At 39.6% G+C, this 72089-nt stretch overlaps 14 non-coding genes across 14 annotated transcripts; 8 read left to right on the top strand and 6 right to left on the bottom strand.

The window, feature by feature from the left end:
• Positions 1-198: 198 nt before the first annotated feature.
• Positions 199-291, bottom strand: TRNAI-UAU (transfer RNA isoleucine (anticodon UAU)). Its single transcript is given in 2 exon segments — positions 199-234; positions 254-291. It is a non-coding gene; the product is annotated as a tRNA-Ile (tRNA).
• A 379-nt stretch (positions 292-670) lies between these two features.
• Positions 671-752, top strand: TRNAS-UGA (transfer RNA serine (anticodon UGA)). The gene has a single exon. It is a non-coding gene; the product is annotated as a tRNA-Ser (tRNA).
• A 2912-nt stretch (positions 753-3664) lies between these two features.
• On the top strand, positions 3665-3746 carry TRNAS-UGA (transfer RNA serine (anticodon UGA)). Its single transcript has one exon. It is a non-coding gene; the product is annotated as a tRNA-Ser (tRNA).
• A 4603-nt stretch (positions 3747-8349) lies between these two features.
• On the bottom strand, positions 8350-8442 carry TRNAI-UAU (transfer RNA isoleucine (anticodon UAU)). Its single transcript is given in 2 exon segments — positions 8350-8385; positions 8405-8442. It is a non-coding gene; the product is annotated as a tRNA-Ile (tRNA).
• Positions 8443-8821: 379 nt separating this feature from the next.
• Positions 8822-8903, top strand: TRNAS-UGA (transfer RNA serine (anticodon UGA)). Its single transcript has one exon. It is a non-coding gene; the product is annotated as a tRNA-Ser (tRNA).
• A 2441-nt stretch (positions 8904-11344) lies between these two features.
• Positions 11345-11437, bottom strand: TRNAI-UAU (transfer RNA isoleucine (anticodon UAU)). The gene is given in 2 exon segments: positions 11345-11380; positions 11400-11437. It is a non-coding gene; the product is annotated as a tRNA-Ile (tRNA).
• Positions 11438-11817: 380 nt separating this feature from the next.
• TRNAS-UGA (transfer RNA serine (anticodon UGA)) lies at positions 11818-11899 on the top strand. The gene has a single exon. It is a non-coding gene; the product is annotated as a tRNA-Ser (tRNA).
• Positions 11900-19987: 8088 nt separating this feature from the next.
• Positions 19988-20080, bottom strand: TRNAI-UAU (transfer RNA isoleucine (anticodon UAU)). Its single transcript is given in 2 exon segments — positions 19988-20023; positions 20043-20080. It is a non-coding gene; the product is annotated as a tRNA-Ile (tRNA).
• Positions 20081-40453: 20373 nt separating this feature from the next.
• Positions 40454-40535, top strand: TRNAS-AGA (transfer RNA serine (anticodon AGA)). Its single transcript has one exon. It is a non-coding gene; the product is annotated as a tRNA-Ser (tRNA).
• A 2388-nt stretch (positions 40536-42923) lies between these two features.
• TRNAS-AGA (transfer RNA serine (anticodon AGA)) lies at positions 42924-43005 on the top strand. The gene has a single exon. It is a non-coding gene; the product is annotated as a tRNA-Ser (tRNA).
• Positions 43006-45992: 2987 nt separating this feature from the next.
• On the top strand, positions 45993-46074 carry TRNAS-UGA (transfer RNA serine (anticodon UGA)). The gene has a single exon. It is a non-coding gene; the product is annotated as a tRNA-Ser (tRNA).
• Positions 46075-53939: 7865 nt separating this feature from the next.
• TRNAI-UAU (transfer RNA isoleucine (anticodon UAU)) lies at positions 53940-54032 on the bottom strand. The gene is given in 2 exon segments: positions 53940-53975; positions 53995-54032. It is a non-coding gene; the product is annotated as a tRNA-Ile (tRNA).
• A 2962-nt stretch (positions 54033-56994) lies between these two features.
• On the bottom strand, positions 56995-57087 carry TRNAI-UAU (transfer RNA isoleucine (anticodon UAU)). The gene is given in 2 exon segments: positions 56995-57030; positions 57050-57087. It is a non-coding gene; the product is annotated as a tRNA-Ile (tRNA).
• Positions 57088-57466: 379 nt separating this feature from the next.
• On the top strand, positions 57467-57548 carry TRNAS-UGA (transfer RNA serine (anticodon UGA)). Its single transcript has one exon. It is a non-coding gene; the product is annotated as a tRNA-Ser (tRNA).
• Positions 57549-72089: the final 14541 nt, after the last annotated feature.

The following is a 72089-nucleotide window of genomic DNA, read 5'->3' as shown; positions in this document are numbered from 1 at the left end:
CAATATCTTCTTGCCCACATTGAGACACCTATTGAATTTGACTGCTTTACATGCGCTCCAATGTAAGCCAAATAGCAAAATGCGGAAATGTTGTTTTTAATGTAAAAGATTACATTTTACAATTTACATCCATAGGCCTTTTATTTAACATTGTATACATTCAAACAATGCTATTGGTTGATGAAACAAAAAAGGGTTTGCTTCAGGTGAGGCTTGAACTCACAACCTCGGCATAGCTTAGCATATACTGACATATAAGTACCGTGCGCTAACCGATTACGCCACTGGAGCAGGTTCCTGTAATGATCCATGTTCTTCTTGCCCCAATTGTCCTCCAACTCTGCTCTTTTAATCTCTGACATCCAAGTTAGATCATTTTCCCATTACTCCTTTTAACACCTTTTCTTTTTTTCTGCCTCAGATCTGTTTCATACTGTACATTGAATGTGGTTAACAAAAAGTATTTCTCGTCATTGTTCAAAAACCCAATAGAAGCAACATTTTACAAAGATAATGTTGTTTAAACATTGTGTACAAACAAGTCATGTATTTCTCTTTATGAAAATGTTCTCATGGTTATTTAGTTCATATTGGTCATCATTCATTAGTGAGTGTTACCCATATCCGCTCAAGAGCTATCTGTGTGACTGTATTCAGTACTACCAGCTATGTAGTCATGGCCGAGTGGTTAAGGCGATGGACTTGAAATCCATTGGGGTTTCCCCGCGCAGGTTCGAATCCTGCTGACTATGTTGACTTTTTCAGTGGTAACGTGTTATTAAAAACTTCACTGCACTTTGCATTTTGTTTGTATCTGCTTGGCAAAGCAATCTTTACTTACTGGAATATGTGGCACACTAAAGAAGAAAACACTCTGAATTCTTCAAACATTTTCCAAGTTATACATTATAGGGTGCTGCTGGCTGTAAAACATTTAATAAAGAACTCCATTTCAATAAATGCATTGTCTTCTATTGATAAGTATCTCTATGCTGCAACATAGTGATAAGAGGTCATTTGTGTGCAATACTTTGCACAACATAAAATAGACGAGAAACGGCTTACCCCTACAGAAATAACTTAAGGTGACAAAGGATAATGAGCACTTTAGTGTGAGAGTGAGGGAATTCTTCCACTTTATAATTACAGATAATATTTGAATTCTTCTTAAGGACTGTGCTAAGTACTGCATGTATTGAGATGTGTACATTCTTTACATTCTGCCAAAACTATATTGTTTAAATATAATGGGAATAATCAATGTTATAGTTCAACTGCTTATCACACTTCAGCACAAATAGCTTTTTGTTATGAAAAAGCATTTGTAATGTTTTATTGTTATCATTCACAAATGATAAGCAGGGCTTTCTAAACCTGTTGAAGAAATAAACAACTTAGCTTGAATTTTACTGAAAAATGGTCATTAATGTACTGTAATAATTGTACTGTAACTTCCTGAAGTTTACAGAAAATTAAGAAATTAATCAAATGTAAACTTTATGGAATCTTTTGTGAAACAGAATGATTCTCATTAAGAACAAATGTACTTTGTACTTTGATATTAAATTCAGAGACAGAACATGTTATATTAAAATCAGATTTATTTTTTGGGGGGGTTCAATATGATCTTATAGGGGTTCTGTATGATTTTGTCTTGCAGATTAACAATATTGAATACCTAATTCGTGGACATGTTTATTTTGTTGATACTTTTGCCATAGTTTGCATATTGATAGTTCCCTCTAGATACCCAAGAGATCAATGTTGGTATCCCTCCACCCTTTGTATGTCAAAATTGATCAAAAGCCAAAAAAAACAAGATAAATGCTTCACACCAAAAACTGAAAACTCTAACTGATACTTGCTGTTACTGGTGCTCCTGATCCAGGGGAGTCCCTGTGAATGACAGACTCCAAAGTCAGCAAAAGAAACGGAGGATTCAGGGCTCTACGGATTTAAAGAATTTATTATATCAAATGCACAACGTTTCAACCATCAAAAAGTGGTCTTTCTCAAGTGAGAACCCTCTGTTTAAAATTGATCAAAAGACATGATTTTTTGAGTGAGTTGCAAAGTTCAAATGTGTTGGAATATTTTATTCTATGCTTAAGGCATTCAAAATATCTTTAATATTAACATCAAGCCTTGTTCCTTCATATTTACTTTAACTGTGTTACTCAAATCTTCAGTGTTGTTTTAGCATGTTTTCCTTTAGCTTGCCATGTAATTGGCAAAAAAAGAAGATTCTTTATTCCTCTTCAATGTTGTCATTTATGATTGCCCACTCTGATAAAGCATAAAGCATAAAGCAAGTAAAACTGAAAGAAAAGGTGGTCGTACATGCAAAACTTCTTTCAGCACTCTTGGTTTCTACCACATACAAGATCCACTCGCCTATAGCAATAAGAGAATTTATTCAATTGAAGACTCTGGTGAAATAGCATGGGGTTGTGCTACAGTGAGGATTAACACTTAAGAGGGATTTATACTTGTTTGGATTTAAAAGCAAAACATAGAAAGCTTTTGTTCCACCACCGCCATTCAGGTGCAAATTGTGTTTTAAAAAATATTTAAAGCTTGATTGAAAGGTAGAATGTGGCTTTGCTAGGGTGAATTTTAACTCTTAATGGGGTTTTGTATTGAGTTTAGATTTGTTTATTAATCATTCTCAGGAGGTAGGTGGAGGTAATGTAATAACAACCGATTATGAGAGAGTTGACATGTGGTTTACATATGATGAGCAAGATACGAATGTGAGAGGTGAATAGTTGGGTTAAGAAGGGGGGATATGCTGACCCTTACATAGTACAGATTGACAGGATGCTCATTAAAGTTTGCCTTTTTAGGATATATAAATCTGGAAATATATGTATCCTCTAGACCCAAGTAATGAGTAGCATTGGCTCCACTGGTGTATTTTGGTTTGAAAAAAGGAAAAATGTGCTTGGACAGCTCTCATTTTTTTATTTTTTTAAATCATACATCATCAATTACCAATATCTTCTTGCCCACATTGAGACACCTATTGAATTTGACTGCTTTACATGCGCTCCAATGTAAGCCAAATAGCAAAATGCGGAAATGTTGTTTTTAATGTAAAAGATTACATTTTACAATTTACATCCATAGGCCTTTTATTTAACATTGTATACATTCAAACAATGCTATTGGTTGATGAAACAAAAAAGGGTTTGCTTCAGGTGAGGCTTGCACTCACAACCTCGGCATAGCTTAGCATATACTGACATATAAGTACCGTGCGCTAACCGATTACGCCACTGGAGCAGGTTCCTGTAATGACCCATGTTCTTCTTGCCCCAATTGTCCTCCAACTCTGCTCTTTTAATCTCTGACATCCAAGTTAGATCATTTTCCCATTACTCCTTTTAACACCTTTTCTTTTTTTCTGCCTCAGATCTGTTTCATACTGTACATTGAATGTGGTTAACAAAAAGTATTTCTCGTCATTGTTCAAAAACCCAATAGAAGCAACATTTTACAAAGATAATGTTGTTTAAACAATGTGTACAAACAAGTCATGTATTTCTCTTTATGAAAATGTTCTCATGGTTATTTAGTTCATATTGGTCATCATTCATTAGTGAGTGTTACCCATATCCGCTCAAGAGCTATCTGTGTGACTGTATTCAGTACTACCAGCTATGTAGTCATGGCCGAGTGGTTAAGGCGATGGACTTGAAATCCATTGGGGTTTCCCCGCGCAGGTTCGAATCCTGCTGACTACGTTGACTTTTTCAGTGGTAACGTGTTATTAAAAACTTCACTGCACTTTGCATTTTGTTTGTATCTGCTTGGCAAAGCAATCTTTACTTACTGGAATATGTGGCACACTAAAGAAGAAAACACTCTGAATTCTTCAAACATTTTCCAAGTTATACATTATAGGGTGCTGCTGGCTGTAAAACATTTAATAAAGAACTCCATTTCAATAAATGCATTGTCTTCTATTGATAAGTATCTCTATGCTGCAACATAGTGATAAGAGGTCATTTGTGTGCAATACTTTGCACAACATAAAATAGACGAGAAACGGCTTACCCCTACAGAAATAACTTAAGGTGACAAAGGATAATGAGCACTTTAGTGTGAGAGTGAGGGAATTCTTCCACTTTATAATTACAGATAATATTTGAATTCTTCTTAAGGACTGTGCTAAGTACTGCATGTATTGAGATGTGTACATTCTTTACATTCTGCCAAAACTATATTGTTTAAATATAATGGGAATAATCAATGTTATAGTTCAACTGCTTATCACACTTCAGCACAAATAGCTTTTTGTTATGAAAAAGCATTTGTAATGTTTTATTGTTATCATTCACAAAAGATAAGCAGGGCTTTCTAAACCTGTTGAAGAAATAACCAACTTAGCATGAATTTTACTGAAAAATGGTCATTAATGTACTGTAATAATTGTACTGTAACTTCCTGTAGTTTACAGAAAATTAAGAAATTAATCAAATGTAAACTTTATGGAATCTTTTGTGAAACAGAATGATTCTCATTAAGAACAAATGTACTTTGTACTTTGATATTAAATTCAGAGACAGAACATTTTATATTAAAATCAGATTTATTTTTTTGGGGGGTTCAATATGATCTTATAGGGGTTCTGTATGTTTTTGTCTTGCAGATTAACAATATTGAATACCTAATTCTTGGACATGTTTATTTTGTTGATACTTTTGCCATAGTCTGCATATTGATAGTCCCTCTAGATACCCAAGAGATCAATGTTGGTATCACTCCAACCTTTGTATGTCAAAATTGATCAAAAGCAGAAAAAAACAAGATAAATGCTGCACACCAAAAACTGAAAACTCTAACTGATACTTGCTGTTACTGGTGCTCCTGATCCAGGGGAGTCCCTGTGAATGACAGACTCCAAAGTCAGCAAAAGAAACGGAGGATTCAGAGCTCTACGGATTTAAAGATTTTATTATATCAAATGCACAACGTTTCAACCATCAAAAAGTGGTCTTTCTCAAGTGAGAACCCTCTGTTTAAAATTGATCAAAAGACATGATTTTTTGAGTGAGTTGCAAAGTTCAAATGTGTTGGAATATTTTATTCTATGCTTAAGGCATTTAAAATCTCTTTAATATTAACATCAAACTTTGTTCCTTCATATTTACTTTAACTGTGTTACTCAAATCTTCAATGTGGTTTTAGCATGTTTTCCTTTAGCTTGCTATGTAATTGGCAAAAAAAGAAGATTCTTTATTCCTCTTCTATGTTGTCATTTATGATTGCCCACTCTGATAAAGCATAAAGCATAAAGCAAGTAAAACTGAAAGAAAAGGTGGTCGTACATGCAAAACTTCTTTCAGCACTCTTGGTTTCTACCACATACAAGATCCACTCGCCTATAGCAATAAGAGAATTTATTCAATTGAAGACTCTGGTGAAATAGCATGGGGTTGTGCTACAGTGAGGATTAACTCTTAAGAGGGATTTATACTAGTTTGGATTTAAAAACAAAACGTAGAAAGCTTTTGTTCCACCACCGCCATTCAGGTGCAAATTGTGTTTGAAAAAATATTTCAGGCTTGATTGAAAGGTAGAATGTTACTTTGCTAGGGTGAATTTTAACTCTTAATGGGGTTTTGTATTGAGTTTAGATTTGTTTATTAATCATTCTCAGGGGGTAGGAGGAGGAAATGTAATAACAACAGATTATGAGAGAGGTGAGAAGTGGTTTACATATGATGAACAAGATACGAATGTGAGAGGTGAATAATTGGGTTAAGAAGGGGGGATAGGCTGACCCTTACTTAGTACAGATAGACAGGATGCTCATTAAAGATTGCCTTTTTAGGATATATAAATCTGGAAATATATGTATCCTCTAGACCCAAATAATGAGTAGCATTGGCTCCACTGGTGTATTTTGATTTGAAAAAAGGAAGAATGTGCTTGGACAGCTCTCATTTTTTTATTTTTTTTGTATCTGCTTGGCAAAGCAATCTTTACTTACTGGAATATGTGGCACACTAAAGAAGAAAACACTCTGAATTCTTCAAACATTTTCCAAGTTATACATTTTAGGGTGCTGCTGGCTATAAAACATTTAATAAAGAACTCCATTTCAATAAATGCATTGTCTTCTATTGATAAGTATCTCTATGCTGCAACATAGTGCTAAGAGGTCGTTTGTGTGCAATACTTTGCACAACATAAAATAGAGGAGAAACGGCTTACCCCTACAGAAATAACTTAAGGTGACAAAGGATAATGAGCACTTTAGTGTGAGAGTGAGGGAATTCTTCCACTTTATAATTACAGATAATATTTGAATTCTTCTTAAGGACTGTGCTAAGTACTGCATGTATTGAGATGTGTACATTCTTTACATTCTGCCAAAACTATATTGTTTAAATATAATGGGAATAATCAATGTTATAGTTCAACTGCTTATCACACTTCAGCACAAATAGCTTTTTGTTATGAAAAAGCATTTGTAATGTTTTATTGTTATCATTCACAAATGATAAGCAGGGCTTTCTAAACCTGTTGAAGAAATAAACAACTTAGCTTGAATTTTACTGAAAAATGGTCATTAATGTACTGTAATAATTGTACTGTAACTTCCTGAAGTTTACAGAAAATTAAGAAATTAATCAAATGTAAACTTTATGGAATCTTTTGTGAAACAGAATGATTCTCATTAAGAACAAATGTACTTTGTACTTTGATATTAAATTCAGAGACAGAACATGTTATATTAAAATCAGATTTATTTTTTGGGGGGGTTCAATATGATCTTATAGGGGTTCTGTATGTTTTTGTCTTGCAGATTAACAATATTGAATACCTAATTCGTGGACATGTTTATTTTGTTGATACTTTTGCCATAGTTTGCATATTGATAGTTCCCTCTAGATACCCAAGAGATCAATGTTGGTATCCCTCCACCCTTTGTATGTCAAAATTGATCAAAAGCAGAAAAAAACAAGATAAATGCTGCACACCAAAAACTGAAAACTCTAACTGATACTTGCTGTTACTGGTGCTCCTGATCCAGGGGAGTCCCTGTGAATGACAGACTCCAAAGTCAGCAAAAGAAACGGAGGATTCAGGGCTCTACGGATTTAAAGAATTTATTATATCAAATGCACAACGTTTCAACCATCAAAAAGTGGTCTTTCTCAAGTGAGAACCCTCTGTTTAAAATTGATCAAAAGACATGATTTTTTGAGTGAGTTGCAAAGTTCAAATGTGTTGGAATATTTTATTCTATGCTTAAGGCATTCAAAATATCTTTAATATTAACATCAAGCCTTGTTCCTTCATATTTACTTTAACTGTGTTACTCAAATCTTCAGTGTTGTTTTAGCATGTTTTCCTTTAGCTTGCCATGTAATTGGCAAAAAAAGAAGATTCTTTATTCCTCTTCAATGTTGTCATTTATGATTGCCCACTCTGATAAAGCATAAAGCATAAAGCAAGTAAAACTGAAAGAAAAGGTGGTCGTACATGCAAAACTTCTTTCAGCACTCTTGGTTTCTACCACATACAAGATCCACTCGCCTATAGCAATAAGAGAATTTATTCAATTGAAGACTCTGGTGAAATAGCATGGGGTTGTGCTACAGTGAGGATTAACACTTAAGAGGGATTTATACTTGTTTGGATTTAAAAGCAAAACATAGAAAGCTTTTGTTCCACCACCGCCATTCAGGTGCAAATTGTGTTTTAAAAAATATTTAAAGCTTGATTGAAAGGTAGAATGTGGCTTTGCTAGGGTGAATTTTAACTCTTAATGGGGTTTTGTATTGAGTTTAGATTTGTTTATTAATCATTCTCAGGAGGTAGGTGGAGGTAATGTAATAACAACCGATTATGAGAGAGTTGACATGTGGTTTACATATGATGAGCAAGATACGAATGTGAGAGGTGAATAGTTGGGTTAAGAAGGGGGGATATGCTGACCCTTACATAGTACAGATTGACAGGATGCTCATTAAAGTTTGCCTTTTTAGGATATATAAATCTGGAAATATATGTATCCTCTAGACCCAAGTAATGAGTAGCATTGGCTCCACTGGTGTATTTTGGTTTGAAAAAAGGAAAAATGTGCTTGGACAGCTCTCATTTTTTTATTTTTTTAAATCATACATCATCAATTACCAATATCTTCTTGCCCACATTGAGACACCTATTGAATTTGACTGCTTTACATGCGCTCCAATGTAAGCCAAATAGCAAAATGCGGAAATGTTGTTTTTAATGTAAAAGATTACATTTTACAATTTACATCCATAGGCCTTTTATTTAACATTGTATACATTCAAACAATGCTATTGGTTGATGAAACAAAAAAGGGTTTGCTTCAGGTGAGGCTTGAACTCACAACCTCGGCATAGCTTAGCATATACTGACATATAAGTACCGTGCGCTAACCGATTACGCCACTGGAGCAGGTTCCTGTAATGACCCATGTTCTTCTTGCCCCAATTGTCCTCCAACTCTGCTCTTTTAATCTCTGACATCCAAGTTAGATCATTTTCCCATTACTCCTTTTAACACCTTTTCTTTTTTTCTGCCTCAGATCTGTTTCATACTGTACATTGAATGTGGTTAACAAAAAGTATTTCTCGTCATTGTTCAAAAACCCAATAGAAGCAACATTTTACAAAGATAATGTTGTTTAAACAATGTGTACAAACAAGTCATGTATTTCTCTTTATGAAAATGTTCTCATGGTTATTTAGTTCATATTGGTCATCATTCATTAGTGAGTGTTACCCATATCCGCTCAAGAGCTATCTGTGTGACTGTATTCAGTACTACCAGCTATGTAGTCATGGCCGAGAGTTTAAGGCGATGGACTTGAAATCCATTGGGGTTTCCCCGCGCAGGTTCGAATCCTGCTGACTACGTTGACTTTTTCAGTGGTAACGTGTTATTAAAAACTTCACTGCACTTTGCATTTTGTTTGTATCTGCTTGGCAAAGCAATCTTTACTTACTGGAATATGTGGCACACTAAAGAAGAAAACACTCTGAATTCTTCAAACATTTTCCAAGTTATACATTATAGGGTGCTGCTGGCTGTAAAACATTTAATAAAGAACTCCATTTCAATAAATGCATTGTCTTCTATTGATAAGTATCTCTATGCTGCAACATAGTGATAAGAGGTCATTTGTGTGCAATACTTTGCACAACATAAAATAGACGAGAAACGGCTTACCCCTACAGAAATAACTTAAGGTGACAAAGGATAATGAGCACTTTAGTGTGAGAGTGAGGGAATTCTTCCACTTTATAATTACAGATAATATTTGAATTCTTCTTAAGGACTGTGCTAAGTACTGCATGTATTGAGATGTGTACATTCTTTACATTCTGCCAAAACTATATTGTTTAAATATAATGGGAATAATCAATGTTATAGTTCAACTGCTTATCACACTTCAGCACAAATAGCTTTTTGTTATGAAAAAGCATTTGTAATGTTTTATTGTTATCATTCACAAAAGATAAGCAGGGCTTTCTAAACCTGTTGAAGAAATAACCAACTTAGCATGAATTTTACTGAAAAATGGTCATTAATGTACTGTAATAATTGTACTGTAACTTCCTGTAGTTTACAGAAAATTAAGAAATTAAGCAAATGTAAACTTTATGGAATCTTTTGTGAAACAGAATGATTCTCATTAAGAACAAATGTACTTTGTACTTTGATATTAAATTCAGAGACAGAACATTTTATATTAAAATCAGATTTATTTTTTTGGGGGGTTCAATATGATCTTATAGGGGTTCTGTATGTTTTTGTCTTGCAGATTAACAATATTGAATACCTAATTCTTGGACATGTTTATTTTGTTGATACTTTTGCCATAGTCTGCATATTGATAGTCCCTCTAGATACCCAAGAGATCAATGTTGGTATCCCTCCAACCTTTGTATGTCAAAATTGATCAAAAGCAGAAAAAAACAAGATAAATGCTGCACACCAAAAACTGAAAACTCTAACTGATACTTGCTGTTACTGGTGCTCCTGATCCAGGGGAGTCCCTGTGAATGACAGACTCCAAAGTCAGCAAAAGAAACGGAGGATTCAGGGCTCTACGGATTTAAAGATTTTATTATATCAAATGCACAACGTTTCAACCATCAAAAAGTGGTCTTTCTCAAGTGAGAACCCTCTGTTTAAAATTGATCAAAAGACATGATTTTTTGAGTGAGTTGCAAAGTTCAAATGTGTTGGAATATTTTATTCTATGCTTAAGGCATTTAAAATCTCTTTAATATTAACATCAAACTTTGTTCCTTCATATTTACTTTAACTGTGTTACTCAAATCTTCAATGTGGTTTTAGCATGTTTTCCTTTAGCTTGCTATGTAATTGGCAAAAAAAGAAGATTCTTTATTCCTCTTCTATGTTGTCATTTATGATTGCCCACTCTGATAAAGCATAAAGCATAAAGCAAGTAAAACTGAAAGAAAAGGTGGTCGTACATGCAAAACTTCTTTCAGCACTCTTGGTTTCTACCACATACAAGATCCACTCGCCTATAGCAATAAGAGAATTTATTCAATTGAAGACTCTGGTGAAATAGCATGGGGTTGTGCTACAGTGAGGATTAACTCTTAAGAGGGATTTATACTAGTTTGGATTTAAAAACAAAACGTAGAAAGCTTTTGTTCCACCACCGCCATTCAGGTGCAAATTGTGTTTGAAAAAATATTTCAGGCTTGATTGAAAGGTAGAATGTTACTTTGCTAGGGTGAATTTTAACTCTTAATGGGGTTTTGTATTGAGTTTAGATTTGTTTATTAATCATTCTCAGGGGGTAGGAGGAGGAAATGTAATAACAACAGATTATGAGAGAGGTGAGAAGTGGTTTACATATGATGAACAAGATACGAATGTGAGAGGTGAATAATTGGGTTAAGAAGGGGGGATAGGCTGACCCTTACTTAGTACAGATAGACAGGATGCTCATTAAAGATTGCCTTTTTAGGATATATAAATCTGGAAATATATGTATCCTCTAGACCCAAATAATGAGTAGCATTGGCTCCACTGGTGTATTTTGATTTGAAAAAAGGAAGAATGTGCTTGGACAGCTCTCATTTTTTAATTTTTTTAAATCATACATCATCAATTACCAATATCTTCTTGCCCACATTGAGACACCTATTGAATTTGACTGCTTTACATGCGCTCCAATGTAAGCCAAATAGCAAAATGCGGAAATGTTGTTTTTAATGTAAAAGATTACATTTTACAATTTACATCCATAGGCCTTTTATTTAACATTGTATACATTCAAACAATGCTATTGGTTGATGAAACAAAAAAAAGGGTTTGCTTCAGGTGAGGCTTGAACTCACAACCTCGGCATAGCTTAGCATATACTGACATATAAGTACCGTGCGCTAACCGATTACGCCACTGGAGCAGGTTCCTGTAATGATCCATGTTCTTCTTGCCCCAATGGCCCTCCAACTCTGCTCTTTTAATCTCTGACATCCAAGTTAGATCATTTTCCCATTACTCGTTTTAACACCTTTTCTTTTTTTTCTGCCTCAGATCTGTTTCATACTGTACATTGAATGTGGTTAACAAAAAGTATTTCTCGTCATTGTTCAAAAACCCAATAGAAGCAACATTTTACAAAGATAATGTTGTTTAAACAATGTGTACAAACAAGTCATGTATTTCTCTTTATGAAAATGTTCTCATGGTTATTTAGTTCATATTGGTCATCATTCATTAGTGAGTGTTACCCATATCCGCTCAAGAGCTATCTGTGTGACTGTATTCAGTACTACCAGCTATGTAGTCATGGCCGAGTGGTTAAGGCGATGGACTTGAAATCCATTGGGGTTTCCCCGCGCAGGTTCAAATCCTCCTGACTACGTTGACTTTTTCAGTGGTAACGTGTTATTTAAAACTTCACTGCACTTTGCATTTTGTTTGTATCTGCTTGGCAAAGCAATCTTTACTTACTGGAATATGTGGCACACTAAAGAAGAAAACACTCTGAATTCTTCAAACATTTTCCAAGTTATACATTTTAGGGTGCTGCTGGCTGTAAAACATTTAATAAAGAACTCCATTTCAATAAATGCATTGTCTTCTATTGATAAGTATCTCTATGCTGCAACATAGTGCTAAGAGGTCATTTGTGTGCAATACTTTGCACAATATAAAATAGAGGAGAAACGGCTTACCCCTACAGAAATAACTTAAGGTGACAAAGGATAATGAGCACTTTAGTGTGAGAGTGAGGGAATTCTTCCACTTTATAATTACAGATAATATTTGAATTCTTCTTAAGGACTGTGCTAAGTACTGCATGTATTGAGATGTGTACATTCTTTACAGGTGCCAAAACTATATTGTTTAAATATAATGGGAATAATCAATGTTATAGTTCAACTGCTTATCACACTTCAGCACAAATAGCTTTTTGTTATGAAAAAGCATTTGTAATGTTTTATTGTTATCATTCACAAAAGCTAAGCATGGCTTTCTAAACCTGTTGAAGAAATAAACAACTTAGCTTGAATTTTACTGAAAAATGGTCATTAATGTACTGTAATAATTGTACTGTAACTTCCTGAAGTTTACAGAAAATTAAGAAATTAATCAAATGTAAACTTTAAGGACTCTTTTGTGAAACAGAATGATTCTCTTTAAGAACAAATGTGCTTTGTACTTTGATATTAAATTCAGAGACAGAACTGTCAGGAATCGGCGTTCTCCACGCTCTACCCACAAATCACCCCCTTCCCGCAGGGAGTCCCTGGACATACAAAACAAACCTGCCTTACCGGCCTCCACGGCTCCTCGCCCCTGCCGCCGTCGCGGGATCACTCCCCTCGGCGATTCCTCGACTCAGTGCCGGGCGCGCCCACGCCCCTCTGCACGCACACCTGCACCATCCACTGGCTCGGTTCACTCGCGCACACGAGTTACGAAGAACGCTCAGTCTGCACACTCTTCTTCCCATCCCCCGGACCTCAGGCTCCGCCCCTGCACACTGCACGGGCATACTCAGGTTACCAACAAGACTCACCTGGCCTGTTATGCCTGCACAAATCTGCAGTGTCTCCCGTTAGCTCTTCCTGTCCCGCCTCCGTTCCTAATTGGACCTTCCTGCTTTATCTAGCTCCTCTCTGCACTCAGTCTTTGCTCGACATAGTCTCTGTATGGAAGTACTTCTGGATTCTCTCAGTTTTTTCACAGGTTCTGATGCGGCTTGTACGACTACCCCCTCTGGCTCTCGATCTCGGTACTCCTTGGACAACCCTCACTCTGGTAACCTCTTGAACACAGCTTGGACAATGACCTATCTCCGCTCTCCACTCCCTGACTTCGGCGAGGCATCCTTCACTCTATCTCTACAACCGGTACCGGCAAGTTTTGTCTACCTTACTACACCTGGCCTGGCAACGCTTCATACCACACTCCGGACACGCTCCCTTTGCTGCGGGTGCATGTATTACCACTTCCCCCTTCAGCTCAGGGGACGGGTCTGGTCTGCGGGCATCACCGGCGTAACATTATGTCGAGCCCACAAGATGCAGACCAGACCGAACTTCAACAGTTTCTCTCCAATCTGCTTCAGCAAATCCAGGCCATGGCGGATCAAATTGTGGCACTTACACCAGGTTGCTGTACTCTCAGACAGGGTACCGACCGCGACCCCGCCAGATGTAAGCCCACACTCCACAAGCGCAGTTAGCAGCTCAGATTTAAGGACTCCTCCCCCCAAGCCTTATGCAGGTGAACTGCAAGATTGTAGGGGTTTCGTAAACCAGTGTGAGGTGCAGTTTGAAATTGCCCCCCATCTCTACAATACTGATCGCAAGAAGGTAGCCTACATTTATAACCTCCTCACTGCCAGCGCACTGGCTTGGGCTTCCCCGGTTTGGGAGCGATGTTCTGACCTTACCCAAGATTACCCGGCATTTAAAGCCGAGTTTCAACGAGTATTCGATTCTCCCGCTCGTCGTGAGATGGCATCTGTTTCTCTCCTCCAGATCACTCAGGGACGGCAAATGGTGACACATTTTGCTGTGGAATTCCGGACTCTAGCAGCCGAGACTAACTGGGGACAAGAGGCTCTCGTCTCCGTATTCTGGCAAGGCCTGGCAGATCCCATCAAGGACGAACTCTCTCACCAATCCAGGCCGGATCAATTGGAGGTCCTCATTGATTTGGCTGTCCGAGTGGATCAACGTATACAGGTACGCCGCTCTGAGCGTCAGCGCACTCGCTTCCATAACTTTCAAGTTCCGTTCTCCAGTACTCCCAGCAACATTCCTGCTCCCCCAAGTGCTACCATGCCTCTTAGTCCTGCACTGGAGTTGCCAGAGCCAATGCAATTGGGGGTACAATGCATCCGCACACAGATACGGCAGTTCCGCCACGCTGGGGGATTGTGTTTCTACTGCGGATCCATGGAACATCTGATTCGGGAGTGTCCACTGCGTCCGGGAAACGGGAACACCCAGTGAGTACAGAGGGGCTCTCTCTGGGTGTAATGTCTCCACGTCCCCTTTCTAAAGGTGAACTCCCTAAGAAACTTACATTTCCAGTCTCCCTTTCAGGCGATAAGTTCAAGACTTCTACCGCCGCTTTCATTGACTCAGGAGCTGGTGGAAACTTCGTGTATCTTGAATTCGCCAGGTTAAACCGCATACCACTTGTGAGAAAGAAGGTTCTCATCACACTCGTCGGTATCAATGGACGTCCTCTTACCCCGGCCCACATCTCCTTAGAGACAGCTCCCTTGCTTCTGTCCTCACATCTGCACAAGGAGATCATTGTTCTCTATGCAATTCACGCTCCTGGGATACCCATCACCCTTGGTCTTCCTTGGCTACAGCTTAACAATCCTCTCATTGAGTGGACTTCCTCTTCTCCCATTTCCTGGAGGCCGAGGTCAGGCGAGACTCATCAACTGCTGGCCAATACCTCTGTTCCCGAAGTTATTCTATCTTCCATTTACCATCAATTCCAGGACGTTTTCAATAAGGTACAGTCAGACATCTTGCCGCCACACAGGACATACGATTGTCCGATCGATCTAGTTCCAGGTTACTCCCTACCCAAGTCCAAGACCTACCCCTTGTCGTTACTAGAATCTCACACTATGGATGAATATTTCCAGGAGAATCTCAAGAAAGGCTTTATTCATCACTCCAATTCCCCAGCAGGGGCTGGGTTTTTCTTCGTCAAGAAAAAGGACGGGTCGTTGAGGCCTTGCATCGACTACAGGGGTTTAAAACACATAACTATTAAAAATCGTTACCCCCTTCCCCTTATTACCAAACTGTACGATAAATTACAGGGGGCCAAGATATTTTCCAAGTTGGATCTACGTGGTGCCTATAACTTGGTGCGCATCAGGAAGGGGGATGAATGGAAGACGGCCTTCAACACGCGTAGTGGACACTACGAATATCTGGTAATGCCTTTCGGCTTATGTAATGCTCCCGCTGTCTTCCAGGATTTCATCAACGACGTCTTTCGGAAGGTACTCAATATTTTTGTTATTGTATACTTGGATAATATCCTGATTTTTTCCAAAGATCTCCAGGACCATATACGCCACACCCCCTACGTCCTTTCCCGTCTCCGTGAACACCATTTGTACGCCAAACTGGAGAAGTGCACCTTTCATCAGACCTCTTCTCCGTTCCTGGGGTACATCATTTCCGATGAGGGCTTAATGATGGATTCCGGTAAACTTCAAGCAGTCACTGAATGGCCAAGACCCAACTCTCTCAAGGCCATACAACGTTTTTTAGGGTTCGCTAATTATTATCGTAGGTTTATAAGGAGTTTTTCCACCATTGTGGCACCCCTTACTGCGCTCACCAAAAAAGGAGCTGATCCTTCTGCTTGGTCATCCGAGGCCATCTCCGCCTTCGAGACACTCAAGGAAGCCTTTATATCCACACCTATTCTCCGTCATCCCAACATTGAACTTCCCTTCGTCCTGGAGGTCGACGCTTCTGATTGCGGCACTGGTGCCGTTCTTTCTCAGAGACCCACGCCCCAAGATAAGTTACATCCCTGTGCATATTTTTCCAATAAATTCTCGTCTGCCGAGAGGAACTATGACGTGGGTAACAGGGAACTTCTGGCCGTGAAGATGGCTCTTCAAGAGTGGAGACACCTGCTGGAGGGGTCGAAAGAGCCGTTTACTATTCTCACGGACCACAAGAACCTTCTTTACATAGAGAACGCTCGACGCCTTGGTCCACAACAGGCTCGTTGGGCTCTTTTTTTTTCTCGATTCGATTTTCACCTTTCCTATATCCCCGGGACCAAGAATGTAATGGCAGACGCACTCTCCCGTATACATTTTTCTGAAGAGAGGCCAGAGGAATATTTGGAGACTATCCTTCCGCATGAGAGGATTCTCGCCACGTCTTCTTTCAAGAATCTTGACAAGATTTTGCACTCCCAGAGACGCATTCCCAAAGAACTTGGTCGTTCCCGACAACAAACACTTTGTACCTTCCAAATTTGTTCCAGAGGTCTTGTCTTGGGGTCACTCCTCTAAATCTGCAGGTCATCCAGGTTTTAAGAAGACTACTGATCTCATTTGTCGGAATTTCTGGTGGCCAAGGATGTCTCAAGATATTCTGGAGTTTACCTGCGCCTGCCTCACGTGTGCTCAAAGCAAGACTCTCCGTCAGAAGCCTCAGGGTTTTCTGTTACCCCTTCCAGTTCCCGACCACCCCTGGTCCCACATTTCAATGGACTTCATCGTGGAGTTGCCCAGGTCAGAGGAATGAACACTATCTTGGTGGTCATGGACAGGTTCTCGAAGATGTCCCATTTCATTCCACTTAAAGGATTACCCACCTCCCCCGCCCTTGCTGATATCTTTACGGAGCAGATTTTCCAGATTCATGGGATCCCTTCGTCCATTGTTTCTGACAGAGGTTCTCAGTTTGTATCCAAATTTTGTTGAGCTTTCACGAAGAGATTGGGCATCTCTTCTTCTTTCTCTTCCGCCTATCATCCTCAGTCCAATGGACAAACGGAGAGAATCAATCAATCCCTGGAGAAGTACCTGAGATGTTTCATATCCGATTTCCAGGATGATTGGGCTCAACTCCTCTCTTGGGCAGAGAATGCCGCAAATTCTGACAAAAACGAGTCCACCCGGGAGTCGCCCTTCTTTATAAATTATGGGTTCCATCCTCCCTGTCTTCCCATCCCCAACATCCCTTCTGGAGTACCAGCCGTAGATGAACGCATTTCTTCCCTCCAAACCGCATGGTCCAGGATTCAGTCTACCCTTCTCAACTCCTCCCGCAGATCGAAACTACAGGCCGATCGTCGTTGTCGTTCGGCACCCAGTTACAAATCAGGGGATTTGGTATGGCTCTCCTCTAAGAATATCCACCTCAAGGTACCATCTCCTAAACTGGCACCTAAGTTCCTGGGTCCCTTCCCTATTTGCGACAAATCAATCCCGTGGCATACCGGCTCCAACTACCACCCAGTATGAAGATTCCCAATATCTTTCATGTGTCCCTCTTAAAACCATTTATCTCCAGTCACTTCTTTCCGGATCAGACTCGTAAACCGGATCCCATTACTGTACAAAATAACGAGGAATATGAAGTTCACTCTCTTTTGGATTCTCGCCTATCCACGGGTCAGCTCCAGTTCTTGGAGCAATGGAAGGGCTTTGGCCCTGAAGAGAGATCCTGGGTACCTTCAAAGGACATTCATGCCCCGGCCCTTCTTAAGTCCTTCAGGAAAAAGTTTCCAGAGAAACCGTTCTTGGATCATCCTGAGGCCGTTCCTGAAGAGGGGGGTACTGTCAGGAATCGGCGTTCTCCACGCTCCACACACAAAGCACCCCATTCCTGCATGGAGTCCCTGGACACACAAAACAAACCTGCCTTACCGGCCTCCACGGCCCCTCGCCCCTGCCGCCATCGCGGGATCACTCCCCTCTGCGATTCCTCTGCTCAGTGCCGGGCGCGCCCACACCCCCCTGCACGCACACCTGCACGCACACCTGCACCATCCACTGGCTCGGTTCACGCGCGTACACGAGTTACGGAGCACACTCAGTCTGCACACTCTTCTTCCCGTACCCCGGACCTCAGGCTCCGCCCCCGCACACTGCACGGGCATACTCAGGTTACCGACAAGACTCACCTGGCCTGTTATGCCTGCACCAATCTGCAGTGTCTCCCGTTAGCTCTTCCTGTCTCGCCTCCGTTCCTATTTGGACCTTCCTGCTTTATCTAGCTCCTCTCTGCTCTCAGTCTTTGCTCGACATAGTCTCTGTATGGAAGTACTTCTGGATTCTCTCAGTGTTTTCACAGGTTCTGATGCGGCTTGTACGACTTCCCCCTCTGGCTCTCGATCTCGGCACTCCTTGGACAACGCTCACTCTGGTAACCTCTTGAACATGGCTTGGACAACGACCTATCTCCACTCTCCACTCCCTGACTTCGGCGAGGCATCCTTCACTCTATCTCTATAACCGGTACCGGCAAGTATTGTCTACCTTACTACACCTGGCCTGGCAACGCTTCATACCACACTCCGGACATGCTCCCTTTGCTGCGGGTGCGTGTATTACCACTTCCCCCTTCAGCTCAGGGGACGGGTCTGGTCTTTGGGAAGCACCGGCGTAACAAGAACATTTTATATTAAAATCAGATTTATTTTTTTGGGGGGTTCAATTTGATCTTATAGGGTTTCTGTATGTTTTTGTCTTGCAGATTAACAATATTATATCAAATGCACAACGTTTCAACCATCAAAAAGTTGTCTTTCTCAAGTGAGAACCCTCTGTTTAAAATTGATCAAAAGACATGAATTTTTGAGTGAGTTGCAAAGTTCAAATGTGTTGGAATATTTTATTCTATGCTTAAGGCATTTAAAATATCTTTAATATTAACATCAAGCCTTGTTCCTTCATATTTACTTTAACTGTGTTACTCAAATCTTCAATGTTGTTTTAGCATGTTTTCCTTTAGCTTGCTATGCAATTGGCAAAAAAAGAAGATTCTTTATTCCTCTTCTATGTTGTCATGTATGATTGCCCACTCTGATAAAGCATAAAGCATAAAGCAAGTAAAACTGAAAGAAAAGGTGGTCGTACATGCAAAACTTCTTTCAGCACTCTTGGTTTCTACCACATACAAGATCCACTCGCCTATAGCAATAAGATAATTTATTTAATTGAAGACTCTGGTGAAATAGCATGGGGTTGTGCTACAGTGAGGATTAACTCTTAAGAGGCATTTATACTTGTTTGGATTTAAAAACAAAACATAGAATGCTTTTGTTCCACCGCCGCCATTCAGGTGCAAATTGTGTTTGAAAAAATATTTCAGGCTTGCTTGAAAGGTAGAATGTGGCTTTGCTAGGGTGAATTTTAACTCTTAATGGGGTTTTGTATTGAGTTTAGATTTGTTTATTAATCATTCTCAGGAGGTAGGTGGAGGAAATGTAATAACAACAGATTATGAGAGAGGTGAGAAGTGGTTTACATATGGTGAGCAAGATACGAATGTGAGAGGTGAATAGTTGGGTTAAGAAGGGGGGATAGGCTGACCCTTACTTAATACAGATAGACAGGATGCTCATTAAAGATTGCCTTTTTAGGATACAGGAATCTGGAAATATATGTATCCTCTTGACCCAAATAATGAGTAGCATTGGCTCCACTGGTGTATTTTGATTTGAAAAAAGGAAGAATGTGCTTGGACAGCTCTCATTTTTTTATTTTTTTAAATCATACATCATCAATTACCAATATCTTCTTGCCCACATTGAGACACCGATTGAATTTGTCTGCTTTACATGCGCTCCAATGTAAGCCAAATAGGAAAATGAGGAAATGTTGTTTTTTATGTAAAAGATTACATTTTACAATTTACATCCATAGGCCTTTTATTTAACATTGTATACATTCAATCAATGCTATTGGTTGATGAAACAAAAAAGGGTTTGTTTCAGGTGAGGATTGAACTCACAACCTCGGCATAGTTTAGCATATACTGACATATAAGTACCGTGCGCTAACCGATTACGCCACTGGAGCATGTTCCTGTAATGATCCATGTTCTTCTTGCCCCAATTGCCCTCCAACTCTGCTCTTTTAATCTCTGACATCCAAGTTAGATCATTTTCCCATTACTCGTTTTAACACCTTTTCTTTTTTTTCTGCCTCAGATCTGTTTCATACTGTACATTGAATGTGGTTAACAAAAAGTATTTCTCGTCATTGTTCAAAAACCTAATAGAAGCAACATTTTACAAAGATAATGTTGTTTAAACAATGTGTACAAACAAGTCATGTATTTCTCTTTATGAAAATGTTCTCATGGTTATTTAGGTAGTTAAGGGAGTGAACCCCTAAGAGGGTGCTTCAAATTGGTGTTGGTTTGAGGACTGTTAAATCCTCAGTGTAGCCATGGTAAGGCAAATTTGCCAAATTGGTAATGAGTGAGAGCAGTGAGATATGTACTCCTATGTATAGGAACAGTTCAAATCACTTCACTTCATTCAGACACAATGATCCATAATTGGGATAGCTGCTAGAAAGGGAAAGTGACCTCTAACCTGACCGGAGTGCTTGTCCCATCCGGCGGTTCCTTCTGTGGCGGGTCACGTGTTCCCGGCGGGTCCTCGAGCAGGGAGTACAGAGACTCGTGTAGCTGGCTCGGTGGTGCCTACAGGCTGTCCGTTCCAGAGAAGGGGACCTCACCGCTGCTTTCCTTGTGCGTGCATCCGTCCCAGAGCAGGTAAGTAAGCAGGAGGGGAAGGAGGGGGGCTTGGAGCACAGCAAATAAAATGACAGGCTGGCGGCAGTAGCAGCGTGCAAAAACTTTAATGTGGCAACATAGCCATAATAAAACAGGACAATTCTCTGACGCGTTTCGTCAAAGAGTGAAAAAGTCTCTTAGACGAAACGCGTCAGAGAATTGTCCTGTTTTATTATGGCTATGTTGCCACATTAAAGTTTTTGCACGCTGCTACTGCCGCCAGCCTGTCATTTCATTTGTTGTGCTCCAAGCTCCCCTCCTTCCCCTCATGGTTATTTAGTTCATATTGGTCATCATTCATTAGTGAGTGTTACCCATATCCGCTCAAGAGCCATCTGTGTGACTGTATTCAGTACTACCAGCTATGTAGTCATGGCCGAGTGGTTAAGGCGATGGGGTTTCCCCGCACAGGTTTAAATCCAGCTGACTACGTTGACTTTTTCAGTGGTAACGTGTTATTAAAAACTTCACTGCACTTTGCATTTTGTTTGTATCTGCTTGGCAAAGCAATCTTTACTTACTGGAATATGTGGCACACTAAAGAAGAAAACACTCTGAATTCTTCAAACATTTTCCAAGTTATACATTTTAGGGTGCTGCTGGCTGTAAAACATTTAATAAAGAACTCCATTTCCATAAATGCATTGTCTTCTATTGATAAGTATCTCTATGCTGCAACATAGTGCTAAGAGGTCATTTGTGTGCAATGCTTTGCACAACATAAAATAGAGGAGAAACGGCTTACCCCTACAGAAATAACTTAAGGTGACAAAGGATAATGAGCACTTTAGTGTGAGAGTGAGGGAATTCTTCCACTTTATAATTACAGATAATATTTGAATTCTTCTTAAGGACTGTGCTAAGTACTGCATGTATTGAGATGTGTACATTCTTTACAGTCTGCCAAAACTATATTGTTTAAATATAATGGGAATAATCAATGTTATAGTTCAACTGCTTATCACACTTCAGCACAAATAGCTTTTTGTTATGAAAAAGCATTTGTAATGTTTTATTGTTATCATTCACAAAAGATAAGCAGGGCTTTCTAAACCTGTTGAAGAAATAAACAACTTAGCTTGAATTTTACTGAAAAATGGTCATTAATGTACTGTAATAATTGTACTGTAACTTCCTGAAGTTTACAGAAAATTAAGAAATTAATCAAATGTAAACTTTATGGAATCTTTTGTGAAACAGAATGATTCGCATTAAGAACAAATGTACTTTGTACTTTGATATTAAATTCAGAGACAGAACATGTTATATTAAAATCAGATTTATTTTTTTGGGGGGTTCAATATGATCTTATAGGGGTTCTGTATGTTTTTGTCTTGCAGATTAACAATATTGAATACCTAATTCTTGGACATGTTTATTTTGTTGATACTTTTGCCATAGTCTGCATATTGATAGTTCCCTCTAGATACCCAAGAGATCAATGTTGGTATCCCTCCACCCTTTGTATGTCAAAATTGATCAAAAGCAGAAAAAAACAAGATAAATGCTGCACACCAAAAACTGAAAACTCTAACTGATACTTGCTGTTACTGGTGCTCCTGATCCAGGGGAGTCCATGTGAATGACAGATTCCAATGTCAGCAAAAGAAACGGAGGATTCAGGGCTCTACGGATTTAAAGAATTTATTATATCAAATGCACAACGTTTCAACCATCAAAAAGTGGTCTTTCTCAAGTGAGAACCCTCTGTTTAAAATTGATCAAAAGACATGATTGAAAGGGGGCAGCGACGGTGAGGAAGATGGAGCCTTGATTTCTGAGCTCCTCTCCCATCGGTATTAACAAAGCTAATAACAGCAACAGATCCCACGATCTAACTATTTAAACCATAAAGAAAAACCTATAAACACCCGAGGATGCCAACAGGCAGAGTGGCCCGAGCTAAAAGTCAACCGGTCACTGCATATTTTAAAAAGAAAGCAGAGATACCAGCGGAGAAACCAAAGCTTCCCGCTCAGCTTGCTAACATGGACCCTGACAGTGATCCCTCTCAGGAGGATGACAGGGACAAGGAGATGGTCAGACGAAAGGACTTGAAAGAATTTTGTGCCAAGATGCTAAAACTCTGTAATACTGAATTATGGGCTCTTAGGAAGGAGGTTGACGCACTTGGGGAGCGAACCGACACCCTGGAGAGAAACGCTGATGAAACTACAGCCACCATTGCACAGACACAGGATCAAGTCTCCACAATGAATGACAGAACCAATTTTCTGGAAGATAAAGTGGAGGATGCTGAGAATAGGGACAGAAGGTGCAATGTAAGGCTGAGGGTTGTCCCAGAAAGTGTCCTCGACCCTGAGGATTTCACAAATAGCTGGCTGGAACATATTTTCCCTGATAAACCGGAGTCTGAAATCAAACTGGACCGGTGCAATAGAGCACTCCGTGGCAAGCCTTAGAAAGGTGACCCCCCAAGAGACATTGTGGCTCGCTTACACCATTTCCACACTAAGGAGGAGTTCTGCAGGCTTGCCAGAGAGGATAACTCCCTAGCCTTTGAAGGAGTTAAAATACAAATATTTCAAGACCTAGCTCCGGCCACCTTGACCAAACGGAAAGCCTTAGCACACATCACTAAGGTTCTCAGGGATAACAACACGAGGTATAGGTGGTTGTTCCCCTGCGCCCTCCTATCCATTAAAAATGGAGTAGCACACACTCTGCGGAGCCCTGAAGAAGGGGAAGGATTCTGTCAGGGTTCTGCTCGCCACAAACCAGGACCGGACCGCGAGGCTGAGGTGGGGTTGTAAAAGCACCGACCTGAGACCGCGCAGGCTGATCCGGATTGCGCAGTTCGTAGTCATATGTCGCAGGATCAGGATTGGAGATGACAGCGTCGTCGTTGTAGAAGCCAGGGTCAGGACAGGAGACATCAGGATAAACATTGTTCAGGCAAGAGTTCGGCAACAGGTAGTCAGGAGAGCCCCGCTTCAGCTTAGGAGCGCGGGGTTGGCCTCTGCGCGAGCGACGACCATGGCCCATGGTACTGGTCACAGGAGATGGTAGGCAGACCAGAGTAGCACACCGCTTTGCTGCACGGGTGCACCAGTGCTACAGCGCAAGAGTCCTGAGCGGGCTAGGGAATCCTCTGTCTCAGCGCAGGAACCAGGACACGGCCTCTCTAGATTAGGGAAAGAGTAGGCCCCAGGAACCAGGAAGCTGAAGATACACAGGGAAACCTCCGCTTCAGTGCAGGAATCCAGGAGACTGAAGAACGCAGGGACGAAACATCTGCTTCAGTGCAGGAATCCAGGAGGCTGAGGGACGCAGGGACGAAAACCTCTGCTTCAGCACAGGAGAACAGGAGTGGACCGCTGCGTGAATATAGCAGCCGGTCACAGGAAACAAGGAGCTGAAGTGAACAAGAAGAGTACTCAGCTACAACACAGGAGACTGGAGCAGACCGCTGCGTGAATATAGCAGCCGGCCTTAGGAAACCTGGAGCTGCAGACAACAAGGAGAATACTCCGCTTCAGCATGAGAGACCGGAACAAGCGAGGGCTTGTGGCAGAACAGATAGTGACATCCAGGAAGGACTATGCTCGGCAGGGAGCATTATGGGAAGACAATACTTAAAGGCCAGCGGGCCAATCCCCGGAGGGGGGTGTGAAGGTACTGGTCCAATGAATGAATGCAAGTCTAGGTTGCAGTGATAGGCTGCACAGCTGCAGTAGATACCAGAGGGAGTGTGTATTGCTTTGGTGAGTGAATCCAGGCTGCAGCAAACATCAGGAGAGGTGCTCCAGGACTGCATAGTCTGCAAGGTAAGGCAACCAGTAAACTGCGGAGCGGATTCCTTACAGATTCTTAGCCAAACTTGGTCTCACCGGGGCTAGCCATAATTCATCCCACATCTCTCCAACCCGTTCCAGCATCCCAACACCCACCTGGAGTCGCGCTGGCACCTCGAGCACCAGAAAACCCACCAAAGATGGTGCAACCGGGACGACAACTGAACCTGCTAAAGAATCAACAGCTCTGCGTGCTATGCCATACAAGATCCCGCACTTACACACCCCCGCCCTGCACTAGAGGAGCCGGAGTGCCACCGGAATACCGCATTGATGACTCCCCGACTCCCCGACATGGATCAGCCTTACTTAGATGTCTCCTGGATGTAGGCTATCGTTTCCCGCCTGGAGCTAACCCGCACCCAACTTTAACACTGCAGCCATCTTGCCAGGCTCCTTCCTGGTCTCGCGCGGGAAGCAGAGTGGCTTTCGCGTGCTTTAGGAGATGACGTCATCGCCGGGCACCCTCTTCTCGCGAGATCACGGACACTACTGGATGACGTAGGCGCTGAACACTCGGGACCCAAGATGGAGGTTGGGGATTGTCCAGGAGGGTCGTGAGGTGGTGGGAGAAGTTCTGAAACGGTAGCACAACCCTCCAACCGCCCTAGACAATCTGAAGTCCAACACTTGGCAGCCCAAAGTGCTCTACTGGTGTCACTTAGTCACACATACAGTTAACCACAAAATAACACAGCAAATAAAGAGTCCCCCCTGCCCGCCCCTTTAAATATTGTTATATTCAGCAATTTAAGGTTATACCATGAATATAAGTGGATATGGTTATAATATAAGTAATAAAATATATATAAAATGTATATAATTCATTAATTAACATGGTTCATAATATAATTAATTATGATATATTTTCTATAATTTCTACATTTCTAGGAGGGGATCCAGAGTATTAAGCACAGATGCCAAAGTATAGATTTGATATATATTAGCTATGTAATAGTTGTAGATGTATAATGAAGTATATACAAATAAGGGCATATTACTGATAAATAAGCTGTATATGTTAACATATATGTCATATAGATGGTTATATGTATTTTTAGGAATATGGTTATATGTATATATAGGTGTATATGTACAGGTATGTATGTATATGTATATGTGTATGCGTATGTATGGGCATGTATGTATATATATATATATATATAGGTTCAAGTGAAGGTTTATTTGGGTATGTGTCTGGATATGGGTATATATATATATGGATGTGTATATATATGTGCCCATATAGGTTATATGCCCACAGTAGCGAATATATATTGTATATATTTAAGCATAGGTATATTTTAGTCACATAGTTTGAGATACAAATCATATCAACCCCATAAGATTTAAGGTTGTATAGACGTCACAGAGATACATTTACATATTTTGTTGGGCTGTATAGAAGGCTACATAGCCGACGGAATAGTTAGTTCAAATTATATAAATTACATACTATATGACAATGGACTGTCTGGACAAATTTGAAAGCGGACGATTTAGACAAATAATAAAAATGACAGGTTGGATGAGTGCGGAATTTTGACGGGTTTGACAAGGTTGATTATTTAGTTTGTTAAGTTTGTTAAGACAGATACGTTATATATGTGTTATATATAAGTGATACCAGTTTACAAGTTTTACAAGTTGTACAATAAGAATATGATGCCGGGGGAGCTACTCTCCTTCGTGCATGTACCCCTTTTCTCGGTCCTCAGTTTGGAAGGACCGTTACCAAGACCCAGGGTGGTCGATCTCCACTCTAGGAGACTGGCCCATCATTAAATTGGAGCCAGACACCCCACCCTCTGGGCGCAGGAGCTACTCTCGGGGGCTCCCGGGATACGCTCTTTTATCCTATGTTTTTCTTTTTTATTATTTATTTTTCTCCCACCTTTTATTTTCCCTCCCCACCCTTCTCTCCCGCAATCCCCCCATTGTTTCCCATGTATTGTCTACCTATCCCCACCCTTTCCCTCACCCTTCCCTCCCTAGGATATATGATTTCCGGCCACCACATCAAGCTGGCATAGCAGGTATGAATATTACTGTAAGAAACCCCAGGAAAAACGTCAAGAGTAAGTACATTGCTCACTATACATATTTTCTTTTACACATGAAAAATGGCGCTCACATGTATTTCACATAATGTAAAGGGCTTTAATAGCCCGATCAAAAGAAAGCTGGCTTTCACAGATTATAAGAGGAAAAAGGCGGAGGTGTTGTTCTTGCAGGAGACGCACTTCAGCAAGAATAACTCGCCTGGGTTTTTAGACAAAGGCTTCACTCAATTTTACATGGCTTCGGCATCTGTCAAGAAAAGAGGAGTGGCCATTTTATTTCATAATACCATACCCTTTGTACTCCAGACAATTAAGAAAGACGCAGAAGGTCGCTATCTCATTCTCACTGGAACAATCCATGAGCAGCCCATCACATTGGCCTCCCTATATGCTCCTTGTGTACAAGAGGCATCTTTCTTTGACAGATTCTTTCGCCTGCTAAGTTCAGTAGCTGAAGGATACATCATAATTGGAGGACATTTCAACATTACAATGCAATCTTCCCTGGACAGGTCAGGAGGAGGCGACTCTGATAATAAAAGAGCACAAGACACCCTACGCAGTGCATTGAAAGACATCCAATTAGTAGATATATGGAGGGAGTTACATCCAACATCTAGGGACTATACCTAATACTCTCACCCACATACCTCGTACAGTAGAATCGATTATCTCTTCGTTTCGTGCCACCTGGTTCCGAAGGTCACTAATACAATGATCCATGATATTTCATGGTCTGACCATGCACCAATCGAGCTTAGGTGCAACAATATTGTGACCAGTCGACCAGGCGCAAATTGGAAACTCAACGAATCTATTCTTAAAATACCCGAAATTTGTACTACAATAGATCAGGAAATAACTCCATTTTTTGAGGTTAACACAGGCTCTGTGGAATCCCATACAGTCTTATGGGAGGCTCATAAAGCAAGTTTAAGGGGCATAATAATCAGTATTACTACCAAAAGAAAACGAGTCAGAGACTCCAAAATTCGGACGCTCTAATCCAAATTACATTCCCTGCTATCAAATCATAAAACCAACTCAGATCCAATTACAGCACGGGAAATGAAAGACACAAAAATTGAATTAAATATGCTATTGACATCCCGAGCAGATAATTCCTTATGTTGGTCTAAGAGAAAGTTTTATGAAAAAGCTAACAGGCCGGATACGATGCTAGCTCGAGCACTAAAGGATAGGCAATCTAAGTTTAATATCCAAGCTATACGCTTAAAATCAGGTATTCCCACGGCCAAACTTAAAAAAATAGTAGAATAATTTGGTTCATTCTATGGTTCCCTATACGACGGAAAGAAAGTGGCACACAATAAAAACACGAGCAGAGCACTGAGAGATTTCTTGGCCAGCTCAAAACTGGAGAGATTGACAGAGCGTGACAGAGAAGCTGTGGGCGCTGACTTCACATTGGAAGAAGTGTCGCAAGCCATCAAAGAACTGAAACCATCAAAAGCACCAGGTCCTGATGGCTTCTCGGGGTTGTACTACAAGAAGTTCTCTGAATCACTCGCCCCACGGTTGCTCCATATGTTTAATGCTATCTTAGCAGGAGCCCCTATTCCCGAGGATATGCTATGGGCGTCTATATCACTAATACATAAACCTGGCAAGGATACGCTCAATTGTAAAAGTTATAGACCAATTTCTCTAATCAATACCGATATAAAAATATATGCCAAACTTCTGGCCAATAGATTGAGTCTAATCCTACCCAGACTAATGCATCCAGATCAAGTTGGGTTTGTTAAGGGGAGGCAGGCAGCGGATAACACCCGACGATTCATTTATCTGTTAGAATTGGCAAACAAAAATAACACAAAAAGCATGTTATTAAGTCTGGATGCAGAAAAAGCTTTTGATAGGATAGACTGGCCATATCTACGAGAGACGCTCACGGCATTTGGCTTCGGAAATAGGGTGAGTGGAGCGATTATGTCGCTGTACTCAGGCCCATCTGCCAGAGTCATACATCAGGGCTTCCCCTCAGACCCTTTCCCTATCCAAAGTGGCATGAGACAGGGGTGCCCATTATCCCCCCTCCTGTTTGCCCTATGTATTGAACCCCTGGCGGCACGTATTCGAGAAAATCCGGATATTTCAGGGTTAAACGCATACTCCCAATCACACAAAGCGGCCCTGTATGCAGATGATATCCTATTAATCATCTCAAAAACCCTCACAGCATTGCCTAATCTGTTTGGCCTTTTAGATAAATTCTCTAAGGTCTCTGGGTTTAAGATAAACCAATCCAAGTCTGAGGCTCTGAATATCAATCTCCCCGGACATATAGAGAAACTACTGAAATTGAATTTTAATTTTAACTGGCAAAATAATTCACTCAAATATTTGGGGATCCATATCACCAAAGATGCAAAACACATCTATAAGGCAAATTATCCCAAACTAATCCGGACTCTGAAACAAGACCTAATCAGATGGTCCTCCAAAAAGATTTCTTGGATAGGAAGGATACATAGCGTGAAGATGAATTTACTTCCCCGTATCCTATACCTCTTCCAGACATTGCCTGTGCCACTCAAACTGAAGGATATACTCTCACTTCAGTCTGAAATATCCAACTTTATCTGGGGAGGTAAAAAAACGAGAGTAAATAAATTAAATATGAAGAGACCTACCTTAGCAGGGGGCTTAGCGGTACCCTGCCTGTTGTCATATTTTAAAGCGGCTCAATTAAGCCAGATCATACAATGGCATTCTGACCCTAAATTAAAAAGATGGGTGGAGCTAGAAAGTGCTGCTTGCTCCCCATTAGAGCTTAATAATCTGATTTAGCTACCTAAATCGTCAAGGAAAGACACTCTGTTCCCACTCACCTCAATGACTAACTCTTTATCTGTCTGGGAAATATCAAGACTGAAAAACTCACTCACATCAGCAAGCTCGCTGATGTCACCTATTTGGAATAATCCTAATTTTGCACCAGGTGTTATTGGTCATAATCACTCAATCTGGAGACACAAAGGATATGATAGACTCAAAGATCTGGAGGGCTACGATCTAAAAATTAAATCATTTGACCATCTCAGATCAGAAAAAGATATCCCCCATGCTGAATTCTACAAGTACCTTCAGATCAGAGCATTTTTTAATAAATTCGCCCCATACCCCCAATTGACGAATTTCAAAAAGCTGTGTCGGGCAGAAACTGACACAAAGGGACTCATATCTACAATATACGGAGAGGTAGTCGAGCCTGCAACTTCAAAGCAACAAATGCCCTCATTTCGTACCCAATGGGAGAGAGACCTTGGGGAGACCTTGGAGGACGAGGAATGGAATACTATATTTTTAGGAGCCGCAAAAAGCTCGATGTGCACCACACTGAAGGAGAACGCATATAAAGTCCTTATGAGATGGTACCTCACCCCACTCAAATTATCTAAGTTCATACCAGGGTCCTCACCATTGTGCCCTAAACAATGTGGAGGAACAGCTGACCTGTTACATATGCTGTGGTCCTGCCCGCGGATATCCCCGATATGGGAAAAGATCAGAAATTGGATCCAGAGAATATTCAATATTCCCCCAGACCCGTGGCTGTTTCTCCTAAACAGACCTCTAAAGGGCCTATCAAAATCCAACAACAAACTAATTGCACACTTTGCAATCGCCACGCAATGCGAGATCGCAGCATTATGGAAACGCCCCGAAATTCCAATTATCCCAAAGATTCTGAACCGTATTTGGTATATCTGCCAGATGGAAAAGCTAACAAGCCTAGTTAATGATACTGGCGACAATTATCTAAAAGTTTGGGCCCCATGGCTAGCTCAGACAGACATACCCGGGGTAGAGCGTGACACAATTTGGCTATAATAGTAATAGATGCGTTCTCCTTGGGTGGAGTGGAAACTAAGTTTACAGCTGGATCACCATTTCCACTCATTATTAACTACTTATACTGCCACACGATCTACTACGAGGTCCCATAGCTCATGAGCCGTCTTAGTAGACTCCAGAAACCATTACATACTCACCCTATATGCCCCCTTTCCTCTATCCGCCCCCCTCTACCCTACCTCCCCTTTCTTTTCTTTTTTATTATTTTCCATTTTCCTTTGTTTGTAACAAGTATTATTTTACCGTGGATACACATAACCTAAAATAAGATCTTTACCTACGCGGCGGAGTAGGGCTCGAAAGACCGCATGGGCTCAATAGATATGTTATGCCTATATCATTAAGTAATCTATGCTACCCTGTTCACCATGTATTGGATCTGTTTTTCATGTATATCATGTATTTACACACTAATAAAATACAAGTTATAAAAAAAAAAAAAAGACATGATTTTTTGAGTGAGTTGCAAAGTTCAAATGTGTTGGAATATTTTATTCTATGCTTAAGGCATTTAAAATATCTTTAATATTAACATCAAGCCTTGTTCCTTCATATTTACTTTAACTGTGTTACTCAAATCTTCAATGTGGTTTTAGCATGTTTTCCTTTAGCTTGCTATGTAATTGGCAAAAAAAAGAAGATTCTTTATTCCTCTTCAATGTTGTCATTTATGATTGCCCACTCTGATAAAGCATAAAGCATAAAGCAAGTAAAACTGAAAGAAAAGGTGGTCGTACATGCAAAACTTCTTTCTGCACTCTTGGTTTCTACCACATACAAGATCCACTCGCCTATAGCAATAAGATAATTTATTCAATTGAAGACTCTGGTGAAATAGCATGGGGTTGTGCTACAGTGAGTATTAACTCTTAAGAGGGATTTATACTTGTTTGGATTTAAAAACAAAATGTAGAGAGGGGGCGGCGATGGTGAGGAAGATGGAGTCTTGATTTCTGAGCTCCTCTCCCACCGGCATTAATAAAGCTAATAACAGCAACAGATCCCACGAGCTAACTATATAAACCATAAAGAAAAACTTATAAACATCCAAGGATGCCAGCAGGCAGGGTGGCCCGAGCTAAAAGTCAGCCGGTCACTTCATATTTTAAAAAGAAAGCAGAGACACCAGCAGAGAAATCAAAGCTTCCCGCTCAGCTTGATAACATGGACCCCGACAGTGATCCCTCTCAGGAGGATAAAAGGGACGAGGAGATGGTCAGACGAAAGGACTTCAAGGAATTTTGTGCCAAGATGCAAAAAAAATTGAAGACTGAATTATGGGCTCTTAGGAAGGAGGTGGATGCAGTTGGGGAGCAAACTGACACCCTAGAGAGAAATGCTGATGAAACTACAGCCACCATTGCACAGACACAGGATCAAGTCTCCACAATGATTGACAGAATTAAATTTCTGGAAGATAAAGTGGAAGATGCTGAGAATAGAGACAGAAGGTGCAATATAAGGCTGAGGGGTATCCCAGAAAGTGTCCTCGACTCTGAGGATTTCACAAATAGCTGGCTGGAACATATTTTCCCTGATAAACCGGAATCTGAAATCAAACTGGACCGGTGCCATAGAGCACTCCGTGGCAAGCCTTAGAAAGGTGACCCCCCAAGAGACATTGTGGCTCGCTTCCACCATTTCTGCACTAAGGAGGAGGTCTGCAGGCTTGCCAGAGAGGATAACTCCCTAGCCTTTGAAGGAGTTAAAATACAAATATTTCAAGACCTAGCTCCGGCCACCTTGACCAAACGGAAAGCCTTAGCACACATCACTAAGGTTCTCAGGGATAACAACACGAGGTTGTTGTTTCCCTGCGCCCTCCTATCCATTAAAAATGGAGTAGCACACACTCTGCGGAGCCCTGAAGAAGGGGAGGGATTCTTAGCCAAACTTGGTCTCACCGGGGCTAACCATATTTCACCCCACATCTCTCCGACCCGTTCCAGCATCCCAACACCCACCTGGAGCCGCGCTGGCACCTCGAGCACCAGAAAACCCACCAAAGATGGCGCAACCGGGTCAGCAACAGGACCTGCTAAAGATTAAACAACTATATATGCCATGCAGGATCCCGCACTCACATCACCCCATCTTGCACTAGAGGAACCGGAGTGCTGCCGGAGTACCAATCTACTGACTTCCCGACTCGCTGATATGGTCCAGTCTTACCTAGATGTCCCCTGGATGTAAGACATCGTTTTTGCCTGGAGCCGACATACACCCAACTTTAGCACGGCAGCCATCTTACCAGTCTCCTTCCTGGTCTCGCGCGGGAGGCAGAGTGGCTTTCGCACGCTTCAGGAGCTGACGTCATCACCGGGCGCCCTCTTCTCGCGAGATCACGGACGCCACGGGATGACAGGCACTGATCTCTCGAAATCCAAGATGGAGGCCGGGGATTGTCGGGGAGGGTCGTGAGGTGGCAGTAGAAGTGCTGAAATGGTAGCACTCCCTTCCGACCGCCCCAGACAGTTTGAAGTCTGGCCCAAAGTGCCTCACGAGGGTCACACACACATACAGTTCACCCAATACACCACAGCGAATAAAGAGTCCCCCCTACACACCCCTTTAAATATTGTTATATTGTTATATTGTTATATTCAGTATATTTGTTATATTCAGTAAATTAAGTAAATAATTAATTAAGTAAATTAAGGTTATACCATAAATATAAATATAAGTAGATATGGTTATATTATAGATATAGTTATAGATATGGTTATAATAATATAAGTAATAAAATATATATATAATGTATATAAATCACCAATTAACATGGTTAACATGGTTAATAATATAAATGATTAGGATATATTATATATAGTTAATTAATTAATTAATGGTTTATAATATAATATAATTAATTAATTCTGATATATTCTATATACTTTATATACTTTCTATATCCATAGTAGGGTTCCAGAATATTAAGCGCAGATGCCATAATATAGATTTGATATATATTAGCTATGTAATAGTTGTAGATATATAATGAAGTATACACAAGTAAGGGCATATTATTGATAAATAAACTGTATATGTTAACATTTATTTCACATAGATGGTTATATGTATTTTTAGGAATATGGTTATGTGTATATGTATGTATAGGTGTTGACGCACAGATATGTATGTATTTGTATATGTATGTGCGTGTATATGGACATGTGTATATGTATATATGTATATATATAGGTACAAGGAAAAGTTTATTCGGATATGTATATAGATATTTAGATATATATATATATATATATATATATATACACTACCGACACACTTTATTGAAGTGTGGTCGGTACCGCAAGCCGGGAAATCTCCCGGCTTGCTAGTGGCCGCCCCTCGGCGTGCCGCGCGTCATAGACGCGCGGTCACGCGTCATCGGGAGCGTGCGCCCCCTGCACGCGTGTCCAGGGGCTCCCCGAGGGAGCCCTGGTGTCCCGCGATCGCGGGACAGCGGCAGGGGGTTCCGGGGGACCCGGCGGACCCGGCAGCGGTAGGGAGAGCGCCCCGATCGGAGGGCGCTCTTCCGCTGCTTCGGCGCGTGCCCGTCACACTCGGGCGCGCGCCAGGCTACTGCTGCGGCACAGAACGGGCAAATGCTCGAATAAACTGTGCCGCAGCAGTATATATATATATATATATATATGTGGATGTATATGTATTTATATATGCACATATAGGTTATAGGCCCACAGTAGCGAATACATAGTGTTTATAGTTAAGCATAGGTATATTTTAGTTATATAGGAACAGTTAGTTCAAATTATATAAATTACATACTATATGACAATGGACGGCCTAGACAAATCGGAAAGCGGAGGATGTAGACAAAAAATAAAAATGACAGGTTGGATGAGTGCGGAATTCTGACGGGTTTGACAAAGTTGATTAGTTAGTTTGTTAAGTTAATTATGACAGATACGTTTTATATGTGTTATATATATGTGATACCAGTTTACAAGTTATACAAGTTGTACAATATAAATATGATGCCGGGGGAGCTACTCTCCTTCGTGCATGTACCCCTTTTCTCGGTCCTCAGTTTGGAAGGACCGTTACCAAGACCCAGGGTGGTTGATCTCCACTATAGGAGACTGGCCCATCATGAAATTGGAGCCAGACACCCCACCCTCTGGGCGCAGGAGCTACTCTCGGGGGCTCCCGAGATACGCTCTTGTATCCTGTGTTTTTCTTTATTATTATTTATTTTTCTCCCACCTTTTATTTTCCCTCCCCACCCTTCCCTGCCGCAATCCCATCATTGTTTCCCATGTATTGTCTACCTATCCCCACCTTTTCCCTCACCCCTCCCTTCCTAGGATGTATGATATCCAGCCACCACATCAAGCCGACATAGCAGGTATGAATATTACTATAAGAAACCCCAGGAAAAATATCAAGAGTAAGTACAATGCTCACTTTACATATTTTCTCTTACACATGAAAAATGGCGCTCACATGTATTTCACATAATGTAAAGGGCTTTAATAGCCCGATCAAAATAAAGCTGGCTTTCACAGATTATAAGAGAAAAAAGACGGAAGTGTTATTCTTGCAGGAGACGCACTTCAGCAAGAATAACTCACCTGGGTTTTTAGACAAAGGCTTCACTCAATTTTACATGGCTTCAGCATCTGTCAAGAAAAGAGGAGTGGCCATTTTATTCCATAATACCATACCCTTTGTACTCCAGACAATTAAGAAAGACGCAGAAGGTCGCTATCTCATTCTCACTGGAACAATCCATGAACAGCCCATCACATTGGCCTCCATATATGCTCCTTGTGTACAAGAGGCATCTTTCTTTGACAGATTATTTCGCCTGTTGAATTCAGTAGCTAAAGGATATATCATAATCGGAGGAGATTTCAACATTACGATGCAATCTTCCCTGGACAGGTCAGGAGGAGGCGACTCTGATAATAAAAGAGCTCAAGACACCCTACGCAGTGCATTGAAAGACATCCAATTAGTAGATATATGGAGGGAGTTACATCCAACATCTAGGGACTATACCTAATACTCTCACCCACATACCTCGTACAGTAGAATCGATTATCTCTTCGTTTCGTGCCACCTGGTTCCGAAGGTCACTAATACAATGATCCATGATATTTCATGGTCTGACCATGCACCAATCGAGCTTAGGTGCAACAATATTGTGACCAGTCGACCAGGCGCAAATTGGAAACTCAACGAATCTATTCTTAAAATACCCGAAATTTGTACTACAATAGATCAGGAAATAACTCAATTTTTTGAGGTTAACACAGGCTCTGTGGAATCCCATACGGTCTTATGGGAGGCTCATAAAGCAACTTTAAGGGGCATAATAATCAGTATTACCACCAAAAGAAAACGAGTCAGAGATTCAAAAATGCGGACGCTCCAATCCAAATTACACTCCCTGCTATCAAATCATAAAACCAATTCAGATCCAATTACAGCAAAGGAACTGAAAGACACAAAAATCGAATTAAATATGCTACTGACTTTCCGAGCAGATAACTCCTTATGTTGGTCTAAGAGAAAGTTTTATGAAAAAGCTAACAGGCCGGATACGATGCTAGCTCGAGCACTAAAAGATAGGCAATCAAAGTTTAACATCCAAGCTATACGCTTAAAATCAGGTATTCCCACGGCCAACCCTAAAAAAATAGTAGAAGAATTTGGTTCATTCTATGGTTCCCTATACGACGGAAAGAAAGTGTCACACAATAAAACCACGAGCAGTGCACTGGGAGATTTCTTGGCCAGCTCAAAACTGGAGAGATTGACAGAGCATGACAGAGAAGCTATGGGCGCTGACTTCACATTGGAAGAAGTGTCGCAAGCCATCAAGGTACTGAAACCATCAAAAGCACCAGGTCCTGATGGCTTTTCGGGGCTGTATTACAAGAAGTTCTCTGAATCACTCGCCCCACAGCTGCTCCATATGTTTAATGCTATTTTAGCAGGAGCCCCTATTCCCGAGGACATGCTACGGGCGTCTATATCACTAATACATAAACCTGGCAAGGATCCGCTCAATTGTAAAAGCTACAGACCAATTTCTCTAATCAATACCGATATAAAAATATATGCCAAACTTCTGGCCAATAGATTGAGTCTAATCCTACCCAGACTAATACATCCAGATCAAGTTGGGTTTGTTAAGGGGAGGCAGGCAGCGGATAACACCCGACGATTCATTTATCTGTTAGAATTGGCAAACAAAAATAACATAAAAAGCATGTTATTAAGTCTGGATGCGGAAAACGCTTTTGATAGGATAGACTGGCCATATCTACGAGAGACGCTCACGGCATTTGGCTTCGGAAATAGGGTGAGTGGAGCGATTATGTCGCTGTACTCAGGCCCATCTGCCAGAGTCTTACATCAGGGCTTCCCCTCAGACCCTTTCCCTATATAAGTGGCACGAGACAGGGATGCCCATTATCCCCCCTCCTGTTTGCCCTATGTATTGAACCCCTGGTGGCACGTATTCGAGAAAATCCGGATATCTCAGGGTTAAACGCATACTCCCAATCACACAAAGCGGCCCTGTATGCAGATTATATCCTATTAATCATCTCAAAACCCCTCACATCATTACCTAATCTATTTGACCTTTTAGATAAATTCTCTAAGGTCTCTGGGTTTAAGATAAACCAATCCAAGTCTGAGGCTCTGAATATCAATCTCCCCGGACATATGGAGAAACTACTGAAATTGAATTTTAATTTTAACTGGCAAAATAATTCACTCAAATATTTGGGGATTCATATCACCAAAGATACAAAAAACATCTATAAAGCAAATTATCCCAAACTAATTCGGACTCTAAAACAAGACCTAATCAGATGGTCCTCCAAGAAGATTTCTTGGATAGGAAGGATACACAGCGTGAAGATGAATTTACTTCCATGTATCCTATACCTCTTCCAGACATTGCCTGTGCCACTCAAACTGAAGGATATACTCTCACTTCAGTCTGAAATATCCAACTTTATTTGGGGAGGTAAAAAACCGAGAGTAAATAAATTAAACATGAAGAGACCTACTTTAGCAGGGGGCTTAGCGGTACCCTGCCTGTTATCATATTTTAAAGCAGCTCAATTAAGCCAGATCATTCAATGGCATTCCGACCCTAAATTAAAAAGATGGGTAGAGCTAGAAACTGCTGCTTGCTCCCCATTAGAGCTTAATAATTTGATTTGGCTACCTAATTCGTCAAGAAAAGACACTTTGTTCCCTCTCACCTCAACGACTAACTCTTTATCTGTCTGGGAAATATCAAGACTGAAAAACTCACTCACATCAGCAAACTCACTGATGACACCTATTTGGAACAATCCTAATTTTGCGCCGGGTGTTATTGGTCATAATAACTCAATCTGGAGACACAAAGGATATGATAGACTCAAAGATCTGGAGGGCTTCGATCTAAAAATTAAATCATTTGGCCAACTCAGATCAGAAAATGATATTCCCCATGCTGAATTCTACAAATTCCTTCAGATCAGAGCATTTTATAATAAATTCGCCCCATACCCCCCATTGACGAATTTCGAAAAGCTCTGTCGGGCAGAAACCGACACAAAGGGACTCATATCTACAATATATGGAGAGGTAGTCGAGTCTGCAACTTCAAAACAACAAATGCCCTCATTTCGTACCCAATGGGAGAGAGACCTTGGGGAGTCCTTAGAGGACGAGGAATGGAATACTATATTTTTAGGAGCTGCAAAAAGCTCGATGTGCATCACACTGAAGGAGAACGCATATAAAGTCCTCATGAGATGGTACCTCACCCCACTCAAATTATCTAAGTTCATACCAGGGTCCTCTCCATTGTGCCCTAAACAATGTGGAGGAACAGCTGACCTGTTACATATGCTGTGGTCCTGCCCGCGGATATCCCCGATATGGGAAAAGATCAGAAATTGGATCCAGAGAATATTTGATCTCACAATCCCCCCGGACCCGTGGTTGTTTCTCCTAAACAGACCTCTAAAGGGCCTATCAAAATCCAACAACAAACTAATTGCACACTTTGCAATCGCCACGCGGTGCAAGATCGCAGCATTATGGAAACACCCTGAAATTCCAATTATCCTAAAGATTCGGAACCGTATTTGGTATATCTGCCAGATGGAAAAGCTAAAAAGCCTAGTTAATGATACTGGCGACAACTATTTAAAAGTTTGGGCCCCATGGCTAGCTCAGACAGACATCCCAGGGGTAGAGCATGACACAATCTGGCTATAATAGTAATAGATGCGTTCTCCTTGGGTGGAGTGGAAACTAAGTTTACAGCTGGATCACCATTCCCACTCATTATTAACTACTTATACTGCCACATGATTTTCTACGAGGTTCTATAGTTCATGAGCTGTCTCAGTAGACTCCTGAAACCACTACATCCTCACCCTATATGCTCCCATTCCTCCTTCCACCCCCCTCTAAACTACCTCCTCCCCTTTTTTTTTTTATTATTATTATTTTTTTTTTTTTTTCCTTGTTTGTAACAAATATTATTTTACCATGGATAAACATCACCTAAAATAAGATCTTTACCTACACGGCGGAGTAGGGCTCAAAAAAACGCGTGGGCTCATTAAATATGTTATACCTACATCATTATGTAATATATGCTACCCTGTTCACCATGCATTGGATATGTTTTTCATGTATATCATGTATTTACACTTCAATAAAATACAAGTTATAAAAAACAAAAAACAAAACGTAGAAAGCTTTTGTTCCACCACCGCCATTCAGGTGCAAATTGTGTTTGAAAAAATATTTCAGGCTTGATTGAAAGGTAGAATGTGACTTTGCTGGGGTGAATTTTAACACTTAATGGGGTTTTGTATTGAGTTTAGATTTGTTTATTAATCATTCTTAGGGGGTAGGTGGAGGAAATGTAATAACAACAGATTATGAGAGAGGTGAGAAGTGGTTTACATATGGTAAGCAAGATACGAATGTGAGAGGTGAATAGTTGTCTTAAGAAGGGGGGATAGGCTGAACCTTACTTAGTACAGATAGACAGGATGCTCATTAAAGATTGCCTTTTTAGGATATATAAATCTGGAAATATATGTATCCTCTAGACCCAAATAATGGATAGCATTGACTCCACTGGTGTATTTTGGTTTGAAAAAAGGAAGAATGTGCTTGGACAGCTCTCATTTTTTAATTTTTTTAAATCATACATCATCAATTACCAATATCTATTTGCCCACATTGAGACACCAATTGAATTTGACTGCTTTACATGCGCTCCAATGTAAGCCAAATAGCAAAATGCGGAAATGTTGTTTTTAATGTAAAAGATTACATTTTACAATTTACATCCATAGGCCTTTTATTTAACATTGTATACATTCAAACAATGCTATTGGTTGATGAAATAAAAAAAGGGTTTGCTTCAGGTGAGGCTTGAACTCACAACCTCAGCATAGCTTAGCATATACTGACATATAAATACCATGCGCTAACCAATTACGCCACTGGAGCATGTTCCTCTAATGATCCATGTTCTTCTTGCCCCAATTGCCCTCCAACTATGCTCTTTTAATCTCTGACATCCAAGTTAGATCATTTTCCCATTACTCCTTTTAACCCCTTTTCTTTTTTTCTGCCTCAGATCTGTTTCATTCTGTACATTGAATGTGATTAACATAAAGTATTTCTCGTCATTGTTCAAAAACCCAATAGAAGCAACATTTTACAAAGATAATGTTGTTTAAACAATGTATACAAACGAGTCATGTATTTATCTTTATGAAAATGTTCTCATGGTTATTTAGTTCATATTGGTCATCATTCATTAGTGAGTGTTACCCATATCTGCTCAAGAGCCATCTGTGTGACTGAATTCAATACTACCAGCTATGTAGTCATGGCCGAGTGGTTAAGGCGATGGACTAGAAATCCACTTGGGTTTCCCCGCGCAGGTTCAAATCCTGCTGACTACGTTGAATTTTTCAGTGGTAACGTGTTATTAAAAACTTCTCTGCACTTTGCATTTTGTTTGTATTTGCTTGGCAAAGCAATCTTTACTTACTGGAATATGTGGCACATTAAAGAAGAAAACACTCTGAATTCATCAAACATTTTCCAAGTTATACATTTTAGGGTGCTGCTGGCTGTAAAACATTTAAAGAACAAATGTACTTTGTACTTTGATATTAAATTCAGAGACAGAACATTTTATATTAAAATGAGATTTAATTTTTTTGGGGGTTCAATATGATCTTATAGGTGTTCTGTATGTTTTTGTCTTGCAGATTAACAATATTGAATACCTAATTCTTGGACATGTTTATTTTGTTGATACTTTTGCCATAGTCTGCATATTGATAGTTCCTTCTAGATACCCAAGAGATCAATGTTGGTATCCCTCCACCCTTTGTATGTCAAAATTGATCAAAAGCAGAAAAAAACAAGATAAATGCTGCACACCAAAAACTGAAAACTCTAACTGATACTTGTTGTTACTGGTGCTCTTGATCCAGGGGAGTCCCTGTGAATGACAGACTCCAAAGTCAGCAAAAAAAACAGAGGGTTCAGGGCTCTACGGATTTAAAGAATTTATTAAATCAAATACACAACGTTTCAACCATCAAAAAGTAGTCTTTCTCACTTGAGAAAGACCACTTTTTGATGGTTGAAACGTTGTGTATTTGATATAATAAATTCTTTAAATCCGTAGAGCCCTGAACCCTCTGTTTAAAATTGATCAAAAGACATGATTTTTTGAGTGAGTTGCAAAGTTCAAATGTGTTGGAATATTTTATTCTATGCTTAAGGCATTTAAAATATCTTTAATATTAACATCAAGCCTTGTTCCTTCATATTTACTTTAACTGTGTTACTCAAATCTTCAATGTGGTTTTAGCATGTTTTCCTTTAGCTTGCTATGTAATTGGCAAAAAAAAGAAGATTCTTTATTCCTCTTCTATGTTGTCATTTATGATTGCCCACTCTGATAAAGCATAAAGCATAAAGCAAGTAAAACTGAAAGAAAAGGTGGTCGTACATGCAAAACTTCTTTCAGCACTCTTGGTTTCTACCACATACAAGATCCACTTGCCTATAGCAATAAGAGAATTTATTCAATTGAAGACTCTGGTGAAATTGCATGGGGTTGTGCTACAGTGAGGATTAACTCTTAAGAGGGATTTATACTTGTTTGGATTTAAAAACAAAACGTAGAAAGCTTTTGTTCCACCACCGCCATTCAGGTGCAAATTGTGTTTGAAAAAATATTTCAGGCTTGATTGAAAGGTAGAATGTGACTTTGCTAGGGTGAATTTCAACTCTTAATGGGGTTTTGTATTGAGTTTAGATTTGTTTATTAATCATTCTTAGGTGGTAGGTGGAGGAAATGTAATAACAACAGATTATGAGAGAGGTGAGAAGTGGTTTACATATGGTGAGCAAGATACGAATGTGATAGGTGAATAGTTGGGTTAAGAAGGGCGGATAGGCTGACCCCTACTTAGTACAGATAGACAGGATGCTCATTAAAGATTGCCTTTTTAGGATATATAAATCTGGAAATATATGTATCCTCTAGACCCAAATAATGGGTAGCATTGGCTCCACTGGTGTATTTTGGTTTGAAAAAAGGAAGAATGTGCTTGGACAGCTCTCATTTTTTTATTTTTTAAAATCATACATCATCAATTACCAACATCTTCTTGCCCACATTGAGACACCTATTGAATTTGACTGCTTTACATGCGCTCCAATGTAAGCCAAATAGCAAAATGCGGAAATGTTGTTTTTAATGTAAAAGATTACATTTTACAATTTACATCCATAGGCCTTTTATTTAACATTGTATACATTCAAACAATGCTATTGGTTGATGAAACAAAAAAAGGGTTGGCTTCAGGTGAGGCTTGAACTCACAACCTCGGCATAGCTTAGCATATACTGACATATAAGTACCGTGTGCTAACGTATTACGCCACTGGAGCATTTTCCTGTAATGATCCATCTTCTTCTTGCCCAATTGCCCTCCAACTCTGCTCTTTTAATCTCTGACATCCAAGTTAGATCATTTTCCCATTACTCCTTTTAACCCCTTTTCTTTTTTTCTGCCTCAGATCTGTTTCATACTGTACATTGAATGTGGTTAACAGAAAGTATTTCTCGTCATTGTTGAAAAACCCAATAGAAGCAACATTTTACAAAGATAATGTTGTTTAAACAATGTGTACAAACAAGTCATGTATTTCTCTTTATGAAAATGTTCTCATGGTTATTTAGTTCATATTGGTCATCATTCATTAGTGAGTGTTACCCATATCCGCTCAAGAGCCATCTGTGTGACTGTATTCAGTATTACCAGCTATGTAGTCATGGCCGAGTGGTTAAGGCGATGGACTAGAAATCCATTGGGGTTTCCCTGCACAGGTTCAAATCCTGCTGACTACGTTGACTTTTTCAGTAGTAACGTGTTATTAAAAACTTCACTGTACTTTGCATTTTGTTTGTATCTGCTTGGCAAAGCAATCTTTACTTACTGGAATATGTGGCACACTAAAGAAGAAAACACTCTGAATTCTTCAAACATTTTCCAAGTTATACATTTTAGGGTGCTGCTGGCTGTAAAACATTTAATAAAGAACTCCATTTCAATAAATGCATTGTCTTCTATTGATAAGTATTTCCATGCTGCAACATAGCGCTAAGAGGTCATTTGTGTGCAATACTTTGCACAACATAAAATAGAGGAGAAACGGCTTACCCCTACAGAAATAACTTAAGGTGACAAAGGATAATGAGCACTTTAGTGTGAGAGTGAGGGAATTCTTCCACTTTATAATTACAGATAATATTTGAATTCTTCTTAAGGACTGTGCTAAGTACTGCATGTATTGAGATGTGTACATTCTTTACAGTCTGACAAAACTATATTGTTTAAATATAATGGGAATAATCAATGTTATAGTTCAACTGCTTATCACACTTCAGCACAAATAGCTTTTTGTTATGAAAAAGCATTTGTAATGTTTTATTGTTATCATTCACAAAAGATAAGCAGGGCTTTCTAAACCTGTTGAAGAAATAAACAACTTAGCTTGAATTTTACTGAAAAATGGTCATTAATGTACTGTAATAATTGTACTGTAACTTCCTGAAGTTTCCAGAAAATTAAGAAATTAATCAAATGTAAACTTTATGGAATTATTTGTGAAACAGAATGATTCGCATTAAGAACAAATGTACTTTGTACTTTGATATTAAATTCAGAGACAGAACATTTTATATTAAAATCAGATTTAATTTTTTTTGGGGGGTTCAATATGATCTTATAGGGGTTCTGTATGTTTTTGTCTTGCAGATTAACAATATTGAATACCTAATTCTTGGACATGTTTATTTTGTTGATACTTTTGCCATAGTCTGCATATTGATAGTTCCCTCTAGATACCCAAGAGATCAATGTTGGTATCCCTCCACCCTTTGTATGTCAAAATTGATCAAAAGCAGAAAAAAACAAGATAAATGCTGCACACCAAAAACTGAAAACTGTAACTGATACTTGTTGTTACTGGTGCTCTTGATCCAGGGGAGTCCCTGTGAATGACAGACTCCAAAGTCAGCAAAAAAAACAGAGGGTTCAGGGCTCTACGGATTTAAAGAATTTATTAAATCAAATACACAACGTTTCAACCATCAGTAAGTGGTCTTTCTCACTTGAGAAAGACCACTTTTTGATGGTTGAAACGTTGTGTATTTGATATAATAAATTCTTTAAATCCGTAGAGCCCTGAACCCTCTGTTTAAAATTGATCAAAAGACATGATTTTTTGAGTGAGTTGCAAAGTTCAAATGTGTTGGAATATTTTATTCTATGCTTAAGGCATTTAACATATCTTTAATATTAACATCAAGCTTTGTTCCTTCATATTTACTTTAACTGTGTTACTCAAATCTTCATTGTGGTTTTAGCATGTTTTCCTTTAGCTTGCTATGTAATTGGCAAAAAAAAGAAGATTCTTTATTCCTCTTCTATGTTGTCATTTATGATTGCCCACTCTGATAAAGCATAAAGCATAAAGCAAGTAAAACTGAAAGAAAAGGTGGTCGTACATGCAAAACTTCTTTCAGCACTCTTGGTTTCTACCACATACAAGATCCACTCGCCAATAGCAATAAGATAATTTATTCAATTGAAGACTCTGGTGAAATAGCATGGGGTTGTGCTACAGTGAGGATTAACTCTTAAGAGGGATTTACACTTGTTTGGATTTAAAAACAAAACATAGAAAGCTTTTGTTCCACCACCGCCATTCAGGTGCAAATTGTGTTTGAAAAAATATTTCAGGCTTGATTGAAAGGTAGAATGTGACTTTGCTAGGGTGAATTTTAACTCTTAATGAGGTTTTGTATTGAGTTTAGATTTGTTTATTAATCATTCTCAGGGGGTAGGTGGAGGAAATGTAATAACAACAGATTATGAGAGAGGTGAGAAGTGGTTCACATATGATGAACAAGCTACGAATGTGAGAGGTGAATAGTTGGGTTAAGAAGGGGGGATAGGCTGACCCCTACTTAGTACAGATAGACAGGATGCTCATTAAAGATTTCCTTTTTACGATATATACATCTGGAAATATATGTATCCTCTAGACCCAAATAATGGGTAGCATTGGCTCCACTGGTGTATTTTGGTTTGAAAAAAGGAAGAATTTGCTTGGACAGCTCTCATTTTTTAATTTTTTTAAATCATACATCATCAATTACCAATATCTTCTTGCCCACATTGAGACACCTATTGAATTTGACTGCTTTACATGCGCTCCAATGTAAGCCAAATAGCAAAATGCGGAAATGTTGTTTTTAATGTAAAAGATTACATTTTACAATTTACATCCATAGGCCTTTTATTTAACATTGTATACATTCAAACAATGCTATTGGTTGATGAAACAAAAAAAGGGTTTGCTTCAGGTGAGGCTTGAACTCACAACCTCAGCATAGCTCAGCATATACTGACATATAAGTACCGTGCGCTAACCGATTACACCACTGGAGCATGTTTCTGTAATGATCCATCTTCTTCTTGCCCCAATTGCCCTCCAACTCTGCTCTTTTAATCTCTGACATCCAAGTGAGATCATTTTCCCATTACTCCTTTTAACCCCTTTTCTTTTTTTCTGCCTCAGATCTGTTTCATACTGTACATTGAATGTGGTTAACAAAAAGTATTTCTCGTCATTTTTCAAAAACCCAATAGAAGCAACATTTTACAAAGATAATGTTGTTTAAACAATGTGTACAAACAAGTCATGTATTTCTCTTTATGAAAATGTTCTCATGGTTATTTAGTTCATATTGGTCATCATTCATTAGTGAGTGTTACCCATATCCGCTCAAGAGCCATCTGTGTGACTGTATTCAGTACTACCAGCTATGTAGTCATGGCCGAGTGGTTAAGGCGATGGACTTGAAATCCATTGGGGTTTCCCCGCGCAGGTTCAAATCCTGCTGACTACGTTGACTTTTTCAGTGGTAACGTGTTATTAAAAACTTCACTGCACTTTGCATTTTGTTTGTATCTGCTTGGCAAAGCAATCTTTACTTACTGGAATATGTGGCACACTAAAGAAGAAAACACTCTGAATTCTTCAAACATTTTCCAAGTTATACATTTTAGGGTGCTGCTGGCTGTAAAACATTTAATAAAGAACTCCATTTCAATAAATGCATTGTCTTCTATTGATAAGTATCTCTATGCTGCAACATAGTGCTAAGAGGTCATTTGTGTGCAATACTTTGCACAACATAAAATAGAGGAGAAACGGCTTACCCATACAGAAATAACTTAAGGTGACAAAGGATAATGAGCACTTTAGTGTGAGAGTGAGGGAATTCTTCCACTTTATAATTACAGATAATATTTGAATTCTTCTTAAGGACTGTGCTAAGTACTGCATGTATTGATATGTGTACATTCTTTACAGTCTGCCAAAACTATATTGTTTAAATATAATGGGAATAATCAATGTTACAGTTCAACGGCTTATCACACTTCAGCACAAATAGCTTTTTTGTTATGAAAAAGCATTTGTAATGTTTTATTGTTATCATTCACAGAAGATAAGCAGTGCTTTCTAAACCTGTTGAAGAAATAAACAACTTAGCTTGAATTTTACTGAAAAATTGTCATTAATGTACTGTAATAATTGTACTGTAACTTCCTGAAGTTTACAGAAAATTAAGAAATTAATCAAATGTAAACTTTATGGAATCTTTTGTGAAACAGAATGATTCGCATTAAGAACAAATGTACTTTGTACTTTGATATTAAATTCAGAGACAGAACATTTTATATTAAAATCAGATTTAATTTTTTGGGGGGTTCAATATGATCTTATAGGGGTTCTGTATGTTTTTGTCTTGCAGATTAACAAAATTGAATACCTAATTCTTGGACATGTTTATTTTGTTGATACTTTTGCCATAGTCTGCATATTGATAATTCCCTCTAGATACCCAAGAGATCAATGTTGGTATCCCTCCAACCTTTGTATGTCAAAATTGATCAAAAGCAGAAAAAAACAAGATAAATGCTGCACACCAAAAACTGAAAACTGTAACTGATACTTGTTGTTACTGGTGCTCTTGATCCAGGGGAGTCCCTCTGAATGACAGACTCCAAAGTCAGCAAAAAAAACAGAGGGTTCAGTGCTCTACGGTGATAAAGCTCTGTGAAATAACAACACAAGTCTGAGGTTATATTTTGCAGAATGACAAATAAGTTTATTGCTTGTGCGGTGCACACGCAGAGGAGAGTTTCAAAATAAAACCCTCCCAAAGACATGGTGCATACAGGCATTATTTATACACAAAATACTAAACCCACGCCCCCTCTACAAGGTTGCGTGTCGTCACTACGTAAGCGTAAAAGGTAAACGAATTATGCACACGAATAGATTGAGTTGATGACATTATGGGATGTCTAAATGAGATGATTCAGCAATAATACTTTATTAAGCTGGTGACCTTTTCTCTATATACAGAAACCATCCCTATCAGTCTGGCCTTTTTCATAACATTGGCACTTTGCTCAAGGTTTTTCAAGGTTTTTGGCTTAGCTGAACCGCTCAATATCAATTGGAACTTCAGAAGAAAAAATGTATTTTAAACTAACGTTCATTCCACTTTCATACAGACAATAGACAATATCAGGCACCTAAGATGGATGCTGACTCAAAATGGTTGCTTAGATCCCCGTGCTGTTATGTCAGACCCTCCCCTTACGTCAAATTCTCACTTTGTCACTCCCTCCTTTTTATTCTTAAAACATAGCTTTTGAGAATTAAGTTAATGATGATAGTCCAGGGATAACTCAGAGGACAAGGGCGCGTGCCCTTCACTGTCATAGTCTCGTAAGGCGCTGCGGCCAATATGTCTTTTGATGAATTGAATAACTGTGATCGGCATCTTCTTTCTTCAAGGTACTGCTGTTTTCTGGCATCTGTAAAGAGTGGCATCCGAATGGGGGAGGGGGTCGCACACCTGTGGATCATACCTTTGCAACACGTGACACACCCACAAATGAGAGGTGACTCCCAAATTCACCCCTTTCTGGCAAACCCATTCTAGATTACACAGCAATTTTTACAATAACCACTGCTTACGGACACCTTTGGAAAAAATAAATGGTTAATTCGTTATAACATACATCACATATTCAGTTAATAGACAAATGATTTTGTATAAGACTTCACACTAATGTCTTGCTTTACATAATCTCTTTGCACAGTGCTGAGCACATGGTCAGCTTTATAATTTTAAAGACACTGCATATTCATCTGACTAAAGAAAAAATATTTTCTATAAGACTTGTTTCCAGGCAAAGAGCCATTTTGTTTCTGGGCGTTTCGCCAATTGACCCTGAAAAGATAAGATAACGGTACACCACAGCTTCTTCCTGAAAAATAATAATTATTGGATTAGAACCTTTGCTTAAAGTTTAAATACATGGAGCTTTATCCAGAGCCCTAAGAACTACATTTTTTATGGCCTCTTAAAAATTAACCCACAGGCTTTTATATAGCTAGGTTTATATAACTTCTTAACACATAAATAACTCCACACGCTCATGCTATCTCCCTACACTCAGTTCTTTTTAATGCCTTCTGTTTTGAACTTTCATAGTTTCACTGACTTCATTCACTACAAATTTATGCTATCCTGTTGCAATTCTGTCCTTTCTCAAGCTACACAAACCTATTTCTCTCCATTAGTCAACACTCACAAGTCTAACCCTCACTAACTCTTCCTTCACCCCACCTCAGGACTTTTGCTGACTATTTTAAGAAAGATGTTGAATTCATACACCAGAACATTCCCTCTTTTTCCTCCTATCCTACTCCTGCTTCCTACTCTCTTCCTGCTTTCCTTGACTCTTTTTCCACTGTATCAGAAGAGAATGTCACCATCACTGTTGATCTCCTTTCTCCCTCTAATCTGCTACATTTCCATTCTCCTTCAAACATGTATTAGTTATACCATGACTCAAAAATAGCAAGCTTGACCTTACCTGTCTTTCTAACTACTGAACTTGTTTTGTATCCTCTTGCTTGCTCCATTTTCTCCACACCCCTTCTCTCCTTAACCCTCTACAATCTGACTTCTGCACTGCTCCCTCCACGGAGACAATTCTAACTAAAATAACTGATGACCTATAGGCTGCCCCAGACAGAGGTCATTACACTCTGCTCCTATTACTCTCTGCAGCATTTGCCTCTGTGGACCACACTCTTCTCTTTTCTCTGTACACACTCTCACTAGGTGACCTAATAACATCTGTTAGGTTTAAATATCACCTCCATGCTGACAACCCCCTCATTTACTTTTCAAACCCTGACCTTACACCTGCCATACAAACCTAAGTTTCTGAATGTCCCTCTGTTATCTCATCCTGGAAGGCCCTCTTTCGCCTTAAATTTAACATGGCAAAAACAGAGTTCCTCATACTTCCTCCCAAACCTGACCCTATTATCTAGTTTCACATTACTCTTGAATCTTCCATGCAGTAGCTCAAGCACGCTGCTTAGGGATCACTCCCAACTTCTCTCTCATATTCTACTCTTTCATTCAAAACATTTCTATAACTGTCGCTTTTTCCTCCACAATATCACAAAGATACACCTGTTCCTCTGTTGCTCAACTATTAAAACTCTGATTCAGACCCTCATTCTCTCCCCTCTTGCTAACTGTAATTCCCTGCTATCCCAGCTTCCTGACTTTCACCTGTCTTCCCTACTATCTCTCCCAAACGCTGCTGCCAGAATCACTCTACTCTTTAAACTCTGATTCTGCATTTCCCCTCCTGAAATTCCTCTCCTGGCTTCTAATCAAAGCCTACTGCTTCTGTACGCTCTCCCTACCTACCAATTAGATTGTAAGCTCCTCAGAGCAGTGACTTCTCTTTGCTCAACTTTTACTTTTATGTCTGGATCACTTATTCCATGACCTCTTACCTTTACCCTTTGCTACCTATATGATTACGACGTGCACCACTCCTGTGAAGCGCTGTGCATATTAATGGCGTTATATACATGAAAACATACAATACAATATATACTTCAAACAATGCTTATGAGCTTTTACCCACATTTTTAAACACAAAATATTCCCAAACATCTTAATCCTCTAGAAATAAAATTGAAATGTGTTTTTACTCGTTAAACACAATACAGAACACACACAATACAAAAAAAATTCTCTCACACACAGCCACACAACATCACAAAAATAACAAACAAATAAAAGAAAGACCTTTCTCCCCTATTACCCAACAATTTCACCCTGCAACTATTAATAAAAGTTCTCTTCTCTTTCTTTATTCTCATAAATAACCTGACTTTAAAACTACTCTGATGCTCCGGAGCTTTCTGAGTTAAACTTTCGTATCTTAGCACATTCCTCGCGCTGGAGAAAAAAAAGTGGGGGCACGCTCTGTGCTGCTGCGATTTTGAAACTCTTTCTATCAGACCTTTGATTTCATTGTGAGCAAAAAATATTCATGTTTTCGTACGTACTTGCAAGTTTTTGGATGGTGATTTGTGCACACGTGATACTTAGCATGGTTTATCTTTCACACAGGTAATCATTCAGGAAAAATTCATTAGGGTATCAAATCCATCTAACCACTCTCCATTAAGGGCGCAACAATTTTACTTGCCGGCACCGAAACTTGCGTTTATATCAGGAAATGATTTATAACCACTTATTGCATGTGGGGAAATGGAAGGAAAAGCTTATACGTTCACAACTGATTTCTGCGGTGTCCGCCAGCCGGGCACGCCATGCTTGACTTTTGCAACAAAAACCTCATAAAATCCAAAGATTTATACTACCATAGACACACAGGGATTACTGAAAGTTAGAAGGTTCCACTATGAGCCCTTGCGTTCGCTTTCTTACGGATAAGAAAACCGGTGCGGCTACTCATAGTTTCACTCTTCCTTCAATAGTAATTTATTGCAAACAAACTTTTTTCATTGGGGTGGCATGTTTTTCACTGGGACTTGCATGTGTATTTTCATTTGAACTTGCATGTATTTTCATTTGAACTTGCATGTATTTTTCATTGGCCAACAAAACATATTTATATTGTCTCTTCTTGTTCTCTGTATCCATTCTTTATAATCTTTGTCTGCAGACACACAACCTCTAACGGCAAATTCTGAGAACTTTGGTTTCCCATTATTCTCCTCTTACAGTAATCAAATTTAATTGACCTGTACAATACTTCTTCGGTTACAGAAATCAAATTTAATTGACCTGTACAATACACCTGATACAATAATCAGCGCAAGCTGATTACGTACAACTCTTTTGGCATGTTATTGTTCTGATTTTTTCACCATAACTATACCCAAGAAAACACTTGAATTACTTCAGCGGGTCCAACCCAGTCCTGATAAACCTTATACTTCTATAACATGGATACAGATAAGACCTTCTAAACAGATATCCATAAATAACTTCATTTGGTATGTTACTGACAAGACAGAGCAAATGTACAATCAGGGACCCTTCCTGCTCAGACAAGAAAAATATTTATCACAACCCAGGACAGTCTGAAAAACAATCCCTTACGCATACAAACACTCACCTTCATCACCAAAACACCAAAACTTTTAATGGGACTCTCACCTTAATCCCAATAAAACTTAAAACTTAACACTTTAAAATGGATACAGGAACAGACAAATAAACTTATTTGACACTGCTAGGTTAACCCGTCAACACAGATTGAGACACCCTTCAAAACACATCTCTCTACACATCACTCAAAACAACTTTTTAAACTCAGGCTTTCCTTAAAAGGTGCCTTTTACCTTGATTCTTATGAGCGCTCAGATTTGAGTGACCGAGGAGTGGTTTTTCCAGGTGCTCAGCTTCCGGTGTTTTTTGGGTTTCTATTCGGTGCGCCATCTGATAAAGCTCTGTGAAATAACAACACAAGTCTGAGGTTATATTTTGCAGAATGACAAATAAGTTTATTGCTTGTGCGGTGCACACGCAGAGGAGAGTTTCAAAATAAAACCCTCCCAAAGACATGGTGCATACAGGCATTATTTATACACAAAATACTAAACCCACGCCCCCTCTACAAGGTTGCGTGTCGTCACTACGTAAGCGTAAAAGGTAAACGAATTATGCACACGAATAGATTGAGTTGATGACATTATGGGATGTCTAAATGAGATGATTCAGCAATAATACTTTATTAAGCTGGTGACCTTTTTTCTATATACAGAAACCATCCCTATCAGTCTGGCCTTTTTCATAACATTGGCACTTTGCTCAAGGTTTTTCAAGGTTTTTGGCTTAGCTGAACCGCTCAATATCAATTGGAACTTCAGAAGAAAAAATGTATTTTAAACTAACGTTCATTCCACTTTCATACAGACAATAGACAATATCAGGCACCTAAGATGGATGCTGACTCAAAATGGTTGCTTAGATCCCCGTGCTGTTATGTCAGACCCTCCCCTTACGTCAAATTCTCACTTTGTCAACGGATTTAAAGAATTTATTATATCAAATACACAACGTTTCAACCATCAAAAAGTGGTCTTTCTCACTTGAGAAAGACCACTTTTTGATGGTTGAAACGTTGTGTATTTGATATAATAAATTCTTTATATCCGTAGAGCCCTGAACCCTCTGTTTAAAATTGATCAAAAGACATGATTTTTTGAGTGAGTTGCAAAGTTTAAATGTGTTGGAATATTTTATTCTATGCTTAAGGCATTTAAAATATCTTTAATATTAACATCAAGCCTTGTTCCTTCATATTTACTTTAACTGTGTTACTCAAATCTTCAATGTGGTTTTAACATGTTTTCCTTTAGCTTGCTATGTAATTGGCAAAAAAAAAGAAGATTCTTTATTCCTCTTCTATGTTGTCATTTATGATTGCCCACTCTGATAAAGCATAAAGCATAAAGCAAGTAAAACTGAAAGAAAAGGTGGTCGTACATGCAAAACTTCTTTCAGCACTCTTGATTTCTACCACATACAAGATCCACTCGCCTATAGCAATAAGAGAATTTATTCAATTGAAGACTCTGGTGAAATAGCATGGGGTTGTGCTACAGTGAGGATTAACTCTTAAGAGGGATTTATACTTGTTTGGATTTAAAAACAAAACGTAGAAAGCTTTTGTTCCACCACCGCCATTCAGGTGCAAATTGTGTTTGAAAAAATATTTCAGGCTTGATTGAAAGGTAGAATGTGACTTTGCTAGGGTGAATTTTAACTCTTAATGAGGTTTTGTATTGAGTTTAGATTTGTTTATTAATCATTCTCAGGCGGTAGGTGGAGGAAATGTAATAACAACAGATTATGAGAGAGATGAGAAGTGGTTTACATATGGTGAGCAAGATACGAATGTGAGAGGTGAATAGTTGGGTTAAGAAGGGGGGATAGGCTGACCCCTACTTAGTACAGATAGACAGGATGCTCATTAAAGATTGACTTTTTAGGATATATACATCTGGAAATATATGTATCCTCTAGACCCAAATAATGGGTAGCATTGGCTCCACTGGTGTATTTTGGTTTGAAAAAAGGAAGAATTTGCTTGGACAGCTCTCATTTTTTTTATTTTTTTAAATCATACATCATCAATTACCAATATCTTCTTGCCCACATTGAGACACCTATTGAATTTGACTGCTTTACATGCGCTCCAATGTAAGCCAAATAGCAAAATGCGGAAATGTTGTTTTTAATGTAAAAGATTACATTTTACAATTTACATCCATAGGCCTTTTATTTAACATTGTATACATTCAAACAATGCTATTGGTTGATAAAACAAAAAAAAAAGGGTTTGCTTCAGGTGAGGCTTGAACTCACAACCTCGGCATAGCTTAGCATATACTGACATATAAGTACCATGCGCTAACCGATTACGCCACTGGAGCATGTTCCTGTAATGATCCATCTTCTTCTTGCCCCAATTGCCCTCCAACTCTGCTCTTTTAATCTCTGACATCCAAGTTAGATCATTTTCCCATTACTCCTTTTAACCCCTTTTCTTTTTTTCTGCCTCAGATCTGTTTCATACTGTACATTGAATGTGGTTAACAAAAAGTATTTCTCGTCATTTTTCAAAAACCCAATAGAAGCAACATTTTACAAAGATAATGTTGTTTAAACAATGTGTACAAACAAGTCATGTATTTCTCTTTATGAAAATGTTCTCATGGTTATTTAGTTCATATTGGTCATCATTCATTAGTGAGTGTTACCCATATCCGCTCAAGAGCCATCTGTGTGACTGTATTCAGTACTACCAGCTATGTAGTCATGGCCGAGTGGTTAAGGCGATGGACTAGAAATCCGCGCAGGTTCAAATCCTGCTGACTACGTAGACTTTCTCAGTGGTAACGTGTTATTAAAAACTTCACTGCACTTTGCATTTTGTTTGTATCTGCTTGGCAAAGCAATCTTTACTTACTGGAATATGTGGCACACTAAAGAAGAAAACACTCTGAATTCTTCAAACATTTTCCAAGTTATACATTTTAGGGTGCTGCTGGCTGTAAAACATTTAATAAAGAACTCCATTTCAATAAATGCATTGTCTTCTATTGATAAGTATCTCTATGCTGCAACATAGTGCTAAGAGGTCATTTGTGTGCAATAGTTTGCACAACATAAAATAGAGGAGAAACGGCTTACCCCTACAGAAATAACTTAAGGTGACAAAGGATAATGAGCACTTTAGTGTGAGAGTGAGGGAATTCTTCCACTTTATAATTACAGATAATATTTGAATTCTTCTTAATGACTGTGCTAAGTACTGCATGTATTGAGATGTGTACATTCTTTACAGTCTGCCAAAACTATAATGTTTAAATATAATGGGAATAATCAATGTTATAGTTCAACTGCTTATCACACTTCAGCACAAATAGCTTTTTGTTATGAAAAAGCATTTGTAATGTTTTATTGTTATCATTCACAAAAGATAGGCAGGGCTTTCTAAACCTGTTGAAGAAATAAACAACTTAGCTTGAATTTTACTGAAAAATGGTCATTAATGTACTGTAATAATTGTACTGTAACTTCCTGAAGTTTACAGAAAATTAAGAAATTAATCAAATGTAAACTTTATGGAATCTTTTGTGAAACAGAATGATTCGCATTAAGAACAAATGTACTTTGTACTTTGATATTAAATTCAGAGACAGAACATTTTATATTAAAATCAGATTTAATTTTTGGGGGGGTTCAATATGATCTTATAGGGGTTCTGTATGTTTTTGTCTTGCAGATTAACAAAATTGAATACCTAATTCTTGGACATGTTTATTTTGTTGATACTTTTGCCATAGTCTGCATATTGATAGTTCCCTCTAGATACCCAAGAGATCAATGTTGGTATCCCTCCACCCTTTGTATGTCAAAATTGATCAAAAGCAGAAAAAAACAAGATAAATGCTGCACACCAAAAACTGAAAACTGTAACTGATACTTGTTGTTACTGGTGCTCTTGATCCAGGGGAGTCCCTGTGAATGACAGACTCCAAAGTCAGCAAAAATAAACAGAGGGTTCAGTGCTCTACGGATTTAAAGAATTTATTAAATCAAATACACAACGTTTCAACCATCAAAAAGTGGTCTTTCTCACTTGAGAAAGACCACTTTTTGATGGTTGAAACGTTGTGTATTTGATATAATAAATTCTTTAAATCCGTAGAGCCCTGAACCCTCTGTTTAAAATTGATCAAAAGACATGATTTTTTGAGTGAGTTGCAAAGTTCAAATGTGTTGGAATATTTTATTCTATGCTTAAGGCATTTAAAATATCTTTAATATTAACATCAAGCCTTGTTCCTTCATATTTATTTTAACTGTGTTACTCAAATCTTCAATGTGGTTTTAGCATGTTTTCCTTTAGCTTGCTATGTAATTGGCAAAAAAAAAGAAGATTCTTTATTCCTCTTCTATGTTGTCATTTATGATTGCCCACTCTGATAAAGCATAAAGCATAAAGCAAGTAAAACTGAAAGAAAAGGTGGTCGTACATGCAAAACTTCTTTCAGCACTCTTGGTTTCTACCACATACAAGATCCACTCGCCTATAGCAATATGAGAATTTATTCAATTGAAGACTCTGGTGAAATAGCATGGGGTTGTGCTACAGTGAGGATTAACTCTTAAGAGGGATTTATACTTGTTTGGATTTAAAAACAAAACGTAGAAAGCTTTTGTTCCAGCACCGCCATTCAGGTGCAAATTGTGTTTGAAAAAATATTTCAGGCTTGATTGAAAGGTAGAATGTGACTTTGCTAGGGTGAATTTTAACTCTTAATGAGGTTTTGTATTGAGTTTAGATTTGTTTATTAATCATTCTCAGGCGGTAGGTGGAGGAAATGTAATAACAACAGATTATGAGAGAGGTGAGAGGTGGTTTACATATGGTGAGCAAGATACGAATGTGAGAGGTGAATAGTTAGGTTAAGAATGGGGGATAGGCTGACCCCTACTTAGTACAGATAGACAGGATGCTCATTAAAGATTGCCTTTTTAGGATATATACATCTGGAAATATATGTATCCTCTAGACCCAAATAATGGGTAGCATTGGCTCCACTGGTGTATTTTGGTTTGAAAAAAGGAAGAATTTGCTTGGACAGCTCTCATTTTTTTATTTTTTTAAATCATACATCATCAATTACCAATATCTTCTTGCCCACATTGAGACACCTATTGAATTTGACTGCTTTACATGCGCTCCAATGTAAGCCAAATAGCAAAATGCGGAAATGTTGTTTTTAATGTAAAAGATTACATTTTACAATTTACATCCATAGGCCTTTTATTTAACATTGTATACATTCAAACAATGCTATTGGTTGATGAAACAAAAAAAGGGTTGGCTTCAGGTGAGGCTTGAACTCACAACCTCGGCATAGCTTAGCATATACTGACATATAAGTACCGTGCGCTAACCGATTACGCCACTGGAGCATGTTCCTGTAATAATCCATCTTCTTTTTGCCCCAATTGCCCTCCAACTCTGCTCTTTTAATCTCTGACATCCAAGTTAGATCATTTTCCCATTACTCCTTTTAACCCCTTTTCTTTTTTTCTGCCTCAGATCTGTTTCATACTGTACATTGAATGTGGTTAACAAAAAGTATTTCTCGTCATTTTTCAAAAACCCAATAGAAGCAACATTTTACAAAGATAATGTTGTTTAAACAATGTGTACAAACAAGTCATGTATTTCTCTTTATGAAAATGTTCTTATGGTTATTTAGTTCATATTGGTCATCATTCATTAGTGAGAGTTACCCATATCCGCTCAAGAGCCATCTGTGTGACTGTATTCAGTACTACCAGCTATGTAGTCATGGCCGAGTGGTTAAGGCGATGGACTTGAAATCCATTGGGGTTTCCCCGCGCAGGTTCAAATCCTGCTGACTACGTTGACTTTTTCAGTGGTAACGTGTTATTAAAAACTTCACTGCACTTTGCATTTTGTTTGTATCTGCTTGGCAAAGCAATCTTTACTTACTGGAATATGTGGCACACTAAAGAAGAAAACACTCTGAATTCTTCAAACATTTTCCAAGTTATACATTTTAGGGTGCTGCTGGCTGTAAAACATTTAATAAAGAACTCAATTTCAATAAATGCATTGTCTTCTATTGATAAGTATCTCTATGCTGCAACATAGTGCTAAGAGGTCATTTGTGTGCAATACTTTGCACAACATAAAATAGAGGAGAAACGGCTTACCCCTACAGAAATAACTTAAGGTGACAAAGGATAATGAGCACTTTAGTGTGAGAGTGAGGGAATTCTTCCACTTTATAATTACAGATAATATTTGAATTCTTCTTAAGGACTGTGCTAAGTACTGCATGTATTGAGATTTGTACATTCTTTACAGTCTGCCAAAACTATATTGTTTAAATATAATGGGAATAATCAATGTTATAGTTCAACTGCTTATCACACTTCAGCACAAATAGCTTTTTTGTTATGAAAAAGCATTTGTAATGTTTTATTGTTATCATTCACAAAAGATAAGCAGTGCTTTCTAAACCTGTTGAAGAAATAAACAACTTAGCTTGAATTTTACTGAAAAATTGTCATTAATGTACTGTAATAATTGTACTGTAACTTCCTGAAGTTTACAGAAAATTAAGAAATTAATCAAATGTAAACTTTATGGAATCTTTTGTGAAACAGAATGATTCTCATTAAGAACAAATGTACTTTGTACTTTGATATTAAATTCAGAGACAGAACATTTTATATTAAAATCAGATTTAATTTTTGGGGGGGTTCAATATGATCTTATAGGGGTTCTGTATGTTTTTGTCTTGCAGATTAACAAAATTGAATACCTAATTCTTGGACATGTTTATTTTGTTGATACTTTTGCCATAGTCTGCATATTGATAGTTCCCTCTAGATACCCAAGAGATCAATGTTGGTATCCCTCCACCCTTTGTATGTCAAAATTGATCAAAAGCAGAAAAAAACAAGATAAATGCTGCACACCAAAAACTGAAAACTGTAACTGATACTTGTTGTTACTGGTGCTCTTGATCCAGGGGAGTCCCTGTGAATGACAGACTCCAAAGTCAGCAAAAAAAAACAGAGGGTTCAGGGATCTAGGGATTTAAAGAATTTATTAAATCAAATACACAACGTTTCAACCATCAAAAAGTGGTCTTTCTCACTTGAGAAAGACCACTTTTTGATGGTTGAAACGTTGTGTATTTGATATAATAAATTCTTTAAATCCGTAGAGCCCTGAACCCTCTGTTTAAAATTGATCAAAAGACATGATTTTTTGAGTGAGTTGCAAAGTTCAAATGTGTTGGAATATTTTATTCTATGCTTAAGGCATTTAAAATATCTTTAATATTAACATCAAGCCTTGTTCCTTCATATTTACTTTAACTGTGTTACTCAAATCTTCAATGTGGTTTTAGCATGTTTTCCTTTAGCTTGCTATGTAATTGGCAAAAAAAAGAAGATTCTTTATTCCTCTTCTATGTTGTCATTTATGATTGCCCACTCTGATAAAGCATAAAGCATAAAGCAAGTAAAACTGAAAGAAAAGGTGGTCGTACATGCAAAACTTCTTTCAGCACTCTTGATTTCTACCACATACAAGATCCACTCTGCTATAGCAGTAAGAGAATTTATTCAATTGAAGACTCTGGTGAAATAGCATGGGGTTGTACTACAGTGAGGATTAACTCTTAAGAGGGATTTAAAAACAAAACGTAGAAAGCTTTTGTTCCAGCACCGCTATTCAGGTGCAAATTGTGTTTGAAAAAAAATTTCAGGCTTGATTGAAAGGTAGAATGTCACTTTGCTAGGGTGAATTTTAACTCTTAATGAGGTTTTGTATTGAGTTTAGATTTGTTTATTAATCATTCTCAGGCGGTAGGTGGAGGAAATGTAATAACAACAGATTATGAGAGAGGTGAGAAGTGGTTTACATATGGTGAGCAAGATACGAATGTGAGAGGTGAATAGTTGGGTTAAGAAGGGGGGATAGGCTGACCCCTACTTAGTACAGATAGACAGGATGCTCATTAAAGATTGCCTTTTTAGGATATATACATCTGGAAATATATGTATCCTCTAGACCCAAATAATGGGTAGCATTGGCTCCACTGGTGTATTTTGGTTTGAAAAAAGGAAGAATTTGCTTGGACAGCTCTCATTTTTTATTTTTTTAAATCATACATCATCAATTACCAATATCTTCTTGCCCACATTGAGACACCTATTGAATTTAAAAAACAATGGGATGTGGGGAAAGGTGAAGGGGATGGGTGGGGAAGTGGATTGGGCGCTCCCAAGTGAACCAATAATGTTGTTGGGAATACAACTAATATCACACAATAAACACCAATAGTGAAAAATAAATAAGTGTAAAGTGCAGCTCAACTTCCTCTGATGGGACAGTTCCGGGTCCCAGAAGGGTAGATTGTTTCTTGGAGATGAGGAGGAGCGCAGGCAGGTGTAGCAAAATATGCACAAGAAAATAACATATATAGTGCAGATGGTAAACACTGTGCAGATAGGTGTAATCTATAGTATAGAACTCACATAGATCGCAGAAAATATCACATGTCAGAGATCCTTCTCTCTCTGACTGGAGCCCTTTGAATGGTAGCAGGGAAATCCCTCAAGGCACGGATATGTATGGATAAGAAGAAAAGCCACAATAGTGCATACTATTCCAATATTGTATTATTCAAACAAATAACACGAGTATATTACACTCACATTCGCCATGTAAAAATCAGGTGGAGGAGAGAACCGCAGCTCGTTGTATGGTGGTGCAGGTGTAGGCAGCTTCACAGTATCCAGGATTCTCTTCCGCGTGTGTCACAGCCGTCGCGTCACTTCCGCTATCGCGTCACGGCTGAGGGCGGAAGTTCCCAATGGAAGAGACCTTAGATCGAGTTCTGCCAGTCCTTCAGAGCTTGTTCCCTCACTGTAAACTCTACGTGTTTCGCCAGATGCTTCGTCAGGAGTTCTAATTAGATGGGGGATGTCTCTAGGGTATTTATAGGGCCATCAATTACGGAATATCACAGTTTTAACCCCCTCAGCGCTCACACATAGCGCGAGGTGCAAAAAACCCAGTGCTGTTCACAGACAGACATATACAAAACATTCATCTTTATTAAACATAATTATTAAGTTAAAATCAATGTATCTCTATACAACATATAATATAATATAATGCAATATTGGCTAACATATAAATAATTAATAATTAATATAAATAATTAATTAATTCAAAGGAGAAGAAATTCAAAGGAGAAGAAATTGTGGACTGGAGGAAGAGAGGAGATAAAAAAACGTTAATTACTAGTAAAATAATGGTTCATAATTAAATCTAAGATTACAGAAATTAGTAATAGATAATGGTATTATAATATAATGGTATAATAGCCAACATAAGAACTGACTGTGCAATAAAAACACAAATGTGCAGTATAAAGTTAAAAGGTTAAAAAGCAGAAAGAAAACAGTACTAGAAATCTAAGATGAAAAGGCACCAATATCAATATCTATATTAAGTCCTAGGGGGGCGAGAGTTTGCATTTTGTGAATCCAATAGGTCTCTCTTTTGGCTAAACTATTTATTCTATTGCCCCCCCTCCAATGTCTGGATACCTGTTCTATAGCCATATACCTTAATGATTTTGGGTCTGAATTATGATAATTTAAAAAATGCTTTGATAAATTGTGTGTTAAAAGACCCTTTTTTATATTCCGTATATGTTCTAAAATTCTAATGTTCAATGGTCTTGAGGTGCGCCCTATGTACTGCAATCCACACGAGCATTGTAATAGATATATGGTAAAATCTGATTTACAATTAATAAAATGTTCTACCTTAAAAGCCTCGCCTGTTGTTTTACTTTTAAAATTCAGTTTTTCAGTCATTTTATATTTACAAGCAGTACATGAGTAGCACCCATAAAACCCTACAGGTTTTTCCAGCCATGTAGTGGGTTTCTCTTTGGGACTAACTTTAAATGTCGTAGGTGCCAGTTTACTTTTGAGATTAGGTGCTTTTTTAAATAAAACATTAGGGGTGTCAGGGATGTGGTCTTTTAAAATGGGGTCGTTCTTTAAAATATGCCAATGTTTACATATAACATTCCTAATTTCATTGGCATCTTTATTGTACGGAGTGAGGAACGACATATTAAAATTAGTATTATTATTTGAATTTTTATTTTTATTTACCAATAGATCTTTTCTCGGGACAGAGTGTGTTTTATCAATGGCTCTTTTAAGTGTGTTTTCATTATAGTTTCTATCTTTAAATCTGTTGATTAAAATTTCAGACTGTTCTTGGAACATTGATTCATCGCTACAGTTCCGTTTTATCCTTCTTAGTTGTCCATAGGGAATATTTTTTATCCATTGAGGATGGTGACAGCTATCTTGTAGTATAAAATTATTGCTGTCCACCTTTTTAAAAAAGGTTTTTGTTTTTAAAACCATGTCCTCAATAAAAATAACTAAATCTAAAAATTCAATTTCATGCCTACTCCATTTATGAGTGAATTTAATGTTAAGATTGTTATCCTCCAAGGCATTTAAAAATTGTATTAGTTGTTCTTCATTCCCCTTCCAAATGAACAGCACATCATCGATGAATCTATGCCAGGAGACAAGATTTGCACCCAGTCCATGGGGGGGTTCTATGAACTCCTCCTCCCAAATCCCCATGAAGATGTTTGCATAACTGGGTGCAAATCTCGTCCCCATGGCAGTACCACACTTCTGTAAATAAAATTTGTCATTGAACCAAAAATAATTTTTCTCTAAAATAAATCTTATAGCTTCTAATATAAAATCCGTCTGTTCTTTTTCTATATCTGTATCCCTTTCCAGGACTTTTCGAACCGATTCTATCCCATCCTGATGGTTTATTGAAGTATATAAGGCCGAGACATCAGCCGTGACCAAAATATAATGTTCTTCCCATGTGATATCATTTAAAAATTTTAAAATATCAGTTGTGTCTTTAATATAGCTCTTAAAAGATGGCACATATTTAGATAAAAAACAATCTATATATTGGGAAAGATTATTGGTCAGCGAGTCTATGCCCGATATGATGGGTCTGCCTGGGGGGTTTAAAATATCCTTATGGATCTTTGGTAAAAAATAAAACAATGGTAATTTAGAATTCTCTTTGCATAAAAATTTGAATTCATTATCATTTAAAATACCTAAAATTTTCCCTTTTAAAAGAAGTTCTTGTAGCTGTTTAAAAAAGGGATTAGTGGGATTGTGGTCAAGGATCTGGTATGTCTTATCATCATTTAATATTCTATTAGCTTCTGTCAAATACCAGGAACGGTCCATGACTGTGCTAAGTACTGCATGTATTGAGATGTGTACATTCTTTACAGTCTGCCAAAACTATATTGTTTAAATATAATGGGAATAATCAATGTTATAGTTCAACTGCTTATCACACTTCAGCACAAATAGCTTTTTGTTATGAAAAAGCATTTGTAATGTTTTATTGTTATCATTCACAAAAGCTAAGCAGGGCTTTCTAAACCTGTTGAAGAAATAAACAACTTAGCTTGAATTTTACTGAAAAATGGTCATTAATGTACTGTAATAATTGTACTGTAACTTCCTGAAGTTTACAGAAAATTAAGAAATTAATCAAATGTAAACTTTATGGAATCTTTTTTGAAACAGAATGATTCGCATTAAGAACAAATGTACTTTGTACTTTGATATTAAATTCAGAGACAGAACATGTTATATTAAAATCAGATTTATTTTTTGGGGGGGTTCAATATGATCTTATAGGGGTTCTGTATGTTTTTGTCTTGCAGATTAACAATATTGAATACCTAATTCTTGGACATGTTTATTTTGTTGATACTTTTGCCATAGTCTGCATATTGATAGTTCCCTCTAGATACCCAAGAGATCAATGTTGGTATCCCTCCACCCTTTGTATGTCAAAATTGATCAAAAGCCGAAAAAAACAAGATAAATGCTTCACACCAAAAACTGAAAACTCTAACTGATACTTGCTGTTACTGGTGCTCCTGATCCAGGGGAGTCCCTGTGAATGACAGACTCCAAAGTCAGCAAAAGAAACGGAGGATTCAGGGCTCTACGGATTTAAAGAATTTATTATATCAAATGCACAACGTTTCAACCATCAAAAAGTGGTCTTTCTCAAGTGAGAACCCTCTGTTTAAAATTGATCAAAAGACATGATTTTTTGAGTGAGTTGCAATGTTCAAATGTGTTGGAATATTTTATTCTATGCTTAAGGCATTTAAAATCTCTTTAATATTAACATCAAGCTTTGTTCCTTCATATTTACTTTAACTGTGTTACTCAAATCTTCAATGTGGTTTTAGCATGTTTTCCTTTAGCTTGCTATGTAATTGGCAAAAAAAGAAGATTCTTTATTCCTCTTCTATGTTGTCATTTATGATTGCCCACTCTGATAAAGCATAAAGCATAAAGCAAGTAAAACTGAAAGAAAAGGTGGTCGTACATGCAAAACTTCTTTCAGCACTCTTGGTTTCTACCACATATAAGATCCACTCGCCTATAGCAATAAGATAATTTATTAAATTGAAGACTGGTGAAAGAGCATGGGGTTGTGCTACAGTGAGGATTAACACTTAAGAGGGATTTATACTTGTTTGGATTTAAAAGCAAAACATAGAAAGCTTTTGTTCCACCACCGCCATTCAGGTGCAAATTGTGTTTTAGGCTTGATTGAAAGGTAGAATGTGGCTTTGCTAGGGTGAATTTTAACTCTTAATGGGGTTTTGTATTGAGTTTAAATTTGTTTATTAATCATTCTCAGGAGGTAGGTGGAGGTAATGTAATAACAACCGATTATGAGAGAGGTGACATGTGGTTTACATATGATGAGCAAGATACGAATGTGAGAGGTGAATAGTTGGGTTAAGAAGGGGGGATATGCTGACCCTTACATAGTACAGATTGACAGGATGCTCATTAAAGATTGCCTTTTTAGGATATATAAATCTGGAAATATATGTATCCTCTAGACCCAAATAATGGGTAGCATTGGCTCCACTGGTGTATTTTGGTTTGAAAAAAGGAAGAATGTGCTTGGACAGCTCTCATTTTTTTATTTTTTTAAATCATACATCATCAATTACCAATATCTTCTTGTCCACATTGAGACACCTATTGAATTTGACTGCTTTACATGCGCTCCAATGTAAGCCAAATAGGAATATGAGGAAATGTTTTTTTTTTTTTTTTTTTTTTTTATAACTTTGGTTTTATTGAGTTTTTCAGCAAAGAACATGTACAACAAAATCTTCACCATACATTGTACAAAGAAATTGTGTTACAAACTGACATTTCTCACAAACAGGTATTGGGATACAGCTAACAGAAAAATAAAAATAAAAAAAAAAAGGGGGGGGGGGGTGTAGGGGAGAGAGGGGATAGGGAAGGGGGGGGAGGGTGGTGTTGTGCGGGAGTCAATCCCACTAGAACCAATAGAATCGTGTAGTTTCAACTCCTAAGGGTTGTTATATCCTTAGCACCTCCAGGTGAACCTATCCACCCGAAGCCTTAGGTACCCACTTCGCGAGCCTGCCGAGGATATTCTTGGCACTATGTGTTCTGCGTGATTCTTACGCTCAGCGTTATTCAAGGGAAAACGCATCTATTACTATCAAAGCAGGATAGTATCTCTTCCTACTCCCGGGATGTCCCTCTGGTCCAACCAAGGTGTCCAGGTTTTTAGATAAATTTCGCCAGTGTCATTAACTAGACTTGTTAATTTCTCCATCTGGCATACAAACCAAATTCTGTTCCGAATCTTGGGAATTAGGGGAATTTCGGGTTGCTTCCATAGTGCTGCGATCTCGCACCGAGTAGCTGTTGCGAAATAAGCAACTAGTTTATTACTTGATTTAGTCCACCCCAAGGACGGTCTGTTCAGCAGAAACCGCCACGGGTCCATGGAAATTTTAAGATTTAGAATCTTCTCAAGCCAATCTCTGATTTTTCGCCAAAGCGGTTTAATCCTCGGGCAAGACCACAGCATATGTAGCAAATCAGCCGTTGCTCCGCACTGCCTAGGGCACAGGGGGGAGTACCCTGGTACGAATTTAGATAATTTCAAGGGAGTGTGATACCATCGCATTAAAACGTATATGCGTTTTCCCTTAAAGTTGTGCATATAGAGCTCTTGGCAGATGCCATAATTATTCTATTCCACTCTTCAGTCTCTAGGACTTCACCCAGATCTCTCTCCCACTGATCCATGTACCTCAGTTTGTGGCCAGCTTGTACTCCTGAACCGATCACCTCTTTGTACAACAGCGATATGAGTCTCCTGGTATCCGTCTCAACTAGACAGAGCTTTTCAAACTTGGTTAGTGGGGGTCGTGGGGTAACGCTAATGTAAAATGCTCGCAATTGGAGAAATCTAAATATTTCTGAGGGGGGGACATTTGATTCCTCTCTAATTTGTGCAAAGGGCTTTATATCTTTGCTCCCCTCTAGATCTCGGAGTCTATGTATGCCTAATTGCTTCCAAATTGAAAATTCCTTTCTGTACAAGCCTGGAGCAAAATCTGGGTTGCCCCACAATGGAGTCATCAGAGATCCTTTAGATAGCAGATTACATTTACTTTTATTGGCCTCCCAGATAGCCAGCGAGTTCGCCACTGAGGCCAGCGGCTTCTTCAGCAGCTTCAAGGCTGTTTTGGGTAACCATATCAAGCTTTTTAACTCGATTGGGGAGCAAGCTTCACTTTCCAATACAACCCACCTTTTCGAATCCGGGTTTACATGCCATTGGGAGATTTGGCTTAATTGTGCCGCTTTGTAATAAGATAACAGACAAGGTACCGCCAGACCCCCTTCCAATGTTGGCTTTTTTAGAATCATACCCTTTACTCTCGGTTTTTTTCCTTCCCATATGAATTTGGATATAGCAGACTGAAGTGAGAGTATATCCGTCAGTCTGAGTGGCACCGGTAATGTCTGGAACAAATATAGTATACGTGAGAGGAGATTCATCTTTATACTATGTATCCGTCCGATCCATGAGATTTTAAAAGACGCCCACTTTCTCAGCTCTTCCTTCAGATCGCGGATCAGTTTGGGGAAGTTTGCCTGGTAGATACTATTGTAATCTTTGGGGACTATAACCCCTAGGTATTTCACCCCTTTTTTCGGCCAATTAAAGTTGAAATTGAGCTGTATCAACTTTTCTGTCTCTTTCAGGAGGCTTATATTCAGGGCTTCAGACTTAGATTGGTTGATCTTAAAGCCTGATATATCATTAAATTTCCCTAGCAAGTTGAATAGGTTCGGCAAGGAAGTGAGCGGCCTTGAGATTGTGAGCAAGACATCGTCTGCGTAAAGAGCTATTTTATGCGTTTGTGTGCCCGTCTCTATGCCTCCCACATCTGGATTATTTCTAATCTGTGCTGCTAAGGGCTCTATACACATTGCGAATAGAAGGGGGGATAATGGGCACCCCTGTCTGGTGCCGCTTCTGATTTGGAGCGGGTCCGACGGAAATCCCTGGTGGATCACCCTGGCTGCCGGTCCCTGGTATAGTGACAGGATAGCATTGATCACCCGCGCTCCCATCCCAAACTCTCCAAGCATGGCCCTCAGATATGGCCAGTCAATCCTGTCGAAGGCTTTTTCAGCATCCAGACTCAACATCATAACTGGGATCTTACGTGTATTGGCTATATCTATCAGATCAATGATCCGTCGGGTGTTATCTGCAGCTTGTCGACCCATAATAAACCCGACTTGATCTGGATGTATGAGTCTGGGCAGGATGTGACTTAATCGGTTGGCCAGCAATTTAGCATATATTTTGATATCGGTGTTAATGAGCGAAATGGGCCTGTAACTTGAGCAGTCTAATGGGTCTCTCCCAGGCTTATAGATTACTGAGATGGACGCTTGGAGCATCTGTTCCGGGAATGCAGCCCCGTCTAGCACCGCATTGAACATTCTGAGGAGGTGAGGCCCCAGGAGCTCAATGTATTTTTTATAATAAAGGTTGGAGAACCCGTCAGGTCCAGGTGCCTTGGCGGGTTTGAGGCTCTGAATAACCTGGGTAAGTTCCTGTAAAGTAAAATCTGCTCCTAAAACTTCCCTTTCCGAACCACTCAATCTTGGTAGGTGTGCGCCCTTCAGGAAGTCCTTCATGGCCCTTTTGGTTTTACCATTATGTGCCACCTTTTCACCATTATAGAGGTTCTCATAGAAACTCCTGAATTCCTCCACTATCAGTTTTGGGTTGGCTGTTTTGGCTCCTGTTTTTAGCCGTAACTCCCGGATACTATAATTTGGCTGTCTATTCCTCAATTTGTTGGCCAGTAAGGTATCTGGTTTGTTTGACTTATCATAGAATAGCCTTTTGGACCAACTCACCGTGTTATCTGCCTGGGAGGTCAAGACTAAGTTAAGCTCGACTCTAGTGTCTTGAATTTCTTTGAGAAGGGCCGAACTCTGGTCTCGTTTATGTTTGAGTAGTAATTCTCTAAGCTTATTTTGTAAGGTATTGATTTTCCAATTCCTTTCTCTTTTTTTTTAGCCGCTAATTTAATTAGGGTCCCCCTCAAGGTTGCCTTGTGTGCTTCCCACGGTACAAGGTGGGATTGAACACTACCCGTATTAATTTGGAAAAATTGATCTATTTCTTTACTAATTATTTGTTCGGACCCTGGGACCTTCAACAGTGCCTCATTAAGTTTCCAATTTGCTCCCGGCCTGTCCAGAAATTTTTGTGTGCACCGTAGCTCTATAGGTGCGTGATCCGACCATGAAATATCATGGATCCCTGAGTGGGGGATCTTCGGGACCAGTCTGCTAGAGACAAAGAAGTAATCGATTCTGCTATAGGATAAATGGGGGTGCGAGAAAAAGGTGTAATCTCTTTCTAACGGGTGCATCTCCCTCCAAATGTCTATTAGTTGGCTATCCCTAAGACCTTTCAGGAGGGCATCTATATATGACTTTTTGTTAGCCTTCTGGGGGCCTGACCTGTCCATCCCTGGGTTGATCGCTACATTGAAATCCCCTGCCACAATTAAATCCCCCTTGGCTACTGATCTCAGTGTGTCAAAGAACCCGTTAATGAATGAGGGGTCTTGCTCACATGGAGCGTATATTGTAGCCAGCGTTATAGGCTGGGTTTGTATAGTGCCTACTAAGACTAGGTATCTACCTTCTTTATCTCTCTTAACTACCTCTTCTATAAATGGGACGTTGTTATGAAGCAAGATTGCCACTCCTCTCTTCTTTTCCGTCCTTGCAGAGGAAAGGTAAAACCGCTTGAAGCTCTTATCCCAGAATTTGGGGGCGCTTTTGCCGCTAAAGTGCGTCTCTTGTAGAAACACTACGTCGGCCCGCTTGCGTTTGTAATCCGCTATAGCTATTCGGCGTTTGCCCGGGCTATTTAAACCTTTAGTGTTGTGGGATATCATAGTCAACGACATGGTGTAGTGGGGTTGTTGTTATCGCTGTAAGTGCTGTCTATATTGTAGGCCCCTTTAGCCTCTGAGCTCTCTGGTCCATCTACTTCAGTCGGGGGTTGCGCCCGCACCACAGGGGAAGGGGGTGGAAGGGGGGGGGTGGAAGGGGGGGTGGGGACGGGTAGGGGGTAACAAAACAATTGAGAGGCCGAAGCTGACCTTGGTCAGCAATGGTCCCTTGGCCCTCAGGCGAACCTTGCGCCCTGGAATGCCCGGTGGGGGCTTCCTAACTCCCAACCACATCTCGTGGCCGGGTGCCCGAGGGACTTGTCTGTGCATGATGGAGTGACCCATTCGTGCACAGCTTGAGTCGCAGGTGGCCGGCCCAGGTGGTCCCGAACCCGGCACCATCTACACATTATATGTAAACAATATAGAGAGAGAAAGAGAAAAAAGGAAGCAATGCTTCTCCCCCTCCTCTCCCTCTCCCTTAGGCATACATTGTGTGTCATAGCAAACCGACGTGTAAATCACAAAAACTATTTACAGTGAAACAGTAGAACTAGTTAAGTCCTTTTCGTCTTCCCCAGCCTTCTTTGTGTCGTCTCCCAATACGACTGGTGGCGATCATAGTGTCCCAATAGAGTGTGCAGTGTGTGGCCCCCTCTCCTCCCATCCGTGGGCTAAACCCGGGGGGGTCTCCCCCTTACGCTAAGTGTGACCTAGGGTTAACATTTATGAGAGACAGAGTAGTGAAAAGTCTCGGACTGTAGCCTCCATCATCTCTCCTGTGCGTATCGTTTATTCACGTCATCCCTCCCCCCCCCTCCCCTCCCTTCCCTTGCTACCGGGCTCTTTGACTCCATAAAGGGGGTGCTGATTGTTCTGGAGTCCTCGGGTAAATGGTGTCCGGTCTCGGAGCAGGGACCATGTGTGGCGATGTCCACCTTGATGCTACCCCTCTCGTCGAAACAGCCCCGAACTCCCCGCTCCTCCTCTCAGGAGCTCCTGACTGTAAGGGTTGGAGAGAGATGTTAATTATATGACAATGGATAGTGGCATTCCACCCTGAGAGGGAACCACCTTCAGCCTATTCTTTCTATCTCACCTACATCCAAGCTCTCTCACCTGAGATTATCATCCTCCCTCCCTCTCCTACCTCCCTTCCAGAAGCAGGGCCCTTTCTCTTGTTTACGAGGGTGTTCTCTCGTCTTTGCAGATCCCCTTTCTAGATTCTCTATTCGTTCTCTCCCTCTTCCCTCTCCTGCTCTTTCTTACCCCCCTCCTGCTTATCCTCTCCCTGTTCTCTCCTCCTTCCTCCATACTCTTCGTCCCTTCTACCTGTCATCCTTCCCCTCTCTGACCCCTTCTTGCTCTCTCTGAATGCCTTACCAACCTCCCTCCTCATTCCTCTTGCCACCTTCTGCACTTCCCTCTGGTCCCCCCTACCCCCCTCCCTTCCCCCTTCTTGCTCTCTCTGAATGCCTTACCAACCTCCCTCCTCATTCCTCTTGCCACCTTCTGCACTTCCCTCTGGTCCCCCCTACCCCCCTCCCTTCCCCTCCCTTTCCCCACCCCTCCCTACTATAGAGATCAACTTATGTCGTGCTGCTGGAGTCTGTGTTGCTCATCCTCCCGAACCAGTCCGGCTTCTGCTTCCTCCGTCGCCAAGGTTCCTTCGGTTAGATGGGTCCCCCGGATCTGTTCGCTGCTTTAGGTCATCTTTTCACCACACGGGGGTGCCCTCCGCCAGTCTATCGATCGACTAACCTTCAGTCGAAATACCGCCGTCATCCCCTAGGTATCTCTCTCCGGTCGGACCCCCAATGCCAGAAGCAAGATAGCCGCGACTCCAGATCCCCCTACCAGAGGATCCCTGTGACAGCCTTCTTAACTAGCTTTAAGAACATGGCCGCATCACTCTCTTCTCGTCACCCGAGGGGATCAGATCACAAAGTACTTCTCTCTGTTAGATTTTGGGCCGGGGAAGGCTCCTTTAACTCCTGGCACGGGGGTAGAGAGCCACAAGGCAGCCCTCAGTCCTTGCGTTTGCTCCCTGACGGCTCCACACGCTGCCAGGACGCCGCCGGAATAGGAGCTTCAGCGGGGACCTGTCGTTCGGGGCTCGGGGGAGAGACCGGTAAGTCCAACTTTTTTAAGAATTCTGCTCCTCCCTCCAGCTGTTTCAGGGTAATGGCCACTCCGTTTTTGATTACCATTAAGCCGAAGGAAAAAAGCCAGCGGTAGCGAATTTCATGATCCCTTAGGACTCTGGTGACAGCTCCGAGGGCTCTTCTTTTTAACAGGGTTTGTGGGGCTAGATCCTGGAAGACCTGCAGTCTCACCCCTTCAAATTCCAGGGTCTTGGCAGTTCGGGCAATTTGGCACACCTTATCTTTAATTTTGAAATAATGAAGCCTAATGATGATGTCCCTTGGGGGGTCACCCTGTTGTGGTTTAGACCGTAGGGCCCAGTGACATCTGTCGAATTGCAGTTCAGCCTCACATTTATCCGGCAGTATATGTTGGAGCCAGTTTGAGGTGAAGTCCTCTGGATCTGACACGGATTCCGGGACTCCTCGCAGGCTTATGTTGTTACGCCTGTCCCGGTTCTCTGCGTCCTCCTGTCGGTCCTGCAAGTCAGCAATCTGTCTGTGTAGTTGGGCCATGGACTTGTCATTTTTTTGATGGTAAGTAGCATGTGCGTCCACTTTATTCTCAAGTGTGTTTGTTCTTTCCCCTATGCTATCTATGTCCTGCCTAAGCTTCCATAATTCTTTCTGGAAGAAGGACTTCATGTCCGAGCAAAATGCCTTCATATCAGTTCTCGTGACCCAGTCCTGATCTGTGGCCCCCGCTCTGCTTGCAGGTCTGCTCGTGGACCTGTCGCTTTCAGAGTCTGAGCCCGCCATTTGCCCGCTGTCTTCCCCTCCACTCACTAGCGTCGGCTCTCCTTTTTGGAAATAGTCGGTAACCACGGAGGTT

The sequence above is a fragment of the Ascaphus truei genome (assembly GCF_040206685.1).
Source record: "Ascaphus truei isolate aAscTru1 chromosome 12 unlocalized genomic scaffold, aAscTru1.hap1 SUPER_12_unloc_1, whole genome shotgun sequence".
Classification (NCBI taxonomy): Eukaryota; Metazoa; Chordata; class Amphibia; order Anura; family Ascaphidae; genus Ascaphus; species Ascaphus truei.
This window is presented reverse-complemented; position numbering and strand designations above follow the sequence as displayed.